The sequence below is a fragment of the Eschscholzia californica genome, unplaced genomic scaffold, assembly GCF_041429995.1.
Source record: "Eschscholzia californica isolate CP2 unplaced genomic scaffold, dmEscCali1.0.p SCAF_2, whole genome shotgun sequence".
NCBI classification, from domain to species: Eukaryota; Viridiplantae; Streptophyta; class Magnoliopsida; order Ranunculales; family Papaveraceae; genus Eschscholzia; species Eschscholzia californica.
Window position 1 is genome coordinate 60,439,039 of NW_028238309.1, and position 72,089 is coordinate 60,511,127.

Sequence of the window (72,089 nt, forward strand, 5' to 3'; positions counted from 1 at the left end):
GTGTTATCTAATATTAAAAAAAAAATACTTAAACGTGTTGTAGGTTTTAAAAAATATACATTACTTTTATGTAGTATGATTTTATGTAATATGATTTTATGAAATATACATTATTAAGGTTTAAACTAAGCTTAAAAATATACATAGTGATTTTATGTAATATGATTTTTACAACATGAAATGCTCTGATTGGAATATAATATATTTTTTTAGTTATTTGTTTATATTTGGTTAACTTTTTAGTTTAATGTTCGAATAAATTTTATTTATGAATAATTAATTATGGTAATAGAAATTTGAACCCGATTTTTTGAGAAAAATTCGGTTATATTTGATTTTTTTTCTTTGAATTTTACCTCAAATTACAGCATGGAATTCTCTGATTGGAATATAATGTTTTTTTTTTATTTGTTAATATTTGGTTAACTTTTTAGTTTAATGCTCGAATAAAATTTATTTATGAATAATTAATTATGGTAATAGAAATTTGAATTTTGAGAAAAAATTCGATTACATTTGATTTTTTTTCTTTTAGTGTTGGATTTAGAAATTTAAGACAAAATTCAATTAATTTTATTTAGTTATTTTGTGTAATAATTTTTTTAAAGTTGTGTATAGAATGGAGGAGAGATTCGGTTATACTTGATTTTTGGTGTTGGTGTTGGTTAGCAATTTAGGACACAATTTTAGTTAGTTTTATTTAGTTATTTTTGTCTAATAGTTGTCCTTAGCAAAACTGAAGTTGCATATAGTAGCATCCAAATCATATACAATTATGTTGTTAACAAGACCGTCTTAATTTTCTAGTAATCTTCTTTTTACCCTTCTACGTTGACAACATATATAACTATGTTGTTATAAACTGTTGACGACGTATATAATTTTGTTGTTACAAACTGTTGGTGACATATGTAATAACGTTCTGACTTATTATAAAATGTTAACGAAATATATAATTGTCTTGACTTCTTACAAATATTGATAACATATATAATTATGTTGTTAACAACATATATAGTGCATTAACAAAAACAGTATTTGTTCTTTAATGAGTTCGCCAAATAAAAAAGATAATACGCATAACATTTTAATTTTTGAAAAAGGCAAACTAAAAATGCATTAGTCTAAATGTTTATGTCAGACGCAAAACAAAAAAAATGCGGAACCCATTTTTATTTTCACAAGATAAATCGAAAAATTCTTTAGCCAAAATGTTACTGTCAGTCTGTGTTTGTCAAATGTAAAAGACAAAATGCAAACATTTTTGCAAACCAAATTTTGATCTTTGTTCAGAAATGTACAAGTTTGTTCAGAAATGTACAAGTTTGTTCAGAAATGTACAAGTTTGTTCAGAAATGTACAAAATTGTTAAAAGCAAATTAAGGTTTGTTCAGAAATTTTCATAAATGTTTTTTACGTTGATTTTGGAGTAAAGTTGTACTTTTACAAAGAGAATTTTTTTAATATTATTTCAAATTAGTCCTAGTTTCCTATTATTTCCAAATTTTGAGCCTTAAACTTACGGGCCCTATAATGGGATTATCCTAGTTTCAATTTCAAATGGAAAAAGAATCGATTGAGGAATTTTGGGTGTGGGCCGATTCTAATTTGTTTTTCTCCAGGAAGAGACCTAATTTTTCTAAGGACCCATCAAAAGTTCAATAATATATGAATTTTAAAGGTACTCTGGAGTTTTCCAACAACTAACCAAACACCTTAAATTTGACTTTTTAATGTGTAAGCATTTGTTTTATTTCTCATCAGAAAATGATGATTTTCACAAAATTACATTCACCATGAAGCTTGGAAATAGCTCATTCTTTGCCTTTAAGATGACCTTCCTTATATGTTCCCAATCCCAGATGGAGAAATAGGGAAAAACTATATTATCACCTTCATGGACGTTATTTACCTTCCCGGGAGAAAGAACCCTTTTTAAGGAGAAACCCTTGCCAAGAGTTTCAGATTTTGAGTCAATACGAAAGATCATGTCTCCGAAAATGTTTGACACAAAAAAATTACTCAAGGAAGTCTTGATAAATTATTTCTATATACTGGTTTACACCTATAACTTTGCAACCCAAACACTCCAATATTTTCTCGAACAACACAAGTGAAGAGATCAATTGGTTTACGCCTTATCTTATAAAAGAACCTTATAACCCCGTACGATTATATTAAAAAAAAATGTTACTATGCCCAGCCACATCACTCGGCCGGGATTCACCAGCGAGAGTGGTGGGCGTTGTATCATGGCTGTTTATGTCATATCTCATTTAGAACCCCATTTTACCATTCTTAAAAATCATTATAAAATCAGTTATAAAATATATTATGCAAATCTTCATAGGGAGAAAAATCTGCTCACCCATCCAAATTAAAAACCACAACTAATCCAGATTAACATGCCATTAAAGGGCAAATCTATAACCTATGACCTGTTAAATTTTCAATTAAAGAAATATATGGATGTACTCATTTGATATCTTTCATTTTTATGATTCTCATATCCAAGTTAGTATTGGCAATGAATTTTACTTCAGGAAAGTTTGTAACTCCTGATAATTAACTCAATATTTATGCAATTAAATACAACCAATATGGCATAAGGTGGTCATCATTCATATTAGGTACCAAATTTAAATTGTATAGCTGGTCTCCTACATGAAACAAAATTTTACTTTTACTTTTTTTTTTTTTTTTCGTTACGGCAAATATACCATAATGTCTTAGATTTTTAGTGTATCAAACTGTACCAACTCGTCGTACACATTTCAGCTATTCATCTACCATTCTTGACTCCGAGCGAGCAATTATCATTGAAAAAATTATATTCTATTCATTGGTCTTCACAAACAAGTACGTTCACACAGGATTAAGATTTTTGGCTGGACTAAATGAGGCGTTGTGGTCGTTAATTATACCACTTCACAAACTTAGAAAAGGCAAAAAATATCTACGCTTAAAAAAGTTGCCAAACAAGAAGTTTATTCTGATAATTGTCGAAAAAATTTCCATTCTATTGGTTGTGAAAGTACTATCTTAACGTGTCACTTTCATTTTTTTTCGCATTATCTGAAAGTTGCATCTCGCTTCATACGATTAAGAATTTGTAGATTTGTCGAGATCGTAACAAATCCAAGTTACACCATTATATTGAATCAGCAAAAGTGGGGTTAAGGATAAAAATAATTAAAATTAAGGGCTTTATAAGGAGGTCCTTCTAACTCATTTGATTGATATAAAACACACTTTCTTCAACTTTTACATGCATGGCTAGCTAAGAATATAATTGATAATTTGAAAACAAAATTTAACCCAATTAAAATCAATTATTTCATTGATTGGTATATCTTTCTCTTTCTAGATCTTCACCGGCCACATCACCCCGGTCGGGATTCAGCCGTGACACGGGTCGGGCATAGTGTCATTTTCCCTTCTTATATTGGAAACAAATCTACCTAAAGTAAGAAAATGAAAATTATTAGCCATTATTTGACAACTTAGAATGAGTTTGCAAATTCATTGCACTAACCAAGGTTACCCCTTTAAATCCCCATCTCTTCCCTTCCAACTCTACACAAACTCAATAGAACAAGAAAGAAAAAAAGAAAGAGAAAGAATCACTTCATTCCCAAAACATCCATTTTTTCTTCCTTTGTTCTACCATTCTTTCTCTAGAATTTCCTTCAATATGGTGAGTGCTAGAAAGCCAAGTATGGGTCGTCAAAAGATAGAAATCAAAAGGATAGAGAAAGAAGATGCTCGTCAAGTTACTTTCTCCAAACGTCGATCGGGATTGTTCAAGAAGGCAAGTGAACTTTGTATTTTATGTGGTGTTGATATTGCTATCATTGTTTTCTCACCTGCTGGAAAATCTTTTTCCTTCGGGCATCCTTCGGTTGAATCCGTTATTGACCGTTATCTTTCTGGAAGCTCTCAAAGAGATGGTGGTTCAACCCGCCCGCTCGTGGAAACTCAAAATGTTCGCGAACTTAACAAACAATATGAAGAACTAGTTAACCAATTGGAAATTGAAAAGAAGAAAGGCGAAGAACTCGAAAAGATGAGGAAATTAAGTAGAGAACAATTTTGGTGGGAGGCACCGACCAATGAATTAGGTTTAAATGAGTTAGAGTTGTTAAAGGCGTCTATGGAAGATCTTAAGGATAATGTCGTTCTTCGTGCTGATGAACTTTTGATTAATTCTTCTTGTTCAACTTCATACTTGCCTGAAGTAACTAATGATCAATTTACATATGAAGCAAAACCAAACCCAAACTTTCAGCATGATCTCCATCACAATAATGCTATGGTTTCTCATGGTTACGGTTTCGGGTTTGGAAATGGTCCTTATTAGGTTATGAAATTAATGAAAGGTTTTCACGTTTAAGAAGAAATGAAAGTAGTAGATCTTCATAGATATTTAGGAGAGTAGAAAGGGTTTCATTTCATGAGTTTCTAAGTTTTTTTTTTTGTTGAAGTTATGAGTTTCTAAGTTAGTTATCCAAAAATTTAAATTGTTATCACATATTATTTGGCATTTCGATGAAATAAAGTAAATGTACTTTGTGGTTTTATTTGCATTTAGGTGTGAAGGTTTGATGTACTAGAAATACACAAAAAATAATCTTAAATTATGTTTGTTCGCGCTAATTTATCGTTTCCTTCCGTTGCATGATTTTTTTCAACATCCGAACCATCGTGTCACAATAAATAACCACATAAATAGAGAAATTGTCGCTTTAAGGTTTTTATCATAGATTTCGGATATGACGCTTCTTAATCTTTTAGTATTCAGACTTAAGTGATCGATTCTATTATTTTGTCAAGAAAATAAATTAACTCAACTTTTGTTGGTTAAAACGATTAGGAAGTATGTTTCTCTTCTTGTGTTTGTTTCTCTTTGCTTTCTATCTCATCCTCTTCTTGTATTGACCTTTAAATATTTTTCTTCTAATACATTTCTTTTTTGGTCGACCGGGGAGTGGAGGTCCCCAACAACAGATAAAAACAAATAAAAAAGGGTGACATCCGCTAGTTCGCCAAATCAAGCAGAAAAAATTTCGCTAGATTGTATTATTTCCTTGATTGGTTAAAACTAAACACTCAAACAGACTAACATGATTATTAACATGTATCCCAGAGAAGGTAAGATCTTTGGTTATTTGAATTGGGATTATTAAGGTATAAATAATGTAGTTGGCCTATAAGGCCGGTCTTGTAAGAGTTTGAATGGACCGTTATCGAGCTTATCACATCTTTGATGTATCAATGCTAAATGTAATGACTATCATTGATCAAAGTCAATCTCCAAAAAAAAAAAAAAAAGTAGTTTATTAATCACATTATATGCATTGGTGTGAGTCTAAGACCAAGAAAACTAAACATTATTTGTTTATCTTTTATTCGGCATGAAAAATTTGATATTGGTTGAATTTTTATTTGAATTTACCAAACAATTAGTTGGAAATATAGTAGGAACTCTATTACTAGTCATTGTTAGAAAAAACCTCAATAGGATAAACATGATTCTTAAAACGTGTCTCAATTTTTCTAAAATAAACAAGTAAATAATGTATTAAATCACCAAAAGATTTTCATTTTCAACATTAAAAACAAAATCCATTTCATTTTTAACATAAAAATTACTCAATCCATTGAGCGTAAGAAAATCCTTACCATAATTATTCCATACATAAAGACAATGATAGAGACAAAAATTGGTTTTTGGTATAGGAAGAGCAATATTTAGTAAAGGCAGGGCATTAGAAATGTCTATTTATGTATTTGCTCTTCCTTTACCAAATTAGTTTAAGGAGGGCGTTATAAGGATCATTTAATAAATAGTGCTAAAATAAAAGGACTTGGATAAAAAATAATAATAAACATAATATTTTATTCACTTATACTTTCTCTCACATAAACAACCAAAACCCTAGTATGGTACTACTATCAACATCACCATTAGTATTAAAAAAATTCCAAAGTTTACTATCGGTATAGTCTTAGTTTCAAGCTTTTAATCATGTATCGAGATATTAACGATGAGGAACCATTGTTAATGAAGGAGACAACCTACATCAAGAAAAAAGATTTCTTTGACTTAAATGAAGACATCGACTTAAACGAAACCATCGACTTAAACGAAACCATCGACTTAAACGAAGATATCGACTTAAACAAAGACATATACAATGAAGATAATATCTCACAGGTAAAGAAAAATCATTTTCTTGTCTTTCTCTATGGTTGAACACACGTTTTAGGGTTTAGGTCGTTTTTGTTTCGTACAGAATTTTCGGTTGGATCGACTGAAAAAGAATAAAAATTTCGGTCGAGCCGGCTGAAAAATACAACAAATTTCGGTCGTTTCGGCTGAAAAAGAAAACGAATTTCGGTCAAGTCGATTGAAAAGTATAACAAATTTCGGCCAGACCAGTTGAAAATAATAACAAATTTCGGCTAAACCGGCTGAAATCCGTCTGTTTTTTCATCCCCTCTGGATGAAATTTGTTTAAATTTTCAGCTGGTCAGGATGAAATTTTGTACAATTTTCATTCATGAATTTTTATTTATCCTAAGCAAAATTTCTTTTATGTAAAGGTCGCTTGTATATATTTCGAGTTACATCATGTATAATTAATTGAATTTTTTGTCTTTCCAGGCCAAGGTTTTTGGATCATTTCCTATCGAAGGCACAACTAATGAAAGCACAACTAACATTGAACTGGAGAGTTTAGAAGAAGTCCAACCTACCTTAGGACCGAATTTGACACAATATTTTGACACAGATCGAGTATGAATTTTATCTGAAGATGCAATTTGTGAGTGCATTTTACTGAGATTATGTATACTAACTCTACTTATTTGGATTTCAGTATTTTAAATCGGGTATGGAAGCTGTAAACTGGTGCATGGATATGGGGAGACAACATAAAACAGTCATAGTGAAGACCTCTTCAAGAACAATTTTGGATAACGGCGGAACTGGTTCTTATGTGTATATGTCATGCGAGAGGAGTGGAGTTTATGGTAGCCATCAAAAAAGAGATTACAAACCTAAGACAAATGTCAAGAGTAGGAGATCGGGCTCAATGAAATGTGGATGTCCTTTTAAGTTAAGAGCTAAATGTTTTTCTGAGGGACTGTGGATGATCGAGGTAAAAAATGGTTCTCATAATCATACTCTTCCAGATCACCTAACCGGGCATCCATATGTAGCTCGCTTGAGTCAAAATCAAAAAGAATTAGTTGCAAAATTGACAAAGAGTGGGATACGACCAAAAGATATCCTTTTGAATCTCAAACAAAGCGATGATGATAATTATTCGATTATGTCTACCATCTACAATGAAGTCAAACGTGTGAAACGTGAATGTAGTGAGGGGAGGAGTGCGATGCAACAATTTTACAAATTATGTACCGATTACCAATATGTAGTGAAACATAGGTGTCATCCAAATTCAGATGAGGTTTCAGATTTATTCTTTGCACATCCACGAAGTGTTACTCTTGCATTATGTTTCCCTCAAGTTCTAATGGTTGATTGCACATACAAAACAAATAGATTCAAACATCCCCTTTTTCATGCAGTTTCGGCAACATCAACTGGAAAAACATTCACGGTTGCATGTGCGTTCATGTCTAAAGAAACCAGCGATCACTATTGTTGGAGTTTAGAGTGTCTCAAAGCACTATATATGCCTGGAGAACTTCCTAAGGTTTTTGTAACAGATAGAGAACTCGCCTTGATGAAAGCTATCGACATTGTTTTTCCCGAAGCACATCATTTATTGTGTGTATGGCATATAAACAAGAATGTTCAAGCTCGTGCAGCTTCTGCATATGAAAAAGTACCGAAAGAAATCCGATCTCCCGAGGACTTTATTGGAGCTTGGAATGTTGTAACATGGTCTGAGTCAGAAGAGGCATATAATAACAACTTAAAGTTTATGAAGGAAAAATGGTCTGAAACTAAAGAGGATAAGGCATTAGTACAATATTGTATAGATACTTGGCTCTCTCCTTATAAGGAAAAGTTTGTATTTTATTGGACAAATAAGATAAAACACTATGGAACTACATCAACAAGCAGAGCAGAGAGTGAGCATGGTAGGCTGAAAAGGTTCCTCGGCAACTCGAAAGGTAATTTTGCCTCTTGTTGGGAATCAGCACACAACTGCTTTGAACATGAATTTATTGGCATCACACACTCGTTTGAACACGATCGGAGAACAGTCATGCATAAGTACCATAGAAAATTATTTGATAATCTACGTAACTTTGTTTCTCATCTAGCTTTAAATAATATTGTGGATGAGATTGAGAAGGCAGAGAAATTACACATCTATGAAGAAAATTGTATGTGCAACATCCGAACAACTCTTGGGCTTCCATGTCTTCATGAGCTTTTGGAATTTAAGAGAAACAAGATGCCGATACCACTCGATGTTATTGATCCATATTGGAAACAACTCTCGTACGAGGTAAGACAAAATATCACTAAGGTTTCATTCTCTGACTTGTCCGTTTTAAAAATGATCGAAAACAGGTGGGATGGTGCACCGGATTGTGTGAGAGATCAAATATTAGCTGAATTGGAGTTAATAGCGAATCCCAAATCTACAAACATAAAAGAGCCACGTGAACCAATCAAAGGGAAAGGTCGAAAAAGTAAGCAACAAATTCAAAAGGAAAACTCAACTAAGAGAGAGCTCTCAAAACATGAACATATATTAAGAAAGGTGTCGTCTGTGAAGGCAGAGAAACTTAAAGAGTCATCTTCAAAGTTTATGAGAAAAGGATTTGGGAAGACGAAGAAAGAATTTTTGGTTGATCAAACAAAACTATCTAAGGTCAAATTGGAAAAGTTTGATAGCAATAGTCTTATGTCGTCGGGATGTTATATGTCCCAAATTCCAGGGCCTTTACATGACTTCATTAGCTTTATTGAAGATGTTCCTGGAGACGGGCATTGTGGATATCACGTAGTATCAAAGCAGTTAGGGTTCGACAAACTATACGGATGGAAGCAAGTTAGGGCTTCTATGTTGAACCATGTGTGTAACAATTCAACTTTTTATCAGCATATGTGGTTAACAGAACTAGTGGAACGACTGAAACAAAAATTTCCCTGCTATCTGAGTCCTGCTCCTCGAGCGAATTGGATGGAGATGCCGATTGAAGGGCATGTAATAGCTGAAACATTCGGACTAGTCGTGGTTTTGCTATCCAAGCATTCCTGTCTCACTTTTGTACCTACTCTACAACCTCCACAACCAGATAGGGAAAAAAATATGGTTGTGTTAGCTCATGTGAATCATGATCACTACGTCTCTGTGGTCCTTAAAGATGATTCTCCCGTCCCATGTTTGCCCAATTTTTCCTACTTTGAAAGGGTTTTTAATACCAATGCTGCACAGTGGCTATCCCTTTACGAGGAGCGAATCAATAAGTACAAGTCCTTGATGGGAATTAGAGTTCTTGAAACTATTAACATCGACATACCGTGACGCACAGAAGTGGCAGCAAAACTTTTTGTGATTATTTGTTGGACCGAGTATTATTTCATCATGTCTTTTTAGCTTTTCTGTTTTATGTTATTATTAAACTTTGAATTTCTTAAGTTAATGAAATTAGTGAACTTAGTCTATCTCCTACTGTTTCTGTTATTGTAAAAAATCTATTTACATTTCATGTACCTTGTAAATGTCTTAGATCAAACTGTCTAACTATATGAACCCCAAATTTCAGGCAAAGAGAACTGAAATCTTATGAAATTACGATAAAAAAGAAAGTTAATATATTGAAATTTCAGTCACCAACAAAAAAGAGGTTCAAAATAATTTCATATCACCCAAACATGACAAATATCTTGTTAACATCTAAAAGAAGTAGAACCATTCTAATCTTCACTTCCATCATCTTCTTCACTTGATTCTTCCTCTAGTACTTTTTTTCCTCTCACACTTGATTCTTGTGTACGACCAGAGAATAGGTACAATTCCTCAAGACAGTCGTAAAATTGCTTTCTTGAATTTGGGCTTAATGGTTCGTCCAATCCTCCCCCACCAGTCTTTAAATTGACTAACATTTTACCTATACCTATTCTCTGCGTTAAGAACAAAAAAGCGTCAGAAACCATATAACTAAATAATTAATTCATGTATACACTACACAATAACACTTACCAAACGTTGTATGAACGAATGCGCACTTGAGGTAATTCCTTCCTCCATCGCAGATGTAGGTTGACCGCTAACTGTGATTCTTTTAGTAGGATTTGTCACATTGAGATGTGAAACTGTTTTGTACCAAGTCATGTATCTTGGGGTGCATTCTGAAAGAGTGTTTGCCTTAACTTTGACCTCATCAGCCATTAGGTGGCTATGCCAATTGTTCCATGTCCAGACTCCCATGTTTTCATAGCATGGTGAAAAATTCTTATGAGTCATATTTGACCTCTTCAAGTAAGGCTTCAACGGTTTAGAGGGTACATCTTGGCAGAATCCAAATTGACGTAAAACCCTATGAGGGTAAATGGCTACAGTTACGTCGAAACATACCACAAGTCCTGAGTAGTACGCCCATGGTCCCAAGGAATATTGTGCTCCTAAGGTCTTATATGGATCCCACACAACCTAAGACAAAATAAGATTGAAATTAATTCATAAATATCGAAAAGTGAACTGGTTCATACTAGGTTGTCATGCATAAACTTACACTAGTATCTATGAGGTCGTCAATTTCTTCTCGTAATTTCCTCAAACTCAATTTCGAGTCATTTAATTTCCTCATTCCTGGTTCACTACGACACAACAGTGGCATACCATGACAAAATCCGTGAAGTCGGACTCCTCTACGAATAGTTGGCATATGAAGGTAGATCCAACTCTAAAAGAAAAATTACATTAGGTAAAATATCAATCTTTTAATTGCAAAACTAAATAAAAAGAATATACGATACTGAAAACTCATACCTGTAAAAGACTCATGCATCCTGTTATTTGTTGGCTTCCCCATCGACTTGCATTCCCAAGTTCATGCAGCAAGTGAGCCAAACAAGCAGTTCCCCACGAATAATTATTTATTTTGTCAACGTCTATCAAGCATAATAAATATAAAACCGAAACTCTATTCCCAGTTTTATCAGCACACAAACAACTGCCAATGACGTATAATAGAAAAGCTCTAACAGTCATATCTTTCTTTTCCTTAGGGTCTTCTTCTTGACATACCTTGTGATATTTGTCTCTCAAAAATGGAAGACTAATAGTTTTCACTTTTCCATTCTTCAACTCAGCAAATGAGTCATTTTGACTCATTCCAAGAGTTTCACCCAAAAGGGTATAAATCTCGGTGTATTTTATATTTCGCGCTCTCTCATCTTCCACAGCATAACCATCAATAGGCAGGTCCAATATGTGTGCAACATCATCCAAAGTAATCATCATCTCACCAAATGGGAGATGAAATGTGTTCGTCTCAGGATAAAATCTTTCCACAAATGCACTCACTAACACTTTATCTAACTTCCTATGTGAGTATTTTATCAAAGATATGAAACCTGATTTTGTTACCTTCTCCCTAACATAGGCACATTCAATGTCTAAATCCCACAGGTCTACCACAGCAACGGGGCTTATCACTTTTAACACTCTATCATCTTTCTGTACAAAATGAAAATATACGTCAATCCCCAATATTTTTTTGCACATCCAGTGATAGTGGTTAATTAAACTAGAAGCAACAAAATTTACCTCTCCTGTCCATATCTTAGAAGCAATATGATTTTCAAATGAATAGAGAAGAGAAGGATCGTTTGGGCCCACTGTGACTTCTATATCAGATTCAGTAGGTACTGATGAGGGACTAGGAGCAACAGATAAACCACTTGCACCAAATTTCGTACATGGAATTGAAGAATTAGGAACAGTAGAGAATAGATTGGTTGTCTGGAGTTGTGCTGAAGCATTTATTTTTTCTTCTTCAAGACGTCGTTGTTTTTCGACCATGTTGATTCGAACAGATTGTGCAGGTCTCCCTCGTTCCTTTTTTTTGGTCTCGTTGGTAGTTTTCTGAGAAGGAGAATCGTTTTTATGTAACTTAACCCTGCGAAAATCGAACATATCACAAGCACATAATAATCCGTCAAATAATAAACCCAAATTCTAATGAACAAATAGTGCATTTAAATCATGAATGTCAGTACTAATAAACGATTAAGGTCCTGCAAAATCATGATCAGCATGATACACAATTAAACATAAATTTTGGTATTAGAAACAAAATTGCAATTCTATTATACGAATGATGGGTAAGTCAAGTAGGATTTATGCTGCCTGGATTTTGCTTGTTCTCTAGCATTTTTCATCTCTCGCACAATCTTAAACAACAAAAGTTCCCAAGAAGATAAGATAATACTGATTAAGAATATATCAATGGAAGCTACAATACAAATTACACAAAGAGGGGGACTTTAAATTTCTTCCAAAACTGATTTTTCAATTTCATCACTGGAATGGGATGCCGGCACAGGACAGTACTACAAATCTGATTGCATCTCTATTTGGAATTCATTCTTCTTCTGGTTCAATAGGAATTTAGGATTATTCTTAAGAGGCAACCATTATCTGGGTGATAATGGAAGCTAAACCCCACACACATTCTTCCCACTTGGATGAAATTTCTTTTCTTTTCTTTTAATGGTTGACTACTATTTACATTGAATTATAAAACATCCCAATTACAAAGATGAGCAAGTATAGCAAAAAGAAATAGACAAAGGTTCCAACTGAAATTATAATCAAAACAAATCAATTACTTCATAAGATAATGAATAACTCTTACCTTTTCTTGTTTGTACTCGCCATTGCAGTATTGATCAGTATTAAAACCCTAAAAATCTATAGAGAACTCAAACAAAAACAAGAATTACATACTCCTCTAAGATTTAGGTTTCCATTGAAATAAACAGATTTAGGGGTTTCAATGGAAACAGATTTAGGGGTTTTTCTGGTTTTAAGAGTGCTTATCCCTCTTCCCTCTCTTTGATCGAAGGTTTTTGGTGTACAGGATTCTCTCTTCCCTCTCTCTCTGATCGAAGGTTTTTGGTGGAGTAGTCTTCTCTTTCTCCTCTTCTCTTTTGGTCGACACTAGTTGAGGGGAGGGACTTTCAACAAAAAAAAAACATTGAGGGGAGGGACCAAACCTTAAATTGGGATATTGTTGAAAAAAAAATTATCTCTCCCTATTCTAAAAGGAGTGCTCTCCCTATCTAATGCACTGCCTTTGCTAAAAACTGCTCTTCCTATACCAAAAACCCAAAAATTACTATGCCAACTATGCTCCAAATCCTATATTGATAGAGACGAAAATTACTATGCCAAGAAAGCCTGGTATGGGTTGATAAAAGATACAAATAAAGGAAATAGTAAATGATCGATGTTGCACACTTATCAACTTTCTCCCATCTTCATCATCAAAAAAAAAACTTTCTCCCAACGCCCAGCTGGTTTTTAAAGAAAGTGACTGACTTTTTCATTTTATGTGGTGTCGAAGTAGGCATCATTATTTTCTCACCTAATGGGAAAACTTCTTTCTTGAGCCATCCTGTTGGGAAAAAATAACCTAATTAACTTGTTCAGGGATAAGAAAATAAACGATGCGAAAGTAAAAGTAGAGATACCAAGATAATTTAACATGACAAAAAACCTCCCCAAGATAGAAGGTAAAAAATCACGGGACCCAGTCCAGAAATTTTCCACTATAATTAAATAACGGGTTACACAATTCTTCCCTAAAGCAACAGGGGATTAACCAATTCTTCAAGATGTGTGAAATTTTCCACTATAATTAAATAACGGGTTACACAATTCTTCCCTAAAGCAACAGGGGATTAACCAATTCTTCAAGATGTGTAGAAACACTCTTGGATAACAACTCTTCACCAAAACAATAGTGGATAAACTGAACAAAGAAACAAAGAAATAGAAATCTCTTACTCCATAGGATTTGAACAAATCCTATATTACCAAAGACTGAAGAAGATAACCACAAACTAAATTGCTTCAAAAGATTAATAATCTTCTTTTCTTCAAACTAATATTCTTCTATTTCAATCTCTCTTGAAATAATCACTTCAGAAATCTCTCTTTCTCTGACTTCTCTTTGTTCTGAAAGTTGTGAATAATCTCTTCTCTTTCATTCCCTTTTATAATGAAAAATAGGGAGGTTTACCAATAGAAGTAAGAATTCCTTTTTAGGTTTGAAAAAATAGCAGTTCCTATTTTTTTTCTCAAATAAAGAATGTGAAATCCTATTTCAACCAGGAGTCCTTTTGTTATAAGGAGAGACCCAACAAACTCCCCCTCCCGACTTATGAAAAGGACCCACCATTCCAAAGCCAACCATACTACTATATAGCTCATGCTTCCATTTCCGTCATATCTAAAGTATTGTTTTCTATATGAATTTACTCGATCTTCAACACTTTTTTCTTCAATAACATCTTGAGACCACTAATATCTCACATTCCAATTGCATTCAACTCTCGTTCATGAATTCACTTGAATAATGTGTAAAGTGTACTACTGCTTCCCTTCCATATTTCTGAACGATAAATCTAACCTGAGCTCTGATACCACTTGTTAGCAGGGTCGTGTGGTGGGAGGGGGTGCGGGCAGGGCGCCCGCACAGGCCCCCCACCACCAAGGGGACCACTTGTTAAAAAAATGCTAGAATTAAACTAATATATAGTGAAAGATACTTAGCTAAGCAGGAAATGCAAACTAGCTCCACTGGTAATCTTGCTGAGTTTTCAAGCAAGTCACGCAGGTTCGACTCACCACGCTACCAAATGTGATTTTCTTTTTTTTCCTTTTTTTTGCTTAAGAGTTATCGTTAAATCAACTTTTTGTTTTGCTCCATTACACTTTTTGTAAACTATTTTCTCATTTTAGATGCATTTCTTCTTTTATCTTCCGTAGTGACTTCAAGAAATAGAAATCATGATACAAAAGATATCATGTTTGAAAAATCACTTTTAGATTCTAAACTATACGTTGTACTATTAAGTCAGCTATGCTCGCTAAAAGTCTTCGCTCGTCCTTAGTCATGTTTGATAAGTTGCAAACTGAATTATTAATATGATTATATGTTAAGATCCAAACATTCTATGAAACTTTAGAATTTCATTATGTTAAACGTAGTTACAAGCTTATAATTTAAGATTGAATAAAAATGTCCACAAGTGATAGTGGATTCTTAGACTAGATCATTTATAAAATTGTAAAATAGATTTTTTCTTTCTATAATTATTTTCTTCAAAATACATTTGGATTCATCTATAGGTGATCTACCGTAAATTGTTTTGCATTTTGTTCAATTTTCACTTGTAATTTATTGTACGAAAGGCCCAGAATCATATTTCGCACTGGGCCCCAAAATTCTCAGGCACGACCCTGCTTGTTAAGAAAAAATAACCTAATTAACTTGTTCAGGAATATGAAGATAAACGATGTGAAAGTAAAAATGGAGACACCAAGATAATTTAACGTGGCAAAAAAACCCTTCTAAGCTAGAAGGTAAAATATCACGGGACCTAGTCCAGAAATCTTCCACTATGATTAAATAATGGGTTACACAATTCTTCTCTAAAGCAATAGGGGGATTAACCAATTCTTCAGGATGTGTAGAAACACTCTTGGACAACAACTCTTCACCAAAACTATGGTGGATAAACTGAACAAAGAAACAAAGAAATAGAAATCTCATACTCCTTAAGATTTGAACAAATCCTATATTACCAAAGGCTGAAGAGGATAACCACAAACTAAATTGCTTCACACGATTAATAATCTTCTTTTCTTCAAACCAATATTCTTCTCTTTCAATCTCTCTTGAAAGAACCACTTCAGAAATCTCTATTTTCCTGACTTCTCTTTGTTCTGAAAGTTGTGAATAATTTCTTCCCTATTATAATGAAAAAATAGGGAGGTTTACCAATAGAAATAGGAATTCTTTTTTAGGCTTGAAAAAATAGAAGTTTCTATTTTTTTTCTCCAAATAAGGAATAAGGGAAATCCTATTTCAACTAGGAGTACTTTTATTATAAGGAGGGACCGCAACACATCCTTGTGTTGAGTCTGTAGTCAATCGTTTACTTTTTGGAGACTCTCCCTTGATTGCGACTCCTGCTGCACTTCTCGTGTATGCTCTTCGAGAATCTCGTGTTCGTGATCTTATTAAACGACATTTAAAACACAGTTGACATGTTGGAAGACGCAAAAAAAATTGGAAAATGCAAGAGAAAACAAATTCTTGTAGGAAACTCCAAAGCAAGAATTAGGTTTCAGTTAATTGATGCAATTAAAAGATGTCATAGGTGAGCTAATTAAAAACAAAAGGGTTTTTTGAGCTTACCTCCTCGGCAGTAATCGATAATTGAGTTTACCCCCTTCAATGATGGGTAATTGAGCTTACCCCCTTAGATTTACTATTTTTAACAAAAGTGCAAAGGTTGTGTTTGGCGTACGTGAAATAATCGTGTCTACTAATAGCAATCATTCTTCAATATGATATTATTCTTCAATATGATTCATAGTTGTTATTCCACCTTACTTTATTGTTTGATTTGATCGTGAATATAATTACCAAAGATTTATTTTGTTTGTATATTATTTAATTTATGATTTTATTATGACATGTCAAACATATCCTCAATAATTTTGACAAAAATTCTAAATTCAAGGGAGTAAACTCAATTACGAATTAGTGTTGAGGGGTAAGCTCAAAAGACCCAAAACAAAATCCATTTTCGTGCTGATGAACTTTTGATCAACTCTTCTGCTTCGGCCGAGAAAAATTCTTTTATTTTCCCTGATGGTGGTTGTTTTGAATTTGAACTAATTATGTGCCAAAACACTTAAAAGTTATGAGATCTTTGGAGGCCCAGAACAAAAAAGATCTAGTAAAAAGGTCTTAACGAATAAAATACCCTAACGGTCCTATAACCAGGCTCTCCTTGGCAAATTATTCGACAAATATACCATAAATTCATAGATTTTTAATGCATTGAACTGTACCAACTTGTCTTACACATTACACCGATTCATCTACCGTTCTTGACTCCGAGCGAGAAATAATCATTTAAAAAATTAAATGGTATTCATTGGTTTCCACGAACAAGTACATTCATGCAGGATTCACATTTCGCCGGGACTAAATGGGGGAATTATGGTCGTTAACTAAACCACTTTACAAACTTGAAAAAGGCAAAAAATATGTGGGCGTACAATTTACGCTTAAGAAAATTGCTACACAAGAATTTGATTCTGTTGGTCAAAAAAGATTTTAATTTATTGGTTGTAAATGTACGTAATCTTAACTTGTTAGTTTCATTTTTTTCACTCTATCTGAAAGTTGTATCTCGCTTTATACGATTAAGAATTTGTAGATTTGTCCATATAGGAAAAAATCCAAATTACACCATTATATTGAATTAGCAAAAGTGGTAAAAATAATTAAAATTAAGGGCTTTACAAGGAGGTCCTTCTAACTCCTTTGATTGATATAAAACACACTTTCTTCAACTTTTACATGCATGGCTAGCTAAGAATATAATTGATAATTTGAAAACAAAAGTTAACCCAATTAAAATCAATTATTTCATTGCTAGGTATATCTTTCTCTTTGTAGATCTTCACCGGCCACATCACCCGGGTCGGGATTCAACCGTGAGACGGGTCGGGCATAGTGTCATTTTCCTTTCTTATATTGGAAACAAATCTACCTAAAGTAAGAAAATGAAAATTATTAGTCATTATTTGACAACTTAGAATGAGTTTGCAAATCTATTGCACTAACAAGGTTACCCCTTTAAATCCCCATCTCTTCCCTTTCAACTCTACACAAACTCAATAGAACAAGAAAGAAAAAAAGAAAGAGAAAGAATCACTTCATTCCCAAAACATCCATTTTTCTTCCTTCGTTCTACCATTCTTTCTCTAGAATTTCCTTCATGGTGAGTGCTAGAAAGCCAAGTATGGGTCGTCAAAAGATAGAAATCAAAAGGATAGAGAAAGAAGACGCTCGTCAAGTTACTTTCTCCAAACGTCGATCGGGATTGTTCAAGAAAGCAAGTGAACTTTGTATTTTATGTGGTGTTGATATTGCTATCCTTGTTTTCTCACCTGCTGGAAAATCTTTTTCCTTCGGGCATCCTTCGGTTGAATCCGTTATTAACCGTTATCTTTCTGGAAGCTCTCAAAGAGATGGTAGTGGTTCAACCGGCCCGTTAGTAGACACTCGTAGAAATGGAAGTGTTGGCGAACTTAACAAACAATATGAAGAACTAGTTAACCAATTGGAATTTGAAAAGAAAAAAGGGGAAGAACTTGAAAAGATGAGGAAATTAAGTAGAGAACAATTTTGGTGGGAGGCACCGACCCATGAATTAGGTTTAAATGAGTTAGAGTTGTTAAAGGCGTCTATGGAAGATCTTAAGAATAATGTCGCTCTTCGTGCTGATGAACTTTTGATTAATTCTTCTTGTTCAACTTCATACTTGCCTGGCAATTCTTCTGGAGTACCTAATGATCAATTTACGTATGAAGCAAAACCAAACCCAAACTTGCAGCATGATCTCCATCACAATAATTCTATGGTTTCTCATGGTTACGGTTTCGGGTTTGGAAATGGTCCTTATTAGGTTATGAAGTTAATGAAAGATTTTCACCTTTAAGAAGAAATGGAAGTAGTAGATCTTCATTGATATTTAGGAGAGTAGAAAGGGTTTCATTTTATGAGTTTCTAAGTTTTCTTTTGTTGAAGTTATGAGTTTCTAAGTTAGTTTATCCAAAAATCTAAATTGTTATCACAAATTATTTGGCATTTTAATGAAATAAAGTAAATGTACTTTGTGGTTTTATTTGCATTTAGGGATGAAGGTTTGATGTACTAGAAATACACAAAAAAAATAATCTTAAATTATGTTTTTTTTTATGAGCATCTTATATTATGTTCATTCGTGCTAATTTATCGTTTCCTCCCGATGCATGATTTTTTCAATATCCGAAGCATTATGTCACAATAAGTAACCACACCAATACAGAAATTGTTGCTTTAAGGTTTTCATCATAGATTTCGGGTATGACGCTTCTTAATCTTTTAGTATTCGGACTTAAGCGGTGATTCTATTATTTTGTCAAAAGAAAACAAAATTTAACGCGAATTTTTTTTATTAAAAATATGAGGGAGTATGATTTCTTTAAAAAAATATCCTCATTTACTTAATGTCTCTTTCTCTCTATACATCTCTTTCTCTTCTTGTTTTGTTTCTCTTTGCTTTCTATCTCATCCTCTTCTTGTATTAAGACCTTTAAATATTTTTCTTCAATTACATTTCTTTTTTATTGCCGGTGGAGGTCCTCAAGAACAGATAAAAACAAATAAAAGAGGGTGACATTTGCGCTTCTTCGCAAATCAGGCGAAAAAATTCGCTAAATTGTATTTTTTTTTTCTTGATTGGTTAAAACTAAACAATCAAACCGAGTAACATGATTATTAACATGTATCACTTTTCGAAAACAATATTTTAATAATCACATTACATGCATTGGTGTGAGTCGACGAGCAAGACTACTAAACATTATTTCATATTTGCTTATCTTTTATTTGGCATAGAAAAATTTGATATTAGTTGAATTTTAATTTTAATTTACCAAACAATTAGTCGGAAATATAGTAGGAACTCTATTACTATTCATTGTTAAAAAAAAATTCAAATAGGATAAACATGATTCTAAAAAATTACATTTAGGATTCTTCATTCCAACTCTTGAAACGTGTCTCAATTCTTCTAAAAAGACAAGTAAATAATGTATTAAATCACCAAAAGATTTTCATTTTCAACATTAAAAACAAAATCCGTTTCATTTTTAACATAAAAATAACTCAAAATCCATTGAGGGTAAGAAAATCCTTACCATAATTATTACATACATAAAGATATTGATAGATACAAAAATTACTATGCCAACTATGCTCCAAATCCTATATTGATAGAGACAAAAATTACTATGCCAACTATGCTCCGAATCCTATATTGATAGAGACAAAAATTACTACGCAAAGAAAGCCTGGTATGGGTCGATAAAAGATGAAAATAAAGGAAATAGTAAATGATCGATGCTGCGAAGTTATCAACTTTCTCCCAACGCCGACCTGGTTTTTGAAGAAAGCGAGTGACCTTTCCATTTTATGTGGTGTTGAAGGAGGCATCATTTTTTTCTCACCTAACGGGAAAACTTCTTCCTTGGGCCATCCTTCTTGTTGAGTCTGTAGTCAATCGTTTCCTTTTCGGAAACTCCCCCTTAATTGCCGCTCCTGCTCCACTTCTCGTGGATGCTCTTCGAGAATCTCGTGTTCGTGATCTTATTAAACAACATTTAAAAACACTTAACATGTTGGAAGACGAAAAAGAAATTGGAAAATGCAAGAGAAAAAAAAATTCTTGTGGGAAACTCCAAAACAAGAATTAGCTTTCAATGAATTGATGCATTTAAAAGATGTCATGGATGAACTGATTAAGAAAAAAAATCCATTGTCGTGCTGATGAACTTTTGATCAACTCTTTTGCTTCGACCTAGAAAAATTCTTTAATTTTCTCTAATAGCGGTGGTTTTGAATTTGAAAATGTTTTTTGTAATTTATGGTTGATATCTTATAAGTTACCCAATTTTTTTCTTTTTGTTTTTGATAAACCAAACTTTCATTCATATGAAAGAATACAATCCAACACATTGCATGATTTTGAGTCTTTGACTCCTTTGAGTACAACATGGATTTACTAAAGTTCATAACAAACATAAAACTTACATAGTAAAGACAACATGAAGAGAAAAGAGATCAATGTTGCAAAAATAAAATAAAAAGACTCTAAAGGTCACAAATTAAAGATCCTAAAGATCGCTAAAGAGACCCTAAAGGTCGTGAACGTTACTATACATCTAACACAACAGTTAGTGGAGAATTTAGAGATTTGATGAGTTTGTGGAAGAAGGTTGTTGATGGAATACAATTTTGTCTTATTGATGTCTTCTCTTCATAATTTGTTGCAGATTCATTTGTTTATCTCGACTTGATGTCGAATTTTCTTCTTCATGTCGTATTTTCTTGTTGATGTCGAAATCTGAAGTGGTAATGATTGTAAGTTGAACCCTAGAAAGAGTTGATAATTTGAACCAACTACTTGTCTTCGGTCAGATTTAGTAACCCTAAAAGAGATATAGGAAAACCAACAATACTTGAAGCTAGTCTCATTTGTTCATGAAGATCAAGATGATTTTTCAGGAGAGAAGCAACTTGTATCAATGCCAACATCTTCTTTCATTTTATCTTCAACTCTTTGTTATCCTCAAAAAGCTTAAGTTAGATGTAAAAGAAAAGAAACGAAACTAAAACGCTGAAAGCGGAATAGATTTGATCCGGTGAAAGGAGACCCTTCACCGGAATTTCATGAAGAAGGCGGTTTTTTTTCTTTTTTTTTTTTGTTTTTTTTCAGAGAAGGTGGTTAGAGAGAGAGAGAGAGAGCATAGAGTTACCCAAATCTTATTATCACCTACTTAACTGTGATATATATTCAATAGGATAGGGGTCGGGCGGAGCGGTTTTTCTCCTTGGTGGCGCCGCCTCACGGTGGCGGTTACCGTTGATGAAATTGGTGTAACCGTTCCTTCCTCTTTCACAAACCCTAGAACATGAAGATCTCTCTTTCTTTTAATGCTACTTTCTAACCCTAATTTCATATATTTCAAGTCCGTACCCTTGAAAAATTGGATGATCTGATGCTTAGAGAGAGTCACATTAATCAAATCATAACTAAGTACCATCATGCCCTAGAAAACTTGAATTGGGGAACCTGTTGTGGTGAGAGGAGTTTGGTCTCTCAATTTTGAGTACGAAATCGATTTGATTCAGAAGGAAGAAATTGTTCGATCCCTTTCGTTTCAATGGATACTAAGCTTCCTGGAATCGTCTTCCGGGCGGACGTCGGAGATACCAACAACTTTATTTTCGTCACCGGAAACCTTCCGATCATTACAAGATTTACAAGTTGTAAGTAAATTGTCTGAGACTAATTCAAGTTGGCTTCACAATTAATCTTCCAAATCTAGGTTCAGAAATCTGTTTTCCTCTGGTACTATTATTCTTAATTTTTTGCCTCATATTCTTTCATGAATTGTGAATTGATGAGAATCAGATTTGGGTTCGCTATATGTTTATGAATTGAAAGTTGTTTTGATGGTTCTTTAATGTGAGTGGGATCGATGAACATAATAGAAGTGCAGGCAATCGTCTTGTTTGAAAGAACAAGGAATCGATTTCGTTAGTAACAGAAGCAGCATTGACTCGTTGAGACTTGCTGAGTTATTATGTCTTCTGGACATCTCTCTGTATCTATTCCAATTCGTCTTCGCCGTCGGTGAAGATCATTGATGGTATTGGGAAGACGTCATTCTTGTCTATCGGTCTGCCCTCTAACATCGCCAATCTGGGTTCAAAGAATAACCACTTGACGGGAATTGGCGACGTTATCTCTTCACCGAATTAGTATTAATTGTGGTGTGGTGGTGACGTGATTTCTTGTGGTAGTGTGATGGCGATGATTCTCCGGTGACGGAGGCGGTTTTTCTGGCAGTAGCGGCGGTTTTTCGGTGTCGGCGGCGGTTTTCCGGTGACGGCGACGGTTCTCCGGCAACAAGACAGTGGTTCTTTTATAAGTTTTATTGTAATATTTTGTCGACCTTTAGGGTCTTTTCATTCTCGATCTTTAGGATCTTTTGTCGGCCTTTAGGGTCTTTTATTTTGAGTCAGTATCGAATCAATTTCTGTCCCTTTATGAGGCACTTTATATTCGAAAGTTCTATGAACTTTACTTATATAACTCTCATGAAGTTGAGGAGAGAAATAAGAATTATACCATGTATCTTTGTGTTGTTCACTTATGAATGTATTGATGGTTCACTAAAAAAAAAAAAAAAGCTGGGATATATGAAATAAATAAAATTAGAAACTATATGTGTACAGTAATATGAAGCCAAAACTGTCAGTGACAATAAACACACCCAACTAACTGTTTTTACACTAATTTTATTGGGCCATTAAACTTTTTTTTTATATACAATGTAAAAGAAAATGCAACCAATGATGAATCGTAAAGCAAATAGAAAATTTTGGTAAAGTTGGGCATGAAAGACATTAATTTATTAATTTTGCTTTGATGTCATACTCAATTCCTTAAGTTGTTATTTTATCAAAAGATAGGTTCCATTAACTTTTCTCCATGCAAGCCTGCCCGCATTATATTATAAATACATGTATATATATATCTTAAAAAGTATACTCAACTCGCTTTCTGAGACTTCCACTTGAATTGCCTGTGAGAAAAATAAGAATTTATCTCTCCTCTCAAATGTTCAGCCATGTGGAACAAGAAATCTTTGTTTCTTTGTTGTTTTTTTGTTTGAGTCTTTATATATATGCTTTTGTGTCTTTATAAATTTTATTTTTTCAAGTAAAATAATTTCTCTCAACAAAAAAAAGTAAAATAATTTTTGAATATAAATCTAGACCTTTCAATAGCTTGTGGATATGAAATTTTGGATCAATACCATCACTCAAACATCTACATCATTACGTTTTTAGTTTCAGAAAATGAGAGTCCTAAAATCTTCGTTTTTAGAAAGATGGATGTGTTTCAGCATGGTAATTGATTTCTAACTTCTTTAGTTGACTACATAGTCTTGCTACACGACATATGTCTTATTGTATTCAATTCAAGTAAGATCTATGGTTCTTTAATATGTTGTTGGCCTTTAAGTCTCTTTGATTAATGTTTAACTTAGATGGTTATTACACGTGATACATCTTGATGACGTATCAATGTCATGTACTGACTCACAGAGAGCTTAGTCTATTTCCACAAAAAAAACACCCCACCTTTGAGAACAAAGTGACACAACAAAGTTTTTAAATCGATTTTTTTTTTGAATGGTCAGCGTGTATCTAACGCTAGAACTCTAGTGTGGAAGATTATACCTCTTACAGCTAAAGTTTTTAAACCGTATTTCAAAAAAAAAAAAAAAAAGTTTTTAAACCGAGAATTCATGATGTTTTACCATTCAAAGGTCCCATACTCCCATGTCTTTGTTTGTTTGCCTTGTATTCTCTCTCTCCTCCGAGATTTCTGATTCGTAGAGAACAGACAGAGAGAGAGAGAAAAAAAACAGCGACAAACAGAGAAGAAGAGTCAAGAGAGAATCCACCTACATACAAACCCCAGGACAGAACCTCTTCGCCATTTTCCCCCTTTCTTCGGTTCCCCCCTCTCTCTCTTCTCCCCCTCTCCTAATTCCTCATCATCGCGTATCAGATCTGACCGTCTATTGACCAATTTCAGGTTCGATCACTTTTTTTTTTCTTTCTAGGGTTTCAGATCTAGCTACCTAAATATTTATCTAAAGTTGATGATTTTAGCTCTGTGTGTTGTTTTTTATACTAAAATTGATCTGAATTTCTTCATATATCGATGGTGGTGGTAGCATATGATTAGATGTCAGCTTGTTTTTCCATGAATTTTCTGCATTTAGATTGTTTTGTTCTTGTTGTTCGTCTCAATTGGGTTAAATTGTTCATTTTTTAGTCTTTTGACCTATATTATGAATCTGGTTTTAGTTTTGTTAGCTGTCTGAAAGTAACTGTGCAATTTGTGTTTCAAAGTTTGTAGGTGAGATATAGAAGAAATGATTTAAAATGATAAAGTAATGTTCTTTATCTCCCATTCTTCCCCCCTAATTTTATTGCCTGGATCTGAATAACTTTCTTCCAGATCTAATGGGCATTATTATCATTAATTGCTTTTTGAAGATTTTATGTGCTTATTTTCTTTGTTATGAACTTATGGTTATATGGTTTTGTTATCTTCAATATCTCAATTCTATGTTGTCCAGCTCCGACAATAGGAGTTACGTCGACAGACCATAACTCACTTTGACCTATAAATTGAGTTAAGAGGGGTATTGGGTCTACTCCAGTTTCTTTATCTATAGCACTTTTCCTTCTTATGATCTCTTAGTCTATTGTTTAACTAAAGTTCCCTATGACTATTATGGGCTGCTCTTGTTTATTTTTGTACATTTACTGTTTTCAAGATGCTGAGGTTCAAATATATTTTATTCAGGTTTTTATTTTCGAGTTCTTTCTGGTACCCAAGGTTTTTCTAAGTTAAGTCCACTTGGCCGAACTTGATTTGGCATTGCAGCGGTCATGAAGAAGGCCTTCGATCAAACTGTCAGGGATCTGTAAGTAGTTGACTTGTATTGGCTTCACATGTTTATGCCAATTCTTTTGTTGTCCTTTTCCTGTTGAACCAAAATATACCAGTATTTGGACATTGAACACCACATCATATAAAACATCCAAAGTAAGGTGTTTTTTTTTTCTTTTTCGATATTTTACACTACTTCCTTGCAGATGATAACTTCATTAATCATATACTTATCATAATTTCTCTAGATTTTTAGCTACTACCATTCCTTCACTATCACCTAACTAGCGAAGATCGTATTTTTTTAACATATCAGTGATATATCAAGCCACATAATAGGCATATCAGTGAAATATTTGATACTATTGCATATGGAAGACGGGATGAAAAACAATATATCAGTGATACTTCAAGCCGACATATTGTTAAATCAACTCCAAATCTTACTTGAGCCTTCAAGATCCCTGTAGATTGTGCTTTTTCAATAATTTGAAATTACTATTACAAAATGATTGAGGAAGTAAATTGGACGTGAATCCCCTTGTTTTGCAGTAAGAGGGAAGTGAACAAGAAAGTTCTTAAAGTTCCTGGCATAGAACAGAAGGTAATTTTTGTTTTTTCAGTTCTTGTTATTTTATCTCGTTTGCTGATAGAAAAATATAGATAATATTATGTTTTATACTTTTCCAGCTATTGGTTTTGTTGTAGAACATCAGTTTAACTGGATGTTATTGGGGATCTTCAATCATATTTTATGGAAGTTATTGCATCAGATTTTACTCCAATAGCAGGAGATAATGTATATTTCTGGTCTTTGTAGGTTCTTGATGCCACGAGCAATGAGCCGTGGGGTCCTCATGGGTCACATCTGGCAGATATAGCACAGGCCACCAGAAATTAGTAAGTCTACTACAACTGTATATCGATGTTCTACTGTTCCAAATATGTTCGGTGTAACTTATTTGCATTACATTTCTCCAGTCACGAGTATCAGATGATAATGGCAGTGCTCTGGAAGCGTATAAATGATACTGGGAGAAATTGGCGGCACGTCTACAAGGTCCATATATTTCATTCAATCTAATTAGCATAACTAATGTTTAAAAAAGTGTTTTCCGCCTTGATGCGGTTTTCATTGACATTGCGAGGCGGTAAAGAAGCTTGTATCTTTCTAAGAAATAACTATGCTTTCTCTTTACAGAAGCAGAAGTAAATATATTTATCGTCTAACATAATTATTGAATCGAGCTTCAGGCATTGACTGTTCTGGAGTACCTTGTAGCCCATGGTTCTGAACGTGTCATAGATGAGATCAAGGAGCACGCCTACCAAATATCGGTAATTATCAATTACTTTATGCAAGTTCCCTATTTCCCTACTTTTGTTAATTTGGTGTGCTTCATATATTTTGTCTACTGAACGTAGGTCCAAAACTGTAGTACATGTTTGGTCTCTATTCATTCCCAGTGACACATTGCTTCCTCTTTTGGAGAGGTTGCGTAGTTGACCTTTTATGGGCACTAAAGTAAAACTTGACCTATAAAAAGTAGTTAGTAGTTTTAGTCTCCTGTAACTTTCTTCGGCTAAATATACTGCTACTTTTGTATATTCACTAACTTCAGAAATATTACGTATCTGCAGACCTTATCAGATTTTCAATATATAGATTCCAGTGGGAGGGACCAGGGGAGCAATGTCAGAAAAAAATCTCAGTCTCTTGTAGTACTAGTGAATGATAAAGAAAGAATCCAAGAAGCTAGACAGAAAGCTCTTGTTAACAGGGATAAGTGAGTCTTCTCTCCAAGAAAGTCTGAATGGAATGTCAACATCTACAAAACATGGTTTTTGTTCATTTTTTTGGCTTCACGACGCCTCGTAGAAATTTCTTACAGTTCTATAAATATTTGATAAATCAGTTTGTTGGCTTACCTTTTCCTTAATATTTTCTGAGATTTCTCATGGGTCTGTTGAGAATCTTAGAAATACAAATATGCTGTCTGGGTGATGCCTGCAAGAATTTATCCCACTGAAGGATTCTCTATACTAATGACTTAGTATGTTCTTCTACAAAACTTCAGGTTTCGCAGCCCAACTTCAGCAGGGGGAATGGACAGACCTGGTTATGGTGATCGATATGATGATGATCGTTATAGAAGAGATGCTGGACGAAATGGTTACGGTGACCAATATGACGATGATCGAAGCAGTAGGGGTGGTGACTCGTACAGTCGCGATGGAGACCGTTATGGCAGAGATTCTGATGACCGTTATGCACGGGATGGTTACAGGGATGATGATTATAGGGGAAGAAGTCAAAGCAATGACGACTACCAGTCTGGAGCAAGAAGTAGGAGTTCTGATAGGTATCGGGAACGTGCTTTTGATGACGATCGTTATTCGTCAAGGTGTGTGCCTTCACATTATTTGGCTAACAAAGTTACAAAAACATGTGCTAGCAATTACTTGGTTATTTGGAACTTGTGCTGTAGCCTGTACTGTGTATTCAATGTTCTTGGTTGTTAAAATATATATACATATATTTTTCTTAGCTGTAGTTTATTCTGCACTAGTCATATCATTATTAAAAAAATTAGCGCTTCATTATTTTCATTTTTATCTTGTCAATGCATCCTTACTTTGACTTTTAAGATACGGTTCTAAAAAGTTTCTTCTAAATGCAGAAGCAGCGATGCAAAAGCCGAAGACCATTCTCAGAATCAAAGGTACATTCTATCTAGCATCAGTTTTAGATATAATTCTAATATCCTGATATGCAGACTAAATATTTTTATTTTTGACAGGCGGCTTGAGCGGAAGTTTTCTGAACAGAACATTGGCGCGCCCCCTAGTTATGAAGAAGCAGTAACCGATGTTCGAAGCCCTGTGCATGATGAAAGGTATGAAGAAAATTTGCATGGAGTTGTGCTTTTACAATTATTTTAATAATTTTTTGTAACTTTTTGACTTACAGAGATGCAGAAATTCCAGTAGCAACGGCTCCTAAAGCATCCACACTGACTGGAAGCGTAAGCCATAGTCCACAGACCACCAGTGGTGGTACAACTTCAGTTCCTGCAGACGAAGGAAGTAATGGCTTTGATGAATTTGACCCCCGTGGTGCTGTTCCAGGTATGAAGTCTATATAAATGCCTTTTAGATGCCAAAATGGACTATGTCGTGCCACATTTTGCAGTTTGTGCTTTCTTGGTTTCCAAAGAGGGAAGGCATGATATAATTTATAGCGTCAAAGCTAAACTCATTAATTTCAATTTATGTATTTACTGTAACGTGTACTTAGTTTTATCTGACTATCAATTTGTTTATCAAATGTCCCTACTACATCCACTGAGGAACGATATTTTCTACCATCCTTACCTGCCCGAATGTTCTGAAGCCGTCCTAACAAGTTTTAGGACTATTATTTCTCTTTTCTCACAGTCACCCTGCGCATTTCCTTAGCAGGTTCCTTTACAATCAGAGAATGGATAAATTCCTGGAGGATTTCATTTTTTTTTAACATAGCTTCAGATTGTTACCGTGTTTTTCCGAGTTCACGTTGCTAATTAGTTGTTGGCATGTAAAAGAAGCATCACCAAGGAATAAATTGGATTTGAGCATTTGCATTAATTTTTTTTTGTTTATCAAGCGAAGTCCATCAACTGTTTGCAGAAAATGAAGTAAACTCAAGGAAAAATATCCGAGAAACTGTGGCTATGTAGTGCAATATTTAGTTGACTAAAGATCATGTTATTTCATGTTGTTGTGTTATTTTTAATGTTGTTCGGAACTTATACATTTGAGTTTTTTTTGTCAGCTGCCCCACCTCCTAGTACTGGAGAAATGGAGTTGCTTGGTTCACTCGTAGATTCAAATGCTTTGGCTATTGTGCCTACTACTTCAACCACAACTTCTGAATCTGGATTTGCCGCTGAGTCTGTTTCAGGGTCCACATTTGTAGCACTGTCGTCAGCATCAACTGTTTTGAACCAGGTAAATATGACTGGTTTTATTTTCTCAGTGACCCCCAAATACACACCTAAAGGGAATGAAAAGAGTAAGAGAAGGGTTATAGTAGAACCCAGGGCAAGCATCAATTTGTTATATCGAAGTAAACTTTTGTTCTTCGGATTATTATGATGAACAAATAATATAAAGTCTATATAAGAAGCTTTCCAAGATCATACTTGTTGCTTTAGTCAACTTAATGACAAGCTTCCAAGATAAATTAAGAACTACATTTTCTGCTATGCCTGTAGCTGGAAAGAGAAATTTGGTTACTTTATTTTTTGGTCTTTAAAGTGCAACTTATCTTCTACTGAACTAAGCAATTTGCTCTCACAGACTATAGAAGACCCATTTGGTGATGGTCCATTCAAGGCTATTCCATCTGCACATAGTTCTAATCAGCAGAACTTTTCTTCCACAAATAACATTCAGCCTGCTACTGTGAGCCAAACCACTGAACCGGTTCAACCAGCTCCAGTACAGATGCAGACAACCTCTGGTTTTGATTTTGGGGATACGTTTGAGGGTCTTACTTATGCTCCTTCCACAAGTACACAATTTGTGCCTTCAGAGTCACCTGCCCCCAACCAGAATTTTGATGTTCTAGCAGACATTCTTCCACCTTCAGGCCCCTCAGCTCAAGCAGGACCATTTTTAGCTTTACCAGCTCCAACTGAATCACCACATTCGCATACAAGCGTTCCCGGGCATTTCCCTTCGCAGTCAGGATATGGAGCCCCGGTAACATCGCAAGGAGCATTTTATGCACAAAATCCACCTCCACAGCCAAGTATTCCAGGAAATTTCGCCGTACAGTCAGGATATGGAGCTTCAGTAAACTCACAGGGGGGTTATAATGCCCAAAACCCCAATTCACAGGCATACACTGGTAACTTCTCTGGGCAACCGGGATATGGTGCCTCGGTTTCCTCGCAGGTAGCTTTCAGTGCTCCAAGTGGACAACCTTTGCATCAAAGTGGTCCTGGAAACTTTCAGGCACAGTCGGGATATGGAGTCCCACAAGTAGCTTCACAGGCAGCTTTTAGTGCTCCAAGTGCACTAGCTCCGCAGCAAAACCTTGGAACTTCTTACTCACAGACGAGAACTGCAACCCCGTTAACTTCACATACATCTCTTCCTGGGCAAACAACACAACTTTCTAAACCTCAACCAACAAAGGATAAATTTGAGACCAAATCCACGGTTTGGGCTGATACACTAAGCAGAGGGCTAGTCAATTTGAATATATCTGGAGGTAAGGGTTGAATAGAGTAGGATCTGAAAATCTTAAACTTGTTCCTATAAGAAAATGCATACAGTAAGTCCAACACTGTTTTGAAGTTTTCGACCTGAAACAACCTTATTTAATACTTAGAAGATTACTAGTTTTCTTTTCTGTTTTCCAAATTGTGGCTTGTTTCCTAAACTGTACCCAAGAAGAAAAACCTGTCAAAACAATTTTATCCTTTTACTTTTCGCATCCATTGATGCATTTTTTCTGTAACCCCTTCCTTTTTAAACAACACACCTGGTTTTACCTTAAGTTGTTTCTTAGATTAAGATATTAATGGTTCTCTAGATATTTGTGGGTTACTCATTGAGTTATAACTTCAATAATTGTATCATCTGCAGCTAAGACAAATCCTTTGGCGGATATTGGAGTCGATTTTGAAGCCATCAACCGTAGAGAGAAGAGAGAGAAACCTGTTCCACAACAGGCCCCAATATCTACAATTAACATGGGTAAAGCTATGGGATCTGGTTCTGGAATTGGGCGTGCTGGAGCCGGTGCCCTTGCTCCTCCTAATTCTATGATGGGTGGAGGCATGGGTATGGGTGGTGGTGGAGGCATGGGTATGCGTGGCGGTGGAATGGGTATGGGGGGTTATGGTTCAGGCATGAATCAACAACCGGGTGGCATCGGCATGGGCATGGGCATGGGAATGAACAACATGGGCATGGGCATGGGAATGAACAACATGGGCATGGGCATGGGAATGAACAACATGGGCATGGGCATGGGTATGGGTGGCGGTGGAGGCATGGGTATGGGAATGAACAACATGGGCATGCAGATGGGAATGAACAACATGGGCATGAATCAAGGAGCACAAATGCGTCCGCCTCAAGGTCCTAACATGCCCGGGTACAACCCGATGATGGGATCCGGTGGTTATCAACCACAAAACCCTTATGGTGGTTATCGATGAGCTCCTCTTAAGGTAAACAAGATAGTTATGTATTATAATGCTGGTAATAGGAAGTAAGCCATCAAAACTAAGACCATCAGATTCATACTATACATCACCGATTACGATTACTACTGAAATATGGAAACATTGTGACTTGTAATTTAGTTTGTCAGAAACTATGAGTGTAATATTTTTTACTCAGATGCTTGCTTGTTCTTATTGTCGCCGCTTTCACAACCTTGTTTTGTTTAGTCTTGGAGTTGCCTTAGGGTTTGCTGTTACCTTCTCTTCAGCTGTTATTGTTGTTGTTTTGTTCTGTATTTTGAGAAGAAGAGGACCTATCTCAGGTTGTCTGTTGTGAAAGCTACAAATATTTTTTTATGGTATGGGTTTATGATACCTTTTTGATAAACAATAAAATTTAATTAAATTCTTGTGTACTTTGGTTTGTTTCTTTATTGTATTTTTGTTCAATATTGGTTCACAGCAAAGGCCATATAATGGTAGGAAAACTTTAAGAGGTAGTTTTTTTTTTTTTTTGGAAGTCGACTACGATCTACGTATGTCGTTACATTTGGCACTTGATACATCATAGATGTGATAAGCTCCATAACCGCCCACTCAAACACTAACAAGACCGGGCCTATAGCCCAACTAGACATGGCCTAAAGCCCAACAACATAATTTACACCCTAATAATCCCAATTCAAATAACCAAAGATACCACATTCTCTGGGATTCGAACCTGGAACCTCCAGGGCTTTCTGGAGTTTATGTCAACACCTTGGAACCACTTGGGCTACTAACTGTTGACAACTTTAAGAGGTAGTTGACTACGTGGTCTGATAGAGTTTATAAGTGACAATTGTTTTTCATCTAACAAGTGCGAAATCATCCCATCAAATGTTACCGATTTTCGTGCAATTCCCGTCTGTGAACTATTAGAAATGCTAAATGGTCCCAACGGCTGCTTCAGACACGTAGAATGGTGATATGGCTGGTTCGATTGGTCGTCCATTTTTCTCTCTCTGACCTGATCAATTGGAGTCGGCGATATCTCTCTCTGACCTGATCAATTGGAGTCGGCGACATCACCGTTAGGCCTGTGGTTGGGTTTAATTTTTGGACGATTCAGCCTTTCTCTTGAACTATTCTCTGTCAAAAAAGTTTGGTCTTGTGCTTCATATTATCATCTCTGTTTGTCATTAAACACTATTAAAACATAAACAAAATCTATCTAAATACTTGGTTGCCTAAGTAATTGGTGGTGTTGAATTTGGAGATATTAAATGTCTAAATAATGATAAGTCTAATGACATTGTGTACCACACCATTGCTTTTTTTTTCTCTCTCTCCAATTGGAGATGGAGTGAAGTAGAGAGAGAGAGAGAGACAGAGAGGGAGTACAGACGGCAAAGAAAAACAAGTTTGATGAATAGAGAGGGTCTTGATGAATTTCAAGTTATTAATCTTTCCAAACTCTTCAGGTACCTCCTTCCAAATTTACTTAGTATTTCTTTCTATGATTGATTATTACAGAAATGGGGCAGTAAAAGGGTTTAAGAATACACCATTTAGAGTTGCAGAGCAATTTGATTGACCTTTTGTCTTTTTGCTTTTTGGATTAGGGCATATTTAGTATTGCACAGGATGAAATACTTAGCTTGTTGTTTAGTTCCTTTCTTCAATGGATTTAGAATGTGTCCTTTAGGGATAAGTTTGGGTGAGTTTAATGTTAGTTATTGAAATCAGTATAAAGTCTCCATTTCTATTACCCTAAATGCATTAGAGAGAGACATAGACATAGACAGATAATGACATAATTTATCTGAATACTTAACAAAACACAATCAAACTCTAAGAAATCAATAGGATCATACTCTATAGTCTATACAACAAGATATGAAAAACCAAATATAATCCTCAAACAGAAAAACTCTTCAAGAACTACTGCAACAAACCCAATGTCGAATACCTCTTCTTCTTCTTCTTTAACTCACTTCTACTTGAATAAACCGACAGTATAAGATGTAAGAAGGCCAGCAAAGAAGTAGTAGAAGCCATTCGGTCTGAATTTTGAAGAATCTTCTTCACAGTAAGACCGTTATTTATGAGATATGTAAGCTTGAAACTTGGGGGATGACAACCATGGAGTAACCTTCCTTATTGCACTATTAAATTGATGACCATCTGCAACATTTCATCTTGTTAGTAATTCGATATGGTTATACTTAAGCTGCATTCTGGTTATTATAGATGTATGTATGTTGATAGAGTTTGAAACTAGGGTTGTGTATACTTACATGACTGAAGAAGGAAAGCAACCTTGTTTCTCAAACTTAGTAGTGGAATGGAGGTGGTGGGGATGAATAAATGTATTTTGGAGGTGGAGGTGGTGACTTATAAATATATGGTGGTGGAGGTGGGGACTTGTACATGTATGGTGGAGGAGGCGACGGGGATGGTGGTGGTGGGGACTTGTAGAGGTATGGTGGTGGGGGAGAGTGCACTGGTGGTGGCGGGGACTTATAGATGTATGGTGGAGGAGGTGATGGTGAGGGTGGTGGTGGAGACGTGTAGTAGTAAGGAGGAGGAGGAGATTTTACGGGTGGTGGAGGGGAATTGTAGTAGTATGGTGGTGGAGGGGATTTAATTGGTGGAGGAGGTGAATTATAGTAATATGGTGGTGGTGGGGATTTCACCGGAGGTGGAGGGGAACTATAATAGTATGGGGGTGGAGGGGATTTAACCGGCGGTGGAGGGGAATTGTAGTAGTATGGTGGTGGAGGGGATTTAACAGGTGGAGGAGGTGAACTATAGTAGTATGGTGGCGGAGGGGATTTCATAGGTGGTGGAGGGGACTGGTAGTAGTACGGTGGTGGAGGGGATTTCACTGGTGGAGGAGGTGAACTATAGTAGTATGGTGGCGGAGGGGACTGGTAGTAGTACGGTGGTGGAGGGGATTTCACTGGTGGAGGAGGTGAACTATAGTAGTATGGTGGCGGAGGGGATTTCACTGGTGGTGGAGGGGAATTGTAGTAGTATGGTGGTGGAGGGGATTTAACCGGGGGAGGAGGGGAGTGGTAGTAGTACGGTGGTGGAGGAGATTTCACTGGTGGTGGTGGAGAATTGTAGTAGTATGGTGGCGGAGGGGATTTCACTGGTGGTGGAGGGGAATTGTAGTAGTATGGTGGTGGAGGGGATTTAACCGGTGGAGGAGGGGAGTGGTAGTAGTATGGTGGTGGAGGGGATTTAACCGGGGGAGGAGGGGAGTGGTAGTAGTACGGTGGTGGAGGAGATTTCACTGGTGGTGGTGGAGAATTGTAGTAGTATGGTGGCGGAGGGGATTTCACTGGTGGTGGAGGGGAATTGTAGTAGTATGGTGGTGGAGGGGATTTAACCGGTGGAGGAGGAGACTGGTAGTAGTATGGTGGTGGAGGGGATTTAACCGGGGGAGGAGGGGAGTGGTAGTAGTACGGTGGTGGAGGAGATTTCACTGGTGGTGGTGGAGAATTGTAGTAGTATGGTGGCGGAGGGGATTTCACTGGTGGTGGAGGGGAATTGTAGTAGTATGGTGGTGGAGGGGATTTAACCGGTGGAGGAGGAGACTGGTAGTAGTATGGTGGTGGTGGAGATTTAACCGGGGGAGGAGGGGACTTGTAGTAGTATGGCGGTGGAGGAGATTTAACCGGGGGAGGAGGGGAGTGGTAATAATATGGTGGTGGAGGAGACTTCAGTGGTGGTGGTGGAGAACTATAGTAGTATGGTGGTGGAGGGGATTTTAATGGTGGAGGAGGTGAAACATAGTAGTATGGTGGTGGAGGGGATTTCACTGGTGGTGGAGGGGAATTGTAGTAATAAGGAGCAGGATGAGGAGATGGTGGTGGTGGAGATTTGTAGTAATAAGGAGCCGGATGCGACGGAAGTGTCGGTGGAGGAGACTGATAATAGTAAGGCGGTGGTGGTGGAGATTTGTAAACATAAGGAGGTGAGACAGGATGATGGTTTGAACATTCCTTGTTAGGAGTCTTGGGTGCATAAGCAAATGGCTTAGTCTGAAGAACAACTTCATATTTGTTCTTCGACTTAACCTTCACCACAGCTCCACTCTTCCCACCATGTAGGTTAGTCGGAATGTTGCACGGTGAACCCTTTGGCGCCTTATAGAGACTGACCTTGCAAGCCTCTGCTCCATATTTCGAGTAATCGTAACCATACAATGTGATACTGTATTTACCATTGATCATTGTCATACCATACCCAACAATTTTCTTGTCACCTGCTTCACATTCCACCTTCACAATAGCACCTGCTTCCAAATTCATCAACACAACTTATTAATATACATCATCGATCATGAGGCATCATATCATTTCTCTATCTTTTCATTTAAAATGCCTATCCCTCTCATAATTTATCTTTTTTGTTGAGGGTTCTTGAAAAATTAAAGATAATGGTGTAGACTTTGATTTACAAATGATATGAAAGTGAAACTGAGGAAGGAATTATTGAGATATCATGTACCTACTAAAGTAAATGTATTAATATTCTATAAGAAAATTTGAACACAAAACTTACTTTGCTTTTCATAAAGTAATTCTTCAATCACCCACTTTAAATTTTAGATGGGGAATTGTTAAAGATGGAACTTTTTTTTTCGAAATAGAGTGGGGTAGATTAATTAGGCTGAGTTCATAGTGAAATTATTCATATCTTGCATCTAACTAACCGAGAAATAAGAGATTAGGTTATATTGTTCATTTTATTTTAATTACATATTCATTAACTAGTATTTAAGAAATATTGCAGATCGATGCATAAATTTACATGGATATACTAAAGATTCGTCAACGTCAATGGGGGGTTGCATAAATTTGACATGGATATACTAGACAGTTTGCGAATCGTAATGAAGATTTAGATTATTAGCTTACCTTTCAGATGTTTCTTGTCATGGGATTTCTTTGGGTATTCCCAGTCGTAGCATCTATAACAGTATACTTTCCCGACAACCTTAACTATGTGGTGGTGTGGATAATGATGAACCACTGGTGGTGGTGGTGGTGATGAATAGTAGTATGGCGAAGGTGGAGGAGGTGGAGATTTGTAGTAGTAAGGTGTAGGTGGAGGTGACTTAACTGGCGGTGGAGGTGAAATGTAATAGTAAGGTGGTGGAGGTGACTTGACTGGTGGTGGTGGAGAGACATAATAGTATGGTGGTGGAGGAGACTTAACAGGTGGTGGTGGTGATACATATTTGTATGGTGGTGGAGGTGACTTAACTGGTGGTGGTGGAGAGACATAGTAGTATGGTGGTGGAGGTGACTTAACTGGCGGTGGAGGTGAAATGTAATAGTAAGGTGGTGGAGGGGACTTGACGGGTGGTGGTGGGGACATGTAGTAGTACGGTGGTGGAGGGGACTTGACGGGTGGTGGTGGTGATACATATTTGTATGGCGGTGGAGGGGATTTCACTGGTGGTGGTGGAGATACATAGTAGTATGGTGGTGGCGGGGACTTAACAGGTGGTGGTGGAGAAACGTAGTGGTATGGTGGTGGCGGGGATTTAACAGGTGGTGGTGGAGAAACATAGTAGTATGGTGGTGGCGGGGACTTAACAGGTGGTGGTGGAGATTGGTAGTAGTATGGTGGTGGTGGGGACTTAACAGGTGGTGGTGGAGATTCGTAGTAGTATGGTGGTGGTGGGGACTTGACAGGTGGTGGTGGAGATTGGTAGTAGTAAGGCGGCGGTGGGGACTTAACTGGTGGTGGCGGAGATTGGTAGTAGTAAGGAGGCGGAGGGGACTTAATAGGTGGGGGTGGGGACTTGTACACGTATGGTGGTGGGGGAGATGGCGAAGGGGGTGGTGGTGACTTATAGGCATAAGGTGGTGGAGGAGATGGTGAAGGAGGTGGTGGTGACTTGTACACGTATGGCGGTGGTGGAGATGGTGAAGGGGGTGGCGGTGACTTATATACGTATGGCGGTGGAGGAGACGGTGAAGGGGGTGGCGGTGACTTATATACGTATGGTGGTGGAGGAGACGGTTCAGGTGGTGGAGGTGACTTGTAAACATATGGTGGTGGTGGTGAAGCATATAAATAAGCTTCATTTGCAGTCACAGATCCTACATTGTTTGATACAACCAAAACAGCCATGACAACTAAAACCTGAGACCATAGACGACCCCGAAAGGGGCCGTCACAACGATTTCTCATTAAATCACTTAAAATTCTGTCTCTGTAAGCAAATGTTGATGATGATCAAACTAAACTTTTCTCTTCCTCTCTAAGAGAGAAGAAAGAGATAGAGAGAAAGAAGAAGAGATAACTGCTTTTAGTTTGAAGGGTAACAGAGTAGTAGTATTTATAAAGAAATTACTATTATCAACATAAGTGAAAGAAAAAGGCTTGAAATTGAAATCACTAATTCAAATATCTTATGGGGTCTGTTTGGTTTGTTTTAATCTATTTGGATTCCTCATATTCTAATAGTATTTAATTTGATTTCAGAATTGATAATGAATTAACTTCTACTTATATATAATAAAGTTAGGTTCCTATCTTTAATTCATACTTTTAATGGTTGAGTTCTTGACTATTTCTATATATGTTTTTTGAGTGTAATCCAGCTTGTTAGTGAAAAGGAATTTCACATTTTTCAATTTTAGCTTTTCTCTTCAATATTTCTTTGATTATTATTGTGGATTATTGAACAATTCAAATTTTGGCTTTATTTTTTCTCTATAAGATAATGTATTTAAATGAGAATGAATTTGTTATCCAAATTGTGTGTTAATGGTAGCTTTTGTTGCTTGTAGATGGTGAAATACAGCTTCTAAGTGAAAGGGATGGAGCTTTGAATTTTTCCAATTCCAAATTATCAATTTTCACTTCTTTTTTTTTTATAAATATCCCAAAATTTTAACTATTGGGTTATTTTAGGTGAAAATATTCTAAGTTGCTAATTTTTTGGGTAAACTTATTTATTTAATTCCTATTTTTTTAGTTTTCAAAAATATAAAAGGGGAAAAATAGGTCTTATACTCAATGTTTTATTTATTTATATTTTTCTTTACATATAATATTTTTTTTTTTTATTTATGATTTAGCCATGTAGGGTGGACTTTGATTTTGTTTAAAGAGAAGTTCTTTTTATTGTAGAAAATGAGTACTCCATGTGTTCTTTTTTTTTCAAAATAACTTTCTTTATTGAAAGAGATGTCTCTTGTGGAGCTATTTCATTTTCTTCATGAAATAATCATGGCCCATGCAAAATAATAATGAAGTTAAAAAGATCAATAATGCTTTTTCCAACAATTCAAGAGTTAGCCCTCCATACAAAAAAAAACAATTCAAGAGTTTGCCCTCCATACAAAGAACCATAATATTAGGATTATCTCCCATTTCAATATTTAATAATGGAAGTTAGTCCTTAAACTAATGAAATCAGCATTCCCCTAGTATGTATGTTTCTATTACATATTTACAGAATAACCAAAAATAAATAAAGGGTTTAATTCGTATTAAGGAAGTTTTATAGGTAATGTCCAAATATGGAGTAGGTCTGACTAATCGAACCGCCGTTTTTTTGCCGGTAGTTGTCAGTCAGCGACGACTTAACGAAGTTTGTTTCAACGCGGGTTCGAGATACAAATACATATACTTATTTTTACACGAAAAAGAAATTCTTAGTCAACCTACCTGACTGTGAGTTTACTCTTCACATGTTAACTGTTCAATGTTTTTTTCTCTATTAAAGTTGTTCCATCTGACCCTCTCTATCGTTCCCTCTCCCAACTCACCTCTAAAAAGAGCAACGACACACTGAAAAGAAATTTCCACTTATTTCCCCTTGTACTTATAACTTTGACATACAAGTATATCATTACACGCCATTGACGAATAACGAACAAAATTAGAGATAGAGAGGGAGAGAAAAAATGAAAACTAGTTAGGTTATGAAGAAATTAACTATCTTCCAATTTCAGTATTTTCTCATAAGTTGAGCAATGGGATCCTTCTAAAATAATAACTTCCAAGTATGAATACCTACCTATTTGAGTTTTCGGACTCTTATGAATCCACTAGGTTCGGAGAATAATTTGTTTTTCTTCATATTCACAATTTGATCGACGGATAAATTGGAGATGAAAAGATCCGCCTCTAAAGCAATGGGCTAATTGTATAGGAAGAGTGCTCCACTATTTTGTTATACAATGTAGTAAAATTGTCGTCAATTTTTTACAAATACTTGTTATATATCTAATTGATTACATTTTATTCAAATGAATTTCATGAAAATTTCACACATAAAAAAGCAAACAAACAAAAAAAAAAGATAGTGAGGTAAAGATCCACCCTCTTTACTCTTTAGCCCTAACAACTTCAATAAAAACAAGTTTTCCCATTTTTGGGTAGTTTTGAGATTGTGATTGTAAATATTAGATCCTATTTCAATATATAGTTCCCCAAAAGTGAAGAAGTACTTCAAAAATGATATTAAAAACAAAGGAGGAGATTTAATAAATTTCAAATTTTTGGGGTTATGTACAACTTCATTCTTGTGCACAACTTTTCACATTGTGAAAATAAAACAAAAAGAGATTTATTTCTTTAGAAGCTTACTTTTTTTTTTTTTTGATGAGAATTTAGAAGCTTACTTGTTAAATGTTTCTTTTACCTTTTTTCAAAGTGTTACGTATATGACTAAGAACACGAGAATTATAAGAAAAAAACTTACCGTAGTATGGTTGGTCTCTCTAAATCAGAGGTATGAGCATATTCGAGTTCGATTGCAGAATATTAGTTTGTTGCTTTGTGTTTTTATTTATTTAACGAATTTGAAGTAGATTACTTTTTCAAATACTGACATTAGTATTGTACCTTCCAACGAGTTAGAACAAAGATGGAATAAAATTATTCAAAATACAAATCCGAGATAATTGGCATGATGAACATATCTGTTTGGTATATATTGAACGAGAAATGTTATTAGTACATTTTGCGTTTGAATTCACAATCTTTTAAATTCAAGCTTTAAAGTGTTCATACAGATAAGCTTCAAACTACAAGTAAGACGTATCAACAAAAAAATTGTTATGAAAAAGACCTAAGTTTTTTATCTTATATAGGAAAGAGATGTAAAGGAAAAGGGAACACACAAAATAAAGAAGAGAATATATACCTCCCTTGATGCAAAAGAAAAAGAGAAAAGAGGTAAACATTAAGCCTCACATTTAAGGAGTGATTAAATTAAGGAAATGTAATTTATGTTAAAATCTTCAAATGGCCCTACTTAGACCTAGTTTTTTTCCTTTTGGTTCTCCAAAATTGAATAGAGTTGGTACCCTAATGAGCCAAGACTGAATTTGATCACATAAATTCACCAAAGTACCTAACCTAAAAGCACATGTTTTTGGGCTTTTTCTTTATTGCTTTTCCTATATTTATATATCTACTTAGCTGTTACACTAAATACATTTCTACTTTCAGATCTGAGAAATAGCTGAAAAACTGAAGTTGGTAATCTCTCGATGTTAGGTTACTAAAAATGTGAAGATGGAGGTTGTATTGTATTAAGTTCTTTAGTGGCAAATTGGCCTAGGTTAAGTCAATATAAATTGTGGGATCCACAATCAACCGTATTACTAAGTGTCATAATAAACAAGAGGATGTTGATCTTTTACTTATGAGTAATGACATTTTATTGATGTTCGAGGCACGCTAACACTACCAATTTTTTTTTTTTTTTTTGTCTGAATTGGTTTTGTCATGTGCAGCAACCGTTACAACAATCATTTTTTATATTCTTTGTCCGTCCAACATGCGCGGTTCTATGGTGCCCCCAGTTATTGTTGCAGGCGTCCTCCCTAAGACAAAATTTATAACCCATTCAAGTATAAATGGCGCGTGTAAAACAATAACATGAGGTGCTTATAGACCTTCGAAGGTCTGGAAAAACCAGACCGACGACCGGCGAAGGGCTCCCCCCTTCGCCAGCCAGTATAGATAGAGAGAGAGAGAGAGAGTGAGAAGAGAGAGAGAGAAGGAGAGAGGAAGAAGAGAGAGATTTTTTTATTTTTATTTTATTAATGTTTGAAGGTCGCCGACCGGAAAATTGGCCGGCCAGCGACCTTTGCCGGTAAAAACGATGAGGTGACAGAGAGAGGTGATGATTAGATAACGGAGAATTAACGGCAGCTGGAAAAGGAGTCCTTCTGAATATTTTTGATAAAGTAAGGAGCTATGCGGGAAGCTTGTCATAAAGTAGGGGGCTTTCGAGAAATAACCCAACTAAAATATACTAGCAAAATTAAATTTTTGAATACTTATTTAGGTTGAAAAGCCTATTCCTTTTGGTAGCAGGTTTATTATCAATATCATCCAAATTGGAACAATCCTCAAATTCCTCCCCCTCCAGTGACAATTGTATCTGGCAAAGAATTCAAAGTCGAATTGGAGTTTGAATCACAGTAACAATGAGAGGTCCATGAACACATATTTATAAGAATTTGAACAATCCTCAAGTTCGGGACATTTTCTTGGCAGTGGACTTATGCCGTGGAAAATAACTTTGATTTTTGTAGTGATATTTATAGAAAAGGACGACAAAAGGAAATATTAGTGACATTTTTACAATTTTCATAGATCAAATTCACATCTCTTTTGAAATTTCGAGACTAACTCTCGAAAATATGGATTTCAACTAAGATTTCTTTTGTTATATTTGGTCTCATTACTCCATAAAAATATTCCTGCCATTGATTAGTTTATGTCAGTAAACAAGTGTTATTTGTGTAAGAGGGCAAAGGAATTGACGACGCATATTTTAGTTCATTCTTTGACGTCAAAATATCCACGTAGTTCTCTACTTTTTATATACTTGGAATTTCATCCCAATCACACGTCTCTTTCAAATTTTGTCAGGATGGGAGGTTGACAAACCAAGTTCACGGCGTGCTATCAGCTCTCTAGCACTATCTTTCCCAAGTTGGAGAAAACATAGCAATTTTGTTATGGGCATCCAGAATCAACAATATGTTGTTGAGCTTATAATTTTGGGGGTACTACAACTAATTCCATCTCTTTTTTGTTGATCTTAAAATGTGGTGGATGTTTAAGGAGAAGGATTGTAATTTTTTGGTGCAGAAATGTCTATTTTAAGTGGGTCTAGAAATGTCTATCAACGGTTAGATCATCCGACCGGCGTGTTTGTAGTTTGTTTGAAAACAAAATCTGTATTAATATGAGAATCCTCCCAACACTATTTATAAGTATGTCTGTGATCTTTGTTATATCTCTTTATCGTCTATAATAAAGGGGACCTCATTAGTTTTTTTCTTTTCTTTTTGGAATATAACTTTGTTGATAAGACTGACTAGCAGCATCCTTAGCAAAAAAAAAAAGAAAACGACTGACTAACAGCAACTTAACATCATTACATTAAGAAGTTACGAAAGACAACATATTACATTAGTTTTGTTATATCTCTCTTTTTATTATTAATTGAGGTGTTGGAGAAAACTAAAAATGTTACAAGGAGATTAAAGAGAGACACAGTACCCTCTTATCATAAAATGAAATAATGATATAGTTAAGAGTCCTCTAATTTGTTAAGAGACTTTACAGATAGAGATTGTTGTTGAAATAAAAGAATACACAAAGGTTATAATAATTACTAACTTAAGTCCACAAAATTCGCATATTTTGTGTTAAGTCCCTCCACCCCACGATTAACTAGGGCAACTATTGATTGCGCAGAATTGTTAAGGTGGTCAATTGCCGATCACAAAACACCAAGATTAGCTCTAGCGTAATTTAGGTACATGATGAAGCTACAAGAGGGGATCGACTTATTGTGGAACTTCAACGATAATTTCAATAATTTACTTAACATACAAAGGTCGATTCGCAATTTTTCTTATCACAATTTTGTTGAATCTTTGTGAAGCCAGATGGTATTTCCAACCAATCGAAAAAGGAAAATATACCCTGTCATTCAATAAAAAAAACTATTTTTCATTGTTTTGATTAGAGAAGTCGTTTATCTTCATTAATTTTTCAAAGGCAACATTAAGGATGATATTCTCTGACCATGTGTTTCATTTACTTCAAGACAAGAGAAAAGTTGAAAATGACTAGTATCCGTTTCGAAAAATATAATAATAATAATAATAATAATAATAAGGGTTATTTTCCTAATGGCCCCCAACTTTGTGACCAGTTTCCCGCCTGACCCTCTACTTTACGAAAAGTATCCATATGGGCCCCTTCTGTTATAACACCGTCACTCTCTCTCCTCCATCATATTTTCTCTCTCTGCGAAGTCACGCCACATCATCTGTTACGCCACCTCATCATCTTCTCCGGCATGGGTCGGCGGCCGGCCAAATTTCGACCTTCAAATTTTTTTTCTCTCTTTCTCTCTCTACAAATTTTTTTTTTTTTATTATCTCCTCTCTCTCTAAACTCCGACGAAGGGGTTTCCCTTCGCCGGAGTTCGATCTGTTCTTGAACAGACTGATCTGTTCAAGAATATACTGATATGTTCAAGAACAGACTGATCTGTTCTTGAATAGACCGAGTCTGTTCAAGAATCGCCGGAGTTTAGAGAGAGAGAGAGAGAGAGGTGAGAATAAAAAAATTTTTTTTTTTTTTTTAGAGAAAGAGAGAAAAAAAAAACATTTTTAGAGAAAGAGAGAAAAAAAATTTTGAAGGTCGCCGGCCGGCGACCCATGCCTGAGAATATGATGAGGTGGCGTAACAGATGATGTGGCGTGACTTGGCAGAGAGAGAAAACACGATGGAGGAGAGAGAGTGACGGTGTTATAATATGGGTATTTTTCGTAAAGTAGGGCGGGAAGCTGGTCACAAAGTTGGGGGTCATTAGAGAAATAACCTTAATAATAATAATAATTCATCAGTTTGTCACCAAACTGAGAGCTAAAATCCGAGTGCACCTATTATAGTAGAAATAACATTACTAAAAGTATCTACATTCCTAAAGAAACAAATGAGCGATCATAACACCGTCCCATAAAGCGTTAGGCTTTGTAACCTCTGGTTTTTGGAGAACAGGTACAACTTCTCTGTAAGGGTTCGTTTGGATACACGTATAAATTATTTTGAGAGTTTTTAGAGTAGCCTTTAAATTAAAGTATTATTTATTTATTTTTTAGCTGTTTAGAAGTTTAGTAAAAGATGATATTATATTATTATATATATCTTAAAAAGATAGAATATGACATAAAAAATATTTTGTGATTATGGTATTCAATATACTTATTCAGTTATATAGATAAGATATATATTAACAAAAGTAAAATATAATAACAAAATTAAATTTTTGAATATAGATATATGTTGAAAAGCCTATTCCTTTTGGTAGCAGGATTATTATCAATATCATCCAAATTGGAACAATCCTCAAATTCTCCTCCAGTGACAATTGTATCTGGCAAAGAATTCAAAGTCGAATTGGAGTTTGAATCACAGTAACACTGAGAGACCATGGACACATATTTATAAGTGTTTGAAGAATCCTCAAATTCCAGACGTTTTCTTGGCAGTGGACTTATGCCGTCGAAAATAACTTGGATTTTTGTAGTGATATTTATAAAGAAGGACGACAAGAGGGATTATTGGTGTCATTTTTACAATTTTCATAGATCAAATTCACATCTCTTTTGAAATTTCGTGACTAACTCTTGAAAATATGTATTTCATCTAAGATTTCTTTTGTTATATTTGGTCGCGTTATTCCATAAAATTCCTACCAATGATTTGCCAACCAAGGGCGAGTTTCATGTGAGTAAACAAGTGTTATTTATGTAAGAGGGCAGAGGAATTGGAACACATATTCTAGTTCATTATTTGACATCTAAATATCTACGTAGTTCTCTACTTTTTATATACTTGGATTTCATTCCAGTCACACGTCAATTTTTGCCAGGATGTGAGGTTCACAAGCCGCATTCACTACGTGCTTTCCGCTCTGTAGCACTATCTTTTGCAATTTGGAGAAAACATAACAATTTCGTTAATTATGGGGAGCCAGAAACAACAATATTTTGTTGAGCTTATAATTTTGGGTGTACAACTAATTCCATCTCTTTTTTTAGTTGATCCTAAAATGTGGTGGATGTTGAAGGACAAGGGATTGTAATTTTTTGGTCCAGAACTCTCAAGAAAGTAGTGGAATCAAGATATTTTAAGTGGGTCTAGAGTTATCTATCCATGGTTGGATCACCCCACCTGCATGTTTGGAGTTTGTTTGAAAACGGCAAAATAATATTAATATAAGAATCCGCCCAACACTAATTATAAGTAAATATGTAATCTTTGTTACATCTCTTTATTGTCTTGTCTCTAAAAACAAAAAAAGGGACCTCATTAGTTTTTGTTAATAATTGAAGTGTTGGAGAAAACTAAAAATGTTACATGTAGCTCAATGAGAGGTCAATCTTTAGCAAAAATGGAGAGAATAGTTTGCTCTCTGATAAGGAGGAAGATATATGGCTGTCTCTTTTATACTTGAAACTGATGCTAAAACCCTAATCGAGTATCTAAAGGACTAGGATCCGACGGTCCCTTGGCAACTATCGGTGGATCTTGACGAAACACGTGTTATGGCGAGTTGCTTCCACATCACGTGGTCCTACTGTCGCAGAGAGTATAACACGGACGCACATGATGTGGCCGCGTCAGCATTACATGTGTGACAGAATTTGCCTTTAATCCCTGTTGTTAACATTATTACTAGTTAGTCCCTGAAGGACATTAGGTTTACTTTATGTATTTGCTTTCCCTCAAAAAAAAAAAAAACAATATTCTTAAAGAGGTCAATTTTATGAAATTATATTTATATATATTAAATCAAAATTCTCGCTGATGCAATATTTAATTATCTTATGAATAATAATTTTTATCATTTCATGGGTAAGGGTGGACTCAGGGGTGGTAGCTCTAATGTCTACATATGCAAATAAGAAAGAAAATCCATCATATTTAAACTTTTGTAAATTACACTCATATAACTTTATGCACAGCACTTCGCCTATTTTACTATTGAAATTACATGATATTTGATTACCAAAAAAATGTCTCGGGTTATTACAGAACTTCTCTTTGTATGGAAATTTTGATTTTTATGGTTTGTGCCCATTTTTCTTCAAGTAGTGACAAAAGATTATTGTATATTAGACCTTTATTATCACGTCAGATTGGGTTGATCTAATAATATTTATATTACATTTTCTTTTTCTAATATATTATAACTTTAAGAATTTAATTTTGTTATAGTGAAACCCTCTTATTTGTTTCTAACTGTCAAACCCTAGACCTACTCTATACTTGTTTATATGTTTTTTTGGTTATCCTTCTCATTAATCATTATTTGAGCGTCTTAAGATAAGTTTCAAATTTAGGAGCTGTTAGATATACTATTTAAAACAAAAACTTGTATTATAAGATTGACTAAAATTTGACAAGATAAAGTTGTTACGTAGTCATTTTCTAGTTAAACTATATAATTAAGCAATCTTAATCATAATCCATTCATCATTACTTCAATAATCTGAACTAAAATATCATTTTCAGGACATCAACATACTAGGATCAGGGGTGGCCCTGGGCCAAAGCGAACAAAGCGTCGCTTCGGGCCACCGGATTTTAGGGACCACCGAGACATTAATTTCTGTGAGAAATATATAAGAAGTCCAACTCTCTAACAAATTTATAAGGGCCCCATTTAAAAAACGTTAAGTAAAAAGGGCCACCAAATTTGATGATCTTTAAATAGATGGGAGGCCCAATAGTTTGTTTGATTTATGTGAAGTAGAGTAGAAAGTGTTGATTCAAAAACTGGTAGAGACAAGTTATGATTACGAGAAGCTTACCTAATTTAAAAATGTTAAGTAAAAAGGGCCACCAAGACATTAGGTTTCAAGTTCCACAATTACGAGAAGCTTTAGAAGAATTGGTGGAGACAAGGGATGATTCAAAAACAGTTTATGATGCCAAAAATATATTAAAACAAGACTTTGAAAAATTCCTTTTGAGCATAGTTATTTGGCATAATATATTGTTTGCGGTAAACTCTATTAGCAAAACACTTCAAGCTGAAGATATGGATATTGATGTTGCACTAAAGAAATTGAATGGACTCATTCGTTCTCTTGAAGATTATAGAGAAGTGAGATTTGAAGAAGACATGGTTGAAGCTAAAGAGATTGCTATTAAAATGGGAGTTGAAACAACATTTTGGGAAAAACGTATTATTCAAAGAAAGACACAGTTTGACGAGAATGCGTGTGAAGATCCATCAATGTCACTTGAAGAAGCATTTAGAGTTAATTATTACATATACATATTAGATCAGACTTTTTCTTCACTTAAGAGCATATTCGAGCAAACTAGAAATACAAAGAAATATTTAGTTTTCTGTTTGAGTTAAAAAAGTTAAACTCCCAAGATGATGGTAATTTGAGATATTAATGTGTTCACTTTGAAACATTTTTCAAGCATAATGAGTCATATAACATAGACGGACTAGACTTACTTTCTGAACTGAAAATGTTGAAGCGTCTTTTACCAAATGAGATCAAAAGACCAACTGAAGTACTAGATTTTTTGAAAGATATGAAAGGTTGTTAACCGAACACATGAGTTTCTTATAGAATTATGTAAACGATACCAGTTATTGTTGCCTCTGCAGAAAGAAATTTTTCTAAGTTGAAGTTGATTAAGTCTTATATTCGATCTACTATGTCAGAAGAAAGGTTAAACTGGTTAGCTATTATATCTATTGAGAAGGATATAGCTGGCAGTCTTGATTATTCGACGATTATTAGTGACTTTGCATCGTAAAATTTAAGAAGAACAAAATTTCAGTGATTGTAATTATCAAAAAATTATTTTGTTACATAAATATGATAAAAATATTTTGCGGTACTTATCGTTTTCATGTAAATACATTTAGACGTTTTACAATTTGGTAGAAAGGGCCACATTTTCAGATCTCGCTTCGGGCCACCGAAAAGTCAGGGCCGCCCCTGACTAGGATGAATCCGGAGTGATTTAAGGTAGATCGTTTGTACAATTAAACACGATTTCTTAACCAATAGTCTAATATTTCTAGCCACAACTATAGTAAATCTATTATATTTGTAAATGACGTCTAATGTAACTATACGGATATAAACAGTGATTTTTAAATATGCAAAGAAATTTTTAGTACTTTTTTGATTTCACTCAACTTCTTGTTTTGTGTTCAAATCACATAAACTTTAATTTTCTGGTTTTCTCACGCAGCTAAATTAGGTTATGTTAATCATGTTGATAAGGGTGTAACACATGATAGAGTCCCGCTAAATATGTTCATGTATTCGAACATCATTTGTAGCTCTTATGAACGAGTTCCTCGTTTAGCAGGCAGTAGAACAAGGTGAAATTGGTGTCACTCATATTAAAATGTGCTAAATCACTAATGTGGTCCTCATGGCAAAGTGAAAAGAGCAAGCTTGCTTGGAAGTTGTAACTAGGCACCAAAAGCCATTGATTAGTACATAAATTTACAAAGTTAGGGTTATAGCCTGCCTCAGCCCTACCTAGATTGGCATATGTTCTTTACCCGACTATTTTATATCGAAATGAGTTTATTTTTTTATTGAAAGAATGGACTTTGATTTTTAATGTGCAATAAATAATTACTTTTTTTTTTTTTTTTTTTTTTGTTGAAAGATGCAATAAATAATTACTTAAAGTTGGGATGAAACAAGTTAACAAGAAAGGAATTAAAGGTTGATTTTTGATATTCTTAGTGATTTCCATGGTATATGCCTCACATGGTCCAACATTGTTTTTTTCCTTGTTTCCATGTGATTAGGACAATTGAGAGAAAGAGAATTATTAGCACTTTCTTTAATCAAATAATTGAGAGGCGGCTACTTGAAGTTGAAAGCTTGAATGACCCATAAAAGCTTCCACTGATTTTAATCTGACCCCTAATGTCTTGGACATAATAAATACCACAAGAAAGAGGTAATCAAGAGTCTGCCAGAGAGGGATCTCACTTACTCAAACTTGGAGTTAAGGTAAACTTCATGCTTGTTAGTCTAATGCATATCCCACCACTACCCAACCAAAATAACTGTCCTTTCCACACGGTGGACCAACTGATCGCTAACAACTCTTGGAAGGTGGACCTGCTCCAGACTTACTTTGATGATGAGATTTGCAGGGCTATCCTTAGCATAAACCTCCATCCGATGGCGGAAGATGAAATGGTATGGACTCTCACTAATTCGGGTCACTTCACTATTAAATCTATGTACAGGTTCTTGAGCAATGGCATTAGGGATCCGGAAACTGTGGACTGGTCGTTTATCTGGAACATTAGAACGATACCAAGAATAAAACTCTTCCTCTGGAAGTGCTGCACCAACAGTCTCCCTGTTAAGGACAAAATAGGTAAATACATCGGAAACCGTTATAGCTGCACATTCTGCAATGAAAAGGAAACCACAACCCATGTACTACTACATTGCAATTTTGCGAGAGCCATTTGGTTTCATTACGACATCAGAACCGATGGCACCGTTTCGGTGCTAGAGTGGATTATGAAATGGCAGTCACTGGATCCTGAAACTACGGAGAACCTCGCCAAAATCATGTGGTTTATCTGGAAGGCCAGATGCGAGATGTGTTTTGGAAAGAAAGATATTATGCCTCTGCAGGTTATTAGGAAGATTCAATGCTATGCTACTGCCTCACAGGATGACCGGAAACCGAAAAGCAATGCAATCCCGCCAAGGTGGCTTCCACCACCATACCCTTTTCTCGAAATCAATTTTGATGCTTCTTTCAGCAACTACACGGACCATGCAGGTATCGGTTGCATTATTCATAATGCGTATGGAGAATTTGTTATTGCCAAGGCAGAAACCATTAGGGGACAGACAGCGGAGGAATGTGAATGCCTGGCTATTCTGAAAGCAGTACTATGGGCTGAGGAGCTAAATCTCAATCACATCATGATTGAAAGTGACAATAACAATTTGATTACTCATATTCATGATAAAAACAGAGTCATCGACTGGCAATCTCTTCACCACATGGAACTTATCCGTGCCAACCTCACAAAATTCGAGCAAATACAATTTCAATTCAGCCCGAGGAAAACAAATGTTCTGGCAGACGCTTTGGCTAAGTGGGGCAGAAACAACAGGGTCAATCGAACGTGGCAGTCGATGGAACTTATGAAGTGGGATCTTAAGTTGTAATTTCTTTGTTTGGGTGTTTTTCTTTCTTTCAACACAAAAAAAAAAAAAAAAAAAAAAAAAAAAAAAAAAAGTCTAATGCATTATGCATGATCAACTTGAATGGTCTGATAAATGTAAAATGTTTTAAGTAGAATGGTTATGTATTATCACCAATATAACTCTACCCGCAAAACCACAACCCACCAGTACAATGCTATCATCGATACACTAGTCCTTGTCCTCTCGGTACCCTAGTATAGATAGGGTAGGCTTATTGGAGCTTCTTATCTGACCAAAAATATAGTAAAGATAAATTATAATTACGAAAATGCCTTGAGAGTAGGAAGATTTGACAAAATTTGAAGGCCAAATCGAACTCCTGCAACTAAGCTCGAATAGATCGATAGTTGATCACAAATTGGGGCCAAAAGAGAACTCACCAATCCATTAAGCAATCTTAATCGAAATTCCATTCACTATCAGTTCAATAATCTAAATTAAGAATATCGTTTTCAAGACATTAACAAATTTGTATGAATCCCGGGTGATTTACCTTAGATCCTTTGTACAATTAGACACGATTACCATGTTGTTGCTTTGCTTTTCTAATCTTTGTTTTATTTTTTTGTTCCCACGCAGCTAAACTAGGTTACTGTATTTGCGACCATTATCATGTTGATGAAGAAAAACAATAATCCATTTTTTAGCTTTGTAAAGTTCGTTTGGCGTGTAGATAAGGATGTAACCAGACACAGTCACGCTAAATGTGTTTACGTATGTCGAACATTGTTTGTAGCTCTTATGATCATTTGTAGTTCGAACAAGGTAAAACCCTATGTCACTCATCTCTCTTTGGATGTTTTCTATTTGTCTCCACTTTTGTTCATTGAAATTCAATAAATTAAGACTCGCCATACTAAACTTAGTTAGTGGGATTATGTTTTTCTACTTAATTATTGAATTTTAAGCCAAGATAATACAGTAAGATACTTGGAGTGATACAAAATAGTTTGTGCTAAATCACCAATGTGGTCCTCATGGCAAAGTGGACAGAGAAACAAGTTGTAACTAAGCAAGTAAGTGTTGGAATGGGAGCCGACTTTGGCCCGACCCGACTCGTCAAACTCAGAAAAGGAACGTGTCATTGCGCTCATCTCGTCGAGCTCTTCAACTTAGAGCCAAGAATCACTCAAATCCGATTCCGGATGAATGAGAAATTCAAGTTTAAAGTTTGGATGAAAAATCGGTTAAATTAGGGTCTGAAACGTCAAAAGGGACGAAGTTAGATTGGGGACTATCTGGGCAAAGCGCGCACGTCCTGATCTGGGCGGCTGGCAATCCCTCCACGGGATTTGAAGAAATCCGACGGTAGGGCGATGATGGTCTCGGGATAGAGTTGGGATGAAGCCAGGCGCGTTGGATCAACGAGATCCAACGGCGCGCGCCTACCCCGTTTCGGTACGAATTCGGGATTTCATCTGATCCCTCATCTAACGGTCACTGCTATAATCTGTTGGGTACATTGCGGGACAACCCTATCTCAATCTAACGGATGGCATTCTGTCCGCGACTTTGAGCTAGATCCAACGTCCCAAGATTGAACCGACTCCAATTTCAGTTGTTATCCCAGTTTAGTCCACCCTTTCGAATGGATACATCCTTTAACCCCAACAGACACATATACCCTTTCACATCCTATATAAACAACCCAAATCCACTCCTCTTTCACATCAATTCATTCTCTTTTCTTCTTCACTTCTCTTCTAACAATTAGAGGTTCTGGTTTGCCTAGAATATCTGATTGGGAAGTAATTCTAGAGGTTCTGGTTTGCCTAGAATATCTGATTGGGAAGTAATTCTAGAGGTTCTGGTTTGCCTAGAATATCTAGAAAAAGGAAGAAAGAAGTTTTGAGTGAAGTGATAATCATAAAGCATCTAGTACATCAATTCAATTCATTCTCTTCTTCTCTTCCCTTCTAACAATTAGAGGTTCTGGTTTGCCTAGAATATCTGATTGGGAAGTATTTTTAGAAATCCTGGTTTGCCTAGAATATCTAGAAAAAGGAAGAAAGAAGTTTTGAATGAAATTTGAATTTCTGAAGCGTCTAGAAGATCATCTGCATTAGTCGAAGAGCTCATAATACTTACAAAGGTTCGTCCGCTTTCATAATATAGAAGTATCATCTTAAAACTCTGAAAGGAAAGTCGTTGTATCCCGAAGGCATACACCCTAACGTCTGGTACTGTTACGGGGGTGTAAAATGTCTTAAGGAAAGAGAATTTATTCTCGCCTCGACTACATTAACATCTATCTCGGTTAGTCCGAAAGAAGGAATATTGATAAATCATTATTCTTTAATAGTCTATCTCTCTATAAGTTAGAGAAAGGAAACTCTGTCTAAATCAAGCCAAGACAAAGAGAAATCGACATATCGATTGATAACTAGAGGATCAACAGTAATCATCAAAAGCCATGTTTACATAATCTTACAAAGTTAGTGTTATAGCCTGCCCTGACTGTACCTAGATTGGCAGTTGCTCTTTGCCCAAGTAGATTTTGAATTTATATTTATCGAAGAATCGGCTTTAGTTTTCAATCTCCAACAAATAACATAAAGTTTGTGTGAGAATAGTCCCACGTGAGAGAAAGGCTATCTAGCAACCACGAATATAATGTCTAGGTCATTTCCATTCATTGTCCATCAATTTTGAGTTGGATGAGCACAAACTTAACATGGTATCAGGGCCGTGTGGTGGGGGGTGCGGGCAGGGCGCTCGCACCGGGCCCCCCACCACAAAGGGCCCAATTCTCATAAAGGTAGTAGTGTTTGTATATATAAAGGACAATACCAACTTAAATGTTAGACATACCTTAGTTCAGTTGGCAAGGTTTTGAGACTACCAAAGGAGTGACGCGGGTTCGATTCACAGCCTTGCATTACTATCTTTTTTTGTGGTTTTGTTAGGTTGAGAATAACTACTAAACCAATCTTTATTTTTGCTTCGTCACACTCTTTTTAACCATTTTTTTATTTTAAGTATTTTTATTTTACCATTAAAGTGTTTTGAAGAAATAGAATCTAAGAATTTTTGTAACATTCCAACAATACGGAATTTATATGTGAAAATCATGATATTCAAAAGTCGTTTGGATTTTAAATTATACGTCGTACAAAGAAATTACTATTTTCTTTCTATAATTTTAAGCTAGTCATGCTCACTAAGTGTTTTCGTTTTGTCTCTAATCATGCTAAGATCCAAACATATCACGAGACCTTAAATTTCAGTATGTTATTATACTTATAATATATGATTGACTAAACAAATGTTTTTGTCCACAAGTGATTGTGGATTCTTAGTCTACAATGTTTATAAAGATTAAAGTTTAAAATGAAAAAAGTTTCTTACGTCTACTTAAAAAAAAACATTTGGATTCTTTTATCCCATAGCAAGTTATTCTGTAAAAAAATTTTATTATATGAAAGGCCCATAATCAAATATCGCACGGGGCCCCCAAATTCTCAAGCACGGCCCTGCATGGTATTAGAGATGAGATTACACGTGATAGGTTTAAAAGTCACACGTGATCCACGTCACAAAAAAAACAGGTGTTAGGCTAACCACATCACACGTGAAGGTACGCGTGAGAATAATCTCATATGAAAGAAGAGTTATCTAGCAATCAAGAATACAATGACTTGGTCCTCTCGTTCCATGACCATGACCACAAGCTTAAACGGAGAAGGTTGATTTTTGATGTTCCAATGATTTCCATGGTGTATGCGTGACATGGTCCAGCATTGTTTTTTTCCTTGCTTCCATGTGATTGGGACATAGAGAGAGAAAATTACGGGCACTTCCTTTCTTTACTCAAATAATTGAGAGGCGGCTACTTGGATTTGGAAGCTTGATTGACCCATAAAAGCTTCCACTGATTTTGACCTCACATCTAATATCTTGGACATAACTAGTACCGTCACAAAGTGTTTAGGCATAACCACCAATACAACTTAATTTTTACCAGCAAAACCACAACCAACCCTTAGGCCTTAGGATGCTATCGTTGCCGTTGGTACCGACGAGTAGTTGTTGCCCTCTCGATATAGGATAGACTTATTGAAGCTTCTTCTCCGACCAAAAATGCAATGATGGTGTAACCATCAGAGTGGAGAGAGAGGGAGGGAGAGTTACTCGGAGAGAAAGCAATGAAAATCTTTACTTTACAACTACTGTTCGTCCATTCAGTGTGTGGGTTGAACAAAAATGTGGTCCAATTGGTATTGGGTGCCAATGGTAAGACTTGTTGTGCCCCTAACATTCCCTTTATAAGGACTTGTTATGGGAGGAGAACATCTCAAGAAAGTTGGGCACCACTTGACCATTGAAAAAAAAAAATGATTAGACTTGGAACACCCCAGTTAATCTTCACATCCCCTTGATCAAAATTTGGTTTATTACCATATGTAACTTACATATTTATAAATAAGATGTAAGGTGAATTAGATTCGTTAAGTTTGTGGTTATCTAATTCAATGAGTAGAGATGAGCTGGACATCATACAGAGCCTAGGCTCAAGATATACTGAACTTGGATGGAATCCAAACTTCGTAAAAAGAATGGGTTGAATGTCAAGCTCAACCACTGAGAGCTCTCATCATACCAGATATATGATAGTGTTTGAACTTTTAATTCCGATAACAAGGACATTGTGGTATTAAATCAACTCATTCCAAAAAACAACCCCAAGGCCCAAACAAAATATTGTGTTTGGGAAAATACAATAAGCGAAATTTATAAAGACACACAAAAGTTATAGACAAACGCTAATTCTTCCTCATTTTGGCAGGAAAATCGCACTCATAGGAAGTCGTAGTATCTATCACTCCATGTTTTCTAATTTTATTTGATTCCACGACGTGGAGCCAAGCTAATCTCAAATGATTAATTGGGTCTTTCTTTTTCCATTTATGGTTCTTCCCTTCTTTGTTTCAGCAATATTATAATTGGATTGGTGCAATTGGAGTTGGGAGTGAGTGCCTCCTCAACACATTTTTTTAATAATTACATTACAAGTTTGTGACAAAACACTACATTGGTTGCTATCAATTTGGAGAAACTAACATTGTTGTTATGGTATACATAATCAACTCTATTTTGTTGAGTTTATAATTTTGTACCATCGTTGTACAATTAATTTCTAACTTCTTTTTGTCGAGCCTAAAATGTGTGTGATGTTTAAGGAGAAGGGGTTGCAATTTTTTGGTCCAGAACCCTTAAGAAAGTAGCGGAATCAAGATATTTTAAGTGGGTAATGTCTACTGACAGTAGATCATCCGACCTGCATGTTTGGAGTTCGTTTGAAAATAGCAAAATTTGTATTACTATAAGAATGAGCACAACACTAATTAACAGTATGTTTGTCATTTTAATTTGTTATATCTTTGTGTTGCTTATAGAAAAGGAGACTTCATTGGTTTTTGTCAGTCCTCATTTTTGTTGTTAGTTGAGGTGTTGGAGAAAACTAAAAATGTTACCTGGAGATAATTGAGAGACACATATTGTTGTAACACAGTCCTCTTTGTATTTTTCGAAAGGGAAATATGGGAGGTGTAAATGAGGTCAAGCTCAAGGAGAGAAGTGTGAGCTTGAGCTAATGGCCGTTGGATATATGAAGATCTAACCGTAGCAAAATATATCCAACTGTTTTCTCTCTGATAAATGGAACCCCTAAAATCCAACAAAATTAACCCACCCATATAAGTTTGATGTTGGGACTACAGAGTTACGTGATGCAATGAGGCATATAGTGCATGAAGATCGGCTTGGCAAAGTTCGTTCCTGTCAGACTAAGATGAAACAATTCTTTGTATTTTTGTGTAGTGTTTGATGTTTGTGTGGAGGTGGGCACATTGACCCTTTTTTCTTTGTTTTTGACATTGATATAAGTAGGTTGCTTGTTGCCTCAAGTTATAGGCTTGTGTTGTTTTTTGTTACTTTTCATATTGACATTGTTTTCCACGTTCAAATTTCGTTGTCTTATTTACCTTTTGTTCTTTAGATTATTGTTTTCATTGTTCTATATATTTTTCTCATAGGCTAACAAGTGAGGTCGAAACTTTATTCCGCTGCCCCTTTTCGCCATGTTTTCCCAACAGGTGGTAGAGTGGTGGTGAAAGGCGGGGGTGATGGTGTGGTTGTGGAATAATTGTGGTGGTGGTAGAGTTGCGTATTTTCGCAGTGGAGGTAGTGAAGCGTTGGTGGTGATGGTGACAGTGGTGGAGTGGTGGCGGAGGTGGTGAAATGATTGTGGGATGGTCGTGGTGGTGGTAAAGTTGCGGCTTAAATGGTCGTGGTGGTGGAGTTGTACCCGAGGTGGTGGAATTGTACTATAAGTGGTGGAATTGCAGCAAAAGTGGTGAAATGATGGTGATGGTGGTGGATTGGTGGCGAAAGTTAGACACTTGCGGTGGAGGTGGTAGAATGTTGGTAGAATGCTAGTTTTTCCAACCTAATTACAAACTGGGATGCTTTAATTAGTGTTTGACTCATTGTAATCATTCATGCGAGGGATGGTGGGTATTGACCAAATAAAATTCCAATTTACTTCCTCAGGAGGAGTAAACTGGGTGACGGAACTCGGGTGCTAATACATGGATTTGACGGAATGGTTTCCTGATTGTGTTAGATTCCACTTCATTTTGTCTGTACCATCGGGTTGAATGGGGATAGCTTTAATAAGGTTTCTACCAGTTAGACAACGCATCTGTAAGTATATTGGCAATATTTATAATTGTCCTAACTGTCTCGACATAGGATCTATTGAACATGCTCTTTTGTATTGCCCCCTAGCGAAAAACATATGGTTTCACTTTAACATCATCTCAACAAATATTCCTTCTCTTTCTGAATGGATTCTGTCTTGGCAAAACTCAGATCAAAATTAGTTGTACAGTAGATAATATTCGTTTCGTCACAATTTTATGGCATATATGGAAAACTAGATGTGACCACTGCTTTCAACAAACCTTATACAATATTAATACCATTTTAGATCTCATAAAAATATCTCCAAAGGTAAGAAATGCTCAAGTAAAACCCTCCCCTGTGACTATAGCCAAGTGGCAACCTCCTCTCCATCCTTTCATTAAAATTGATGTTGATGCATCTTTTGTCAATGTGGAACAGATTATAGGTACCAGTTTTATTGTTCATGATTCTCGATCCAAATTTGTTTGTGCTAATGTAAAAATTGCGAGAGCAAGAAACAGTGAGGAAAGTGAGGCTTTAGCCATTCTCAACAGTCTTATTTGGGCGAAAGATAATAATCACATGCAGGTCATTATTGAAAGCGACAATATCAACCTGATAAAACACCTGAATAACCGCCGTCATCAAGTGCAATGGCGGTGCATATTCGTGGAATAAGAAACTTAAAACAGGAGCTTTAGTAGGTGAAATTCAGTCATATCAAAAGAATAGCGAATTCTCAAGCGGATAAATTAGCAAAATGGGCTCGCAGAAAGGAAAGATCTAAAGAAGGTCTCTTACAAATGAAACTTCAACAAAAAAAACTATGATGTCGTGAATGGTTCATGGACCCAATCGAGTTAACTGATTACACCCTCTCCCTTTCATGCAGTTTTGTTTTGCCATCAAGATATTAAAAGCATCTATCGACGAGACTATACGGCTGCCAACAACCATATACTCCATATGGTTCCACCCAAACCACGATTTTATCTACTTAATATTTCTTCTAATTTGGAAAATATACCATAATCTATATCATTATATTCAATATGTCTTTGCATATATACTAGAAAAGGCACTAAATAAAATGGCGGAGCTAAAAATGGTCGAAAAATGAGCCCTTGACAACCAAAATTTGATAATAAATTTGATGGATAATATACATGAATTTTTTGCTTTCAACTTTTGGACTTTCGCTAAGAAGAAGTACCTATATTGGTAACCGACGTTGTCAAGTCATTAAATAGAGCGGGCAATGATTCAATAGACTAGGGGTGTATATTTAGTATCTGAACAGGCCAAACAATCCGATCCAAACGGATTTGGGCAGTTTGGTGACTGGACCAAGGTTACCTTGATTCGTTCGGATACTAAAAGGTTTTAACTGAGAGATTTGGTTCAGTACATGAATTTATTTGATAGCTAGCAGGACAAACCAAACCAAACCATGGATTGGTTTCATTTATACATTACATATGAAAAAGTATATGATGGGCGTGATGCATAATGGTGATTTAAACAAGCCCTCATTTTTTTTTCCTTCCCCTTTCAATCTTTCGTGTTCTTCTTCCTGACGACTGCATGCCCCTCTTCTTCTTCTTCTTCTTCAACATCAGTCTGTCTCTCCCTTTCTTTCTTCTCAAGTCTTAATGAGTCACGACTAAATAGTGTTTCATCTCCAAGTCGGCAAGTCCATAGCTCTTCAATCTCATATTTATCTAATCTTCTTCTTTTATTTTTTGTTCTTTCCTTTTATAAACTAGTTTTCAACAGGTTTTAAAGTCAAAATTTTGTTCTTGTTACAAGTTTAATTTTTTGGTTCGGTTTTCTAACCGGACCATACCATTCAGGTATAGTTTGATTCGACAACCGAACCAAACCATGAGTAGACCGGTTCGGATTGAGTTTTCCAAAAAATTAAATCCTTTCGAATTAGCTTATGAATAGGGTCTCAAAGTCGGTTACCGAACCGATGTATAGCCCTACAATAGATTATATAGTATGATGTATTTGTCTATATTTTCACAAAAAAAAAATGTAGGAGTATTAGGCAGCGGTAGTAGTAGAAAGAAATTAATATAGGATAGAATTGAGTACCTGAAGGAACACAGGTGCTAGTTTAAGTAGCATTGAAGAAATAAGAAATTTGAAAACCATTAAATGTTTTCAGACTTCAGAGACAATCAAGGAGACCAAGAAAGAGATACAAACTCAAATTTATTGGTTTTTTTTTTGTTGAAAAAATTTATTGGTGTTGTTGGTACCAATGAATTGAACCCAGTTTTTATTACCTTGTAAAATATAGATATCTGCCAGTATCTAGTAGGGGATCATCTAAATTTACATCAATTGCATGCATGTCATGTTTAGTAGAGCAGGATAGAGGTAAGTTTATGCTACAATTTCCTAAATTGGTAATTCTATATTTACAGATAATATTATTCATATACGATAATATTATTCCTATATGATAATATTGGGTGATTCACGTTGCCATGATTCACGCCAACATGTCAATTCTATTGTATTTTACATTTGGGTAAATGACTGCACCACCGTGTTGTTATGCCCGACACTTACTTTAGCCGATACATGTGTTTGAACATGCTTTAGAGAGAAAATGACGTTCTCTCTTTAAATTTTGTCCAAACACATACTCCGATTGGAATTCGTACAGGATAAGTGTTGGACATAAAGATATTTTCATTTGTAAACTAAATTTTCCCGCTCTAGTGTCCAGTGGCGGACCCAGAAAAATTTCTTTGTGTGGCCACTTTTAGTCGCACATTCAGCTTTCAACTTCAGACGCTAGCCAAATGCATAACATAAGCGTTTCAAAACGTGCTCGCAAAAACATGGTTGATTGGTTTTGTGTCTCGAAGGTGCACGCAAAATTACTTGAAAAAGCATAGTATCTGCAAGCGCCTTAGAAAGCCCTCCAGCAATAGCAAGTTTAAACATCGGCGAGAGTCATCCCGATGGTGAAATACACCACAATTGTCTTGCCGAAAGTACCTAATAAAAGTGTCACAAAGAAAACATAGTCAAAAGTGACCCAATCAAATAGAACATAATATATCTTCTATTCATTTATAAATCAACTCATTCATGTACTCACCATATCTAGAAACCCTTACTACTAGAGACTCAGAGAGAGAGAAAGAGAGAGGCCTAGCTAGCTAGTTTGGTTAGGTTTTCAACCAGAATTTGATGTGGGTTTAAGTCTGAAGGTGATTAATACTACTTCTAGTTCTTGATCAATGCATATGTAAGAAGCAATTAATGAGTTTTTGGCATTGAAGTTGGAAAGGTTTCCTCCTACCCATAATAATGTTTATAGTTGAGACCAATTAATAAGGTAGAGTAGTCTAGTAGTAATTCATCAATGTGGGATTTAATATTCTTTGAAGCATTTAAGTGGATATTTCTACTTGCCACCATTAATGTTTTGTCCTACCCCCTCCTCATTCTCACTCTCAATTGATGTTTGATGAAGGTCATTTATGAACAACAATTTAACTCATCATACTCTAACTGCATGACTCTTTTCTTTAGTTCTTAAATATCATACCAATAGAGTTAGCTAAGGGAAAACCCACTTTCATCATCTTCCCTCTATATATTTTGAGTTACTTCTATCTCTGGGTTTCAGATAGAGAATTTGAAGTTTTCTTTTTGATGGATTTCACAGAGCTGTCTTTGGGTCCTTCTGGGTTTTTTGTGGCTGAGAGAAAGACCAATCTTTTGTTGGATTCAGAGGAGAATTCTTCAAGGAAGAGAAAGTATCAAGAACAGAACATCTTCAAAAGTACTGAATCTTTGGTACAAAGACCTCTCTCTTTCTCTTCCCAATGGTATTAAATATGTGAATCTATATGCTATGGTCTGATTCTACTTTTCCAGAACAAAAGTAAAACAGAATTATGTATACTTTCCATGACAGAAGAGGCTCTCACCAAATTAGACCCAAATCAGTTGTGTTTATAACAACTTTTAATCTTTCTTTTTTTCTTTTAAGGTTAGCAGGTTGCACATGTTCATGGTTTCATACTGACAAAGATGGCCCCAAAAATGTGGCTGACCACAGGTCGAATGGGGATATGGCCGACTCCCACTGGACAAGCCATTTCTCTCTCAACAGTGGCGGCTCGCCTGATGGGGGCCGGCCACATCGGCGTTTGGCTGTGGTCGACCCTATTTGTTGGGCCATTTAGCATTTTCATTGAAAAATGATACAAAATGGTATAAAAGTAGACCTACCTCAGACTTAAATAAACATCAACCATCAGTGGGGAAAGTGAAAAAACCCAATGAGAGAGAAAAAAAAGTAGGTTTTGACTTGTAGTTTTTTTCCAGTGTTACTCTTTCATATTCCAAATAGCTTTGAACCAAGTGCAGGGGTGAAAATAATTCTTTCCAATTTGATTATTGTTGTTTGTGGATTGATTTAGATGGAGATGATGTCCAATATAAGTAATAGCAGCACAATGATGATTAAGAAGAATTGCAACTGGTCAAAACAGCAAAAGCTTGATTTGGACCTCAACATATCAAGTAATTCAAGTGAGAGAAAAAGAAGCACTGAAATTGAGGACTTGAGAATTGATTCAAGTACTAACATGGTGGCTATGGGTTGTTTGAAATGCAATCTTCTAGTCATGCTTAGCAAATCATTTCCTTCTTGCCCTAATTGTAAGTATGTGCATTCGCTCCCTATCGATCGACAAAGCTCTCCATCGTCATGGCCAAAAATCGCCAAACCCATTAACACTCTTAGCCTTCTACACTAGCTTGGATTAGAAAATTAAGATAGAAAGATTAGTAAGAAATGTAGTTAAGCCATCGTCAGTTGGGTGGTAATATGTGTGTCTCCTCATTCATAAAAAAGAAGAACAAACAAATGTAGCTAAGACAGGGAGAGTGAACCATCTTTAAATGTATAACTTCCAAAACTTTGCCCTAATCTATTCTACTTAATAGTAGTATCTGTTTTGGCTTTGGGTTATTTTAGTGTATATGTTTGAGTTGATTTTAATGCTGTTTTATCTGTTTGTGAATTTCAACTTTTATGTCTTGTTTTTAAAGAGCTAGAGACTGAGAGTATATATGACAGATCCAAGCCCTAGCAGTTATCTATGTTGTCCGTACTTTTGACACCCATACACAAGCCCACAGGTAAATGGTTTTGTTCTTTGTGAAAGCTTTGCCAGCCTACCTAAAAAGCCTCGAAATTTATTTAGCTTGAGCTCGCACTTATACAAATCATAAGTTCTGAATGCTCTCTTAAACAGCGTTGGACTATAACTTTGCCACTTTCAGAGACGAGTGGTCCTCAACACGGCTTAAGCTTGAGTTGGCACCTTTATGTAACTATAATATGATGAGATAAAATCCTGAAATTTAAATTCGGAATCAATGGCTCGGCTGGTTAAATGATTAGAGGAGACTTACACAATGAGCTCAAGATGAAAGTCATGAAATGAAGTATAAGAGCAAAAGTCACCCTGGTTGACCTAAAACTTTGACTCGGTTGACCTCATTTTGAGAGCCCACCCTTGTGTCTTTGAAGATGGTCTTGCTTCTCGCATTCTAAATAATTTAAATATTTTTTTTTTATGAACAAAATAATTTGAATAAGATTCTATAACTATAACAAACTTCAAATTAGCTATTTATACGACCAATTTTATAAAAAAAAAAAAAAAAAATCGAAAGAACTACTTGTACAACTAAATTATAACAATTTTACAATAAGATCCATTTCTTTTATTGACATAGACTTTCTATCTCAACGGTATTTATTAGTTTGTAATTCCAAAACTGGTTGGTAATAATCTGAATAACACAAAAGGATCATGTTGGTACTAATGTTTTTTTTTTGGAATTTGATTTCGATGTACGATAGTCATTATAATGGCGTTGATATATCAAAGATGTGATAAGTTCGGTAACTGCCAGATTAAACAAGAACAGGCATAATGCCCAACTAAACTATGACGTAAAACCCATCTACATTATTTATGCCATAATAATTCCAAATTCAATAATCCAGAGATTCCACCTCTGGGGATTGAACCCGAGACTTCCAGGGACCTTTAGAGTATATGTCTAACACTTTAACCGCTTGGGCAACCAAGTGTTGACATGTTGGTACTAATTAACTCAACAAACTTTTGGAATTAAGGGGGTGTCTTAGCCAATATTCTTAAAGACCATTAGAGGCGCTTATAAATTGTAAGGAGAGTATATATGAGCCACAATCTGAAAGTCCCCAACAATAGCTATAAGACCAAAATTGGAATGAGTCTACATTAGAGAAATTTTAGGGGCACTCCTAATGTTTACCATTTTTTTTTGAAGGTACAGTGTTACACAAACACAATAGACAACATACATCAAATGGTTTAGATATGTAATAGGATGATAGAAATCAGAGAAAGATAAGATTTCATTAATCGAGTGAATTTCATAATAGTTCAATTACAAAGAATGAGCTTATATAAGCTTTCTCATATTCGGTTATAGAGAGAGAATGGAATAACAGATTCTGTTAATCCCAACAACCACTAACTACCAAGTTTGTTATTCTTCTAAAGGCACCTCCATTACTTATACCTTTTCTCACTTACACCTTGTTTACACCTTCTTCTTCACTTATGTTGACACCTAGATTACACTCATACTTGTATTCATTGTCATGCCCCCTCAAGATGATGGGGCGATCAGAACCATTAGCTTGCCTCTAAGATTGAGAAACAGGTCCTTAGCAAGACCTTTTGTAAACAAATCAGCAGGCTGTTCTAATGATGGAATATACCTGATTTCAAGTCGACCAGAAGCCACCAAGTCCCTAACAAAATGATAATCTACTTCAATATGTTTTGTCCTAGCATGACAAATAGGATTTGCAGCAATATTCTTTGATCCTAGATTATCACAGTATAAAACCATTGGAAGAAACACCTTTTGATTGAGCTCCACAAGAAGAAATGAAATCCAGAGTAGTTCAGCAGAGGTGATGGAGAGAGCTTTGTATTCAGCTTCTGTGGAGGACTTTGCAACAGTTGGTTGCTTCTTAGAGCACCATGACACTAATGATTGACCAAGCACAATACAAAAACCACTTGTTGATCTCTTTGAATCAGGGCACCCAGCCCAATCAGAATTTGAATAACCTCTTAGATTAGTAATGTCTCCTGGTGTGATAGTAATCCCACAGTCAATTGTCCCTTTGACATATCTTAAAATCTTCTTCATGAGCTGAATATGAGATGTTCTTGGTGCTTGCATAAACTGAGCTGCATAATTCACAGCATAAGCTAAGTCAGGTCTGGTCATGGTGAGATATTGAAGACCCCCAACTATACTTCTGTAGAAGGTTGGATCAGAAATGAGTTCACCATCAGACTTGGACAATCTATTTCCACCAGGAACTGGAGTACAACTAGGCTTGGAGTCCAGCAACTCAGCTTTTTCGAGTAAGCTTAGAGCATATTTCTTTTGGGTGAGGAATAGGGCAGAAGAGTTGGCTCGAGATACTTCAATCCCCAAGAAAAAATGGAGAGGACCCAAGTCCTTCATAGCAAACTCTTTACTAAGAGTAAGAACAAGAGAATGCATAATAGCACTATTACTCCCAGTTAGGATGATATCATCAACATATAGGAGTAAGACCATCATAGCAGAATCTGTGAGTTGGACAAACATTGAATGGTCATGAGCACTTCTCTTAAAACCCAAAGTGAGAAGAAAAGAGCCAAACCTCTGAAACCAAGCTCTTGGAGCCTGTTTCAAACCATAAAGACTTTTATGAAGATGACACACATATGAGGGATATTCTAAATCAACAAAACCTTGAGGCTGAGTCATAAAAACCTTCTCTTGGAGTACTCCATGCAAGAAAGCATTGGATACATCCAACTGCTGGATATTCCACCCATTTGAAATAGCTACATTAAGAATTGTTCTTATAGTAGCAGCTTTCACTACTGGACTAAATGTCTCAGAGTAGTCCAAACCATCTTTTTGGTGATAACCCTTTGCCACAAGTCTGGCTTTATACCTCTCCACAGAGCCATCAGACTTAAATTTCACTTTAAAAACCCACTTACAACCTAAGAGATTCATAGATGGATCAGGTTGAACCAGTGACCAAGTTTCATTCTTTGTCAATGCTTGAAATTCCTCCTTCATAGCATTAACCCATTTAGGATTAGAAGAAGCTTCTTTGAAAGTTGAAGGTTCTTTATGTTTGAGTAACAAGGTCAGATAGGTCTGAGATAAAGGGTGAGTAATGGTAAAATGAGAAACATAATCTGGAATGCATTTTGGTTTGGATATGCCATTCCTTAGTCGAGTTACCATTCTATGACTTGGCTCAGGATCATTAGTTTCATTTACTGATGTGCTAGCTTGAGGAGAATGTTCAGGTATAGAAGAATTATCAAGCATTGGAGTTATAGGTGTAATAGGTGTAATAGGTAGGTGCAATGTGATAGGTGAGGATTCAGAATGAGAATCAGATTGAGCCATTTCAGTAAAGGGAAAAGTGGTCTCCTAAAAAATAACATTCCTAGATATATGAATTTTGTGAGTTTCTAAGTCAAAACACTTATAACCCTTATGAGAAGAGCTATATCTAATGAATACACACTTAGATGATTTAGGACTTAGCTTATCTTGTCTAATAGCACCTAAGTGAGGATAACATAAGCATCCAAATGTCTTTAACAGAGAGTAATCAGGTGTTTTGTGAAATAATACCTCATAAGGAGACTTGCTATGAAGAATTCTGGTTGGAAGCCTATTAATGGTGAACACAGCAGCTGAAAAAGCTTCAAACCATAAATTCTTTGGAGAGTGGGATTGAAAGAGGAGAGAATTCCCCATCTCAGTGATCTGTCTATTTCTTCTCTCAGCCCTTCCATTTTGCTGAGGAGTATAGGGACAGGAACTTCTAAATAAGATTCCACATTGATCCAAGTACTGTTTGAACTCCCCTTTGGACAACTCCAATGCACCATCACTTTGAAAATACTTTATAGAGAATAATTTGAAGTACTTGAGACTATCAGACTTGTATTTCAGAGGATATATCCACAAAAACCTACTGAAGTCATCTAAAAATAATATGAAGTACTTATCTCCATTGAGAGTCACATGAGGGGAAGGACCCCAAATGTCACAATGTATCAAATACAAAGGAGATTCAGTATAGCTATCAGATATAGGAAATGGTAGCAATTTACTTTTAGCAATAGAACATGGATGACATAAACTCTTAGATGGCTTATCTAGCACAGAGATCAGTTTATTTCTTGAGAGAAGATGAATAATAGCATCTGATGTGTGACCTAGTCTAGTATGCCAAATAGAGTATGGTGCAGCTAGAGACACAGCATAGCCTTGATGATTATGATCTTTTTGTATACCAAAAATAATAGGATATAAGTGATTCTTAACTGATCCCTCATTGAGAATGTCTTCAGACCATAAGTCTTTTATTTGATAACCCCAAGGTGTAAAAGTCATAGAACATTGGTTGTCATATGTAAATTTTGAGATAGAAAGTAAGTTCCTTTTGAGTTTAGGAACATATAGCACATTGAACAAGTCAAAATTATAGGATGGAGTATGAAGTTGAGCATTACCTGTAGCAGCAATAGGAATTGAAAGACCATTTCCAATCATGACAGAATCAGATCCCTTATACTCTTGTTGATCAATAATGGTAGTAGGGTCATTTGTCATATGGCTGGTGGCTCCAGTATCAGCCAACCAGACTCTCTCAGTGATGGTATTATGAACTTCATTTGTTGTATTTTCATGTGAAGGGACTATGACTACCATATTTGCCTCTTCACAATTGAATTCATCTGAATTATAGTCAAAATTTGACTCATACAGTTCTTCATCTGTTGGAGAGTAAGCTCCCATTTTCTCATTTTTACTTTCATCTATACCTTCATAAAGATGGATACCAGCAAAATTTCCTTTGATAGGTTTAAATTGTTGTGGAAACCTCTTTTGAGGTTGATTTTGATCATTTTTACTTTGTGAATTCTTTATAGAATCATCAGGAGCATATCTATACCTACATTTGGAAGCAAAATGTCCCCATCTTTTGCATATGTCACAAGGAACAGTACTAAAATCAAAATCAGAAGCTGATTCTCCTAGATTTTGATTAGAAGAAGAAGAAGGTCCTCTATAAGAATTAGAAGTTAACTTTCCTTGATCTACTTGATAAGAATTCCTATAATTTTGATGTGATTGAGAAGATCTATTTGGATTAAAAGACTTGTAAACAGCTCTAGAAGGAAGATTTTTTACAAAATAAGCAGAACTTTCATCCTCTTGATTTTGAGTTTTCATCCATTGTTCATGATGGATTAGACGAGTTCTAAGTTCAGAGAAAGTTATAGGTGTTTCTCTATTATGAATAGCTATAACAAAAGATCGATAATCTTTTCCAAGACCTTTGAGAACAATTCGACTAAGTTCCTTATCAGATAATCGATCATTAACAGCAATTAAAGAGTCAGATAATACCTTGATCTTTCGAAGATACTCAGTTGTAGAAGAATCGCCTTTCTTAATGGATTGAATTTGTTCACGAAGTGAGGCAATCTTTGCCTCATATTCTTCAACATAATTTTGCTCAAGATAGCTCCAAATCTCTCTAGAAGTTTGAAGTCCAAGAACATCCGAAGAGATAGAGTGAGTGAATGTTGCTTTCATACAGGATTTGACAAAGTTGTCTGTTTTCCTCCATTGAAGATAAAGAGGATTAGGAATTTCATGATTATTCTCTATAATTGACTTGACTAGAGGAACAATTGAGCCATCAACGAAACCAAAAAGATCAGTACTGATTAGAATTGCTTCGAATTGATCCTTCCATATTAGAAAATTCGATCCATCAAGCTTCTCCGAGACAAAACTTGCTATGTTAGATATGGAAGTATTTGGTGAAGAAAGATTTGGTGATGAAACTGAATGTGATGATTGTGAAGCCATTAGAGATTAATGAGAATGAATTTCGATTTCTTAGTGAGAGAAAGTGATTCGAAGAAGAAGAAGAAGTAGAAAAAAAAAATCACAGGCTCTTATACCATGATAGAAATCAGAGAAAGATAAGATTTCATTAATCGAGTGAATTTCATAATAGTTCAATTACAAAGAATGAGCTTATATAAGCTTTCTCATATTCGGTTATAGAGAGAGAATGGAATAACAGATTCTGTTAATCCCAACAACCACTAACTACCAAGTTTGTTATTCTTCTAAAGGCACCTCCATTACTTATACCTTTTCTCACTTACACCTTGTTTACACCTTCTTCTTCACTTATGTTGACACCTAGATTACACTCACACTTGTATTCATTGTCATAGGATGATATATGTTTATAACTTTTGTGTTGGTCGGGGATTCAACTCGAATTCCATAAACTCTCCTCATTCCACTCTAGATCCACCCGTGATCCAGTTAATTAGAAGAAAATAAAAACGTCTTTAAAACTTGGCGGAAGATTGTGAGGAGAGGAGGCGCCAATAATACTTTCAGGAGCGCTTTTAAAACTTCCGACTTCCTAATGTGCAAGTTATTGCATCCTCTGGGCATTCAACTAGGGGTGGATATTGGGTTCAACCATTGGAATTTTGCCTAAACTCAGCTTCTTACTAAATGAGTTTTATCGACCCGTTTATTAAATAGCTCGGGACTTCGGGTATGGTATAAGGTAAAATATGCCCATTCCCTCAACCATCGGATTAGGCATCTTAACATATAACATTATTTTTAATTAGTCTTAAAATTTAACAATTTCCTAGTTTATATGTCTTTTTAGTTGTAGTGTTTTTGTTAGCTAGCAAGCCAATTAATCTGTATTGACCCGACCCATTTCACATTAAACAGGTCAAAGAGGGGCATGAATTAATTATTTAAGCTGTTTTCTATCAGGACGGATATGATGATTAAGTATTTGTCCCGATTGATTAATAATAGTAGAACGAGTGAGAGAAAACCTGTATGAACGGGTGACTAATCCCAAATCCGCCTTGTTTAGACCCTTACAATTAGCGGATCATGTGTTTTAATTAAAAACTCTAATTATGTTTAGTATATATAATTAAACTAGGTTTAAGCATAGTTAGATACGAGAAGTCAGGGGGGCAGAAGATTTTGGAATTTAAGTAATTTATTAATTAAATTGGATATTTTGATGCAGTCTCACCTGAAAATCTTCAGCTTTATCTTACAGTTTTTTTTGTATAGAGAGATGAAAGTTTTGTCGTTTTCTCCTTTATAAGAAAGAGAGAAATGTTGTCACGTGACCTGTTTTCTTTCTTCTGTCCAATTTGCAACCAAAAAAAAAAAGAAAAGAAAAGTTCAGTCAAAGATTTAAGGTAGGGATGGTCAAACCCTAAGATATCATAATCATGATTAAGAAGAGAAAGCATGCATGGCTGCATGCATATATTGCTCATTTTTTTTTATGTCTAAAGGTTGTCGACCGGAAAATTGGTCGGTCGGCGACCTTCGTCGGTGAAGATGATGAGGTGGCGAGAAAATGAGGTGGTAGAGAGAGGCGATGAGTTGGATGAGAGAGAGGTGATGACTAGTTAACAGTGTTATAACGGAATCTAAAAAAGGGGGTCATCTGAGTATTTTTGAAAGTAGGGGGCTAGGCTGGGAGGCGGTCACAAAGTTGGGGGCTATTTGGGAAATAACCCAATTTTTAATAATGCTTAGAGGAGTACTTGAACCCTTGACCTTTTGCTCAAGTTTTAAACACCTAACCACTAAGCTATTTTCTCAACAAAAAAAAAACACTAAGCTACAACTTCATTTATGTCTAAAATTTGTTCAAAATATAATAATTATGATTTTCAAAATGACATACAAAAATCGAAGTAGGAGGCCCTTATAGGGTTAGGCCCCAAGGTGACCGCTTTGGTTGCTTTGGGCCCGGGCCGCCCCTGCACTCGAATTCCTAACAAACTGATTAAAATGAGTATTTCTAATTCATTTCTCATTCGAGGTCCAAAAATAATTTATACTCTACACTTGGACAACCGTATTCTCTGCTACTTGTTCACTATCATCTTCTTCCTCCAAGACTTAATGATTTCTCTCTTGCCAGATTGTCAATACTGCGGCTGAAGGGATACACAAATGAAGAAAATACTTTCTATTTGTAATCTTATTAACTTTCTAGTCACTAAGAACTTGAGAAATTGTTTGGACCTTAATGGAAAGAGCTTGATTAGGATAGGTTGAATCCCAGAACGAGTACTCCAAGAATGACTTCACTAATTTCCCCGCTCTCGACTCCGAACGAACATGTTATATTATTAATTTGTTAAAATTTCAAGATAATATTTTTTTACTGTAATGTATCAATTCGATTTTGTAAATTAATAATGCTTAAGCACATATTCTCTACACTTCTTTCAGAACTCTTGGCAAAATAACTTGCGAATTAAACATCTCAGAAATCCATTGTTGTATTTGTTTTTTCTTTTCTGGAAGAAATAGAATAGCTTCGTTGATAAAAAAAAGGTTTACAGAGGTTAGATGAGAAGACTAACTTCATAAAACAAAACAACAAGTTGGCTAGGAAAGATTAAAAATTAAATGGCTTGAAGCCCAATCAAAACATCCTAGTATGTAATTAGGTTAGAGAAAATCAAGTTTTCTCTCCAAAGTTGGTTGTTGTTACAGCTGGAAATGGAAACTTTTGCTTGGATAATTGTTTCCTCCACTGTGGCTTTGATAGAGAAAGATATTCTCTATATTTAATATTATGATATATTTTAGAAGATATTCTATAGCTATTTAATATTAGGAGTTTCTATATTTTAGAAGATATTCTATAGTTATCTAATATTAGGAGTTTCCATATTTTAGAGTTTCTAAGTAATTTAGGAGTTTCTATATTTTAAAGTTTCCAAGTAATTTAGGAGTTTCTATATTTTTATATTTCTAAATATTGAGTCCTAGTTAGAGTCTAATTTGTCTAGTTGTAGCCTATATATATGGCTGAGTTCATAGTAGTTAGATATGAATATGAATATTGAAGTTATTAATAAAGTTTTATATTAGTATTACGTTTATCTTTGGCTAGCCTAGAGAAGAACTTGAAGGTTCTTATCAATTGGTATCCAGAGCAAACACTCCTATCATTCGCTTTCGCACTATTTTTTTTCCCTTCGTTAGAGAATCTTGTTTTTGGTATAAACTCAAAAAAAAAAAAAAAAAAGAAGAATGGAGAAGCAATTGGGTAAATTGGCAGAGAAGATGGCTGAGATGACGGTAAATCAATCATTATTGATTGAGAAGATTGATCGATTGGTCAACAATAGAGAGATTGTGTCTCAAAGAGGTAATCATTTTAAAGGTGAAAGGTTATATTTTAAACGGTTTAACGGATCAGATGTGGAAGGATGGATTTTTCAAGCTCAACAATATTTTGAAATCTATGACACTGCAGAAGACCAAAAGATTCAGTTTGCAATCAATTACTTGGATGGAAAAGCATTGCAA

The 72,089-nt window shown here is 35.5% G+C and overlaps 4 protein-coding genes and 2 pseudogenes across 12 annotated transcripts; 5 read left to right on the forward strand and 1 right to left on the reverse strand.

Moving 5' to 3' along the window:
- The first annotated feature begins 3,626 nt into the window (after window positions 1–3,626).
- Window positions 3,627–4,439, forward strand: LOC147559826 (agamous-like MADS-box protein AGL61 pseudogene; annotated as a pseudogene).
- A 2,457-nt stretch (window positions 4,440–6,896) lies between these two features.
- LOC147559827 (PKS-NRPS hybrid synthetase cheA-like) lies at window positions 6,897–9,515 on the forward strand. The gene has a single exon (XM_086659219.1). It carries the CDS (start codon window positions 6,897–6,899, stop codon window positions 9,513–9,515), a length of 2,619 nt encoding a protein of 872 aa, XP_086515345.1.
- Window positions 9,516–18,022: 8,507 nt separating this feature from the next.
- Window positions 18,023–18,712, forward strand: LOC147559828 (agamous-like MADS-box protein AGL62 pseudogene; annotated as a pseudogene).
- Window positions 18,713–24,250: 5,538 nt separating this feature from the next.
- On the forward strand, window positions 24,251–31,967 carry LOC147559829 (clathrin interactor EPSIN 2-like). 7 transcript variants are annotated; one of them, XM_086661786.1, is made up of 16 exons: window positions 24,251–24,463; window positions 25,014–25,079; window positions 25,244–25,364; window positions 25,883–25,934; window positions 26,151–26,230; window positions 26,312–26,390; window positions 26,585–26,668; window positions 26,972–27,117; window positions 27,409–27,735; window positions 28,012–28,053; window positions 28,132–28,227; window positions 28,302–28,459; window positions 29,145–29,320; window positions 29,672–30,590; window positions 30,968–31,260; window positions 31,315–31,967. In XM_086661786.1, the coding sequence occupies exons 3-16, from the start codon at window positions 25,330–25,332 to the stop codon at window positions 31,543–31,545; spliced, it is 2,718 nt and encodes a 905-aa protein (XP_086517912.1). In that variant the 5' UTR covers window positions 24,251–24,463; window positions 25,014–25,079; window positions 25,244–25,329; the 3' UTR covers window positions 31,546–31,967. The 7 variants fall into 7 exon arrangements, with proteins under 7 accessions (XP_086517912.1, XP_086517914.1, XP_086517910.1 ...); XM_086661788.1 differs by having other exon boundaries at window positions 30,968–31,254; XM_086661784.1 differs by having other exon boundaries at window positions 30,968–31,967.
- Window positions 31,968–33,331: 1,364 nt separating this feature from the next.
- LOC147559830 (uncharacterized) lies at window positions 33,332–38,044 on the reverse strand. Of its 3 annotated transcripts, none has more exons than XR_015234671.1 (4): window positions 36,462–38,038; window positions 34,497–35,836; window positions 33,831–34,420; window positions 33,332–33,717 (listed from the first exon to the last, which is right to left on the reverse strand). XR_015234671.1 is itself a non-coding variant. In XM_086661782.1 (4 exons), the coding sequence occupies exons 1-3, from the start codon at window positions 37,744–37,746 to the stop codon at window positions 33,867–33,869; spliced, it is 3,180 nt and encodes a 1,059-aa protein (XP_086517908.1). In that variant the 5' UTR covers window positions 37,747–38,038; the 3' UTR covers window positions 33,332–33,717; window positions 33,831–33,866. The 3 variants fall into 3 exon arrangements, 2 of the variants coding, with proteins under 2 accessions (XP_086517908.1, XP_086517907.1); XM_086661782.1 differs by having other exon boundaries at window positions 33,831–34,432; window positions 34,508–35,836; XM_086661781.1 differs by having other exon boundaries at window positions 33,831–35,836; window positions 36,462–38,044.
- Window positions 38,045–49,796: 11,752 nt separating this feature from the next.
- Window positions 49,797–50,810, forward strand: LOC147559831 (uncharacterized). The gene has a single exon (XM_086659220.1). The coding sequence runs from the start codon at window positions 49,797–49,799 to the stop codon at window positions 50,808–50,810; it is 1,014 nt and encodes a 337-aa protein (XP_086515346.1).
- The last annotated feature ends 21,279 nt before the right edge of the window (window positions 50,811–72,089 follow it).

What these genes read in the sequence shown, in the direction of transcription:
- LOC147559827 (XM_086659219.1), top strand. Translation starts at nt 6,897, where the DNA reads ATGGAAGCTGTAAACTGGTGCATGGATATGGGGAGACAACATAAAACA.
- LOC147559829 (XM_086661784.1), top strand. Translation starts at nt 25,330, where the DNA reads ATGAAGAAGGCCTTCGATCAAACTGTCAGGGATCT. An exon ending in GCTCTTGTTAACAGGGATAA is followed by an intron (nt 27,118 to 27,408) that starts GTGAGTCTTCTC and finishes ACAAAACTTCAG; the next exon opens with GTTTCGCAGCCCAACTTCAG. An exon ending in GACGATCGTTATTCGTCAAG is followed by an intron (nt 27,736 to 28,011) that starts GTGTGTGCCTTC and finishes TTCTAAATGCAG; the next exon opens with AAGCAGCGATGCAAAAGCCG.
- LOC147559830 (XM_086661781.1), bottom strand. Translation starts at nt 37,746, where the DNA reads ATGAGAAATCGTTGTGACGGCCCCTTTCGGGGTCGTCTATGGTCTCAG. An exon ending in TGACAAGAAACATCTGAAAG is followed by an intron (nt 35,837 to 36,461) that starts GTAAGCTAATAA and finishes ATTTGGAAGCAG; the next exon opens with GTGCTATTGTGAAGGTGGAA.
- LOC147559831 (XM_086659220.1), top strand. Translation starts at nt 49,797, where the DNA reads ATGGCGGAAGATGAAATGGTATGGACTCTCACTAATTCGGGTCACTTC.